We start from the raw sequence: 60,555 nt of genomic DNA on the forward strand, positions 1-60,555 counted from the left end.
GTAGGGGAGAGAGAGAAAGTTAGTTCTAGGACAATGAGACTACTCACATATATAAAGACAGACTACTTGCATAAATAAAGGTTGCGGGATTGGGCCCTGGTTTCAAATCCTTAGGGTAGGAAAAACTGCTAGTTTCTAGTGGAATTTCTTAAACTTACAATACTGTACAAATAGCATCACTATAATTCCTTAAGCAGTATCTTTGAAAAGAAGTTGGTACACCTGCTATAAATTATTCCAGTGTAAATCCAGAGTAATCCCATTGAACCCAGTGGGGTTATTCTACATTTACACTGGAACAAAAAGCAGGATCTGGCCCATCTCACTAATTGCTACATTATTTCAGATTCAGATGGATAGAAGCAGAACTAGGAAAGTACTGAAATACTTACACACACACACACACACACACTCACACCCTTTGAATTTTTAAACAAATTCACTTGTGTCCACTTCCTGCAGTTATTCCAGCAATCAGGTTTATTGGAAGGAATGTTTATGATAACTAAATTCTAAGTGAGTATTGGGGAATCTTTGCACAGTGAGAATTTTAGAACCAAATATTTGCCCTGAAAGCCTCATTTTTAAGAGTATAGATTATCCAATGAGGAAACAGAAATATGCTATGTAATCTACATGTCCAATCAGAAATAAACAGCTCAAATTTTGAATGATCAGCTACATGCAATGAACTGCTTGTGTGCGACCTATATACTGGGAATGAAACCCCAAAAGTTACTTGGTGAATAATTCTGAATAATTAATAAGCTAGAAAAACTTGTAGACTGCTCACAATGTGGGAACAGAAGGAAAAGCAAAAATTGCTTGCTCCAAATTATCTTTGCCATCTGTGATTCTTGCACACTGTTCTTTTTATTTTCATGCAGCAGCATTTGAGAGCAGAGTGGTGTAAATCACTGATGTTTCAGTTCACTAGCCAAATCAAAAAAAAATTTCATTTCAGATCAACACAAAATGAAAGTTTTTCAGTTTTCTCAGAGAAACAAAATGTTTGGGATCAAACTTAGGGTTTCATTTGACCGGATGCAACACAAACATTTCATGTTGGGGTATTTAACTGCTTTTTTAATTAGAAGTGAAGGAAATTTGGAAGCGCCATTCACAAAACCACCGCAGGAGGAGGCGCCGCAGGAACTGGAACCAGATGCCATCCCTCCTTGGTGAGTGCCCTGACCGTCAGGCTATAGAATCATTCTCGCTCCTTCTTCTGGCCCAGTGAATGAATATCGATTTATATAAAGTAGAATAGCTTCAGCAGGAGAGATAGAGAGAAGGGCCTAACCCCAGAATACCACATCACCCAGTGGTTAGGGCACTTTCCTGCAGTGTGGGGAGACCCACATTCAAACCCCTGCTCCAAATCAAGCAGAGTGGGGACTTGAACATCCCAGATCCCAGGTGAGTGCTCTAACCACTGAACTATACGGTGTAAGCGGGGAGGTGACAACATCACCAGTTTTGTGAATGGCACCTAAGTCCCTTTGCGAATCCAGCCCGAAAAATAATTTTGTCTGAAACTATTCACTGAATTCATGTTGAATTTGTGAACAGGGTGGTAGATCCCAAACTGCATCTTTTGGTGAATAAACTATTTGAAAATTGTCACCCAGCTCTCTTTGAAAGGTCCTAAACCCCCCATACTCCAAAATTCTTTAAGAGACGGAGTCATTTTCAGTGCAAATGAAGGATGCTGCTGAATATATGCATGTCCATATGGATCTAGCACTTTTCAACAGAGATCTGAATTTATTTCAAGTGCCCTCTATTTTGGGCATTCACAGGATTGGTACATTCAAACATGCACACATGTAAATCATTTACTGTCTGTATCCCAAATAAAGACCCTTTGAAAGTTTGATCCAAATAGTGCACTTCTGCTCTTATATTTCTTTGGCAATAAGAAGGTAAAATTCAGGGCTCTTTCACAATCAAATTATGATGACCTTGTTACCAAGAGTTTGAATGAGAATGCACTGAAATTGCAGCATGCAGAAAGAAACACCTCACCCAGTCAATTCTGTTTCATATCTGCTAAAGAAACCTCACTATCTAGTACAGTGCATATTTTGTGCCAGAATGGGGAGGTCTAACACAAGATAGTATCAACAACACCAGCTCTGGAGATCAGGGTGCTTTAAACTACTGAGATCACATGAATGCTAACCATCATGACCACCTTCAAAGTTTCTCTCATTAGCTGTTCTGTATATAATGTTATTTTTCACCCACTTCAACCAAAGCTGTCAACAAACGGATATCAGTCTATGTTGCTTTGGGTTATCTTGTCACATCCTCCATCCGAAAACCATTACACAACACTTGAAGCTGACAACCACTGAACATGCAAAGCTGAACACCACTTTTGAAGGTACGCCTTCCCGGCAAATATGATTTCTCTCTTTCCTGAGGTTTAGGGGATGATTTCATTTGCTTTGAGAAAAGTAAACAAGCACCAAGTGAATTCAGAGTTCACTTCCACAGGTTTCAGAAGACAATTAATTATATGATAGTCTATGACCAAGATTTTCAAAAGTGATTTTTGGATGCCTCAATTTATGGCTGCTGAATTTGTTACTTCATGAAGGGATCTGATTTTCAAAGGTTAGCTACTGAGAAATCTCTGAAAATCAAACCCCTTTAAAGTCTCTTTCATTAAGCATCCAAAATTGGAGGTACACATAATCATTAGTCAATTTTGAGAATCTTAACCTACACATTTGTCAGGAGAAAGCTAACGTTTGTGTTTTGTTCACCAGGCTCCCACAGGGATATATCTGAGTAATAACAAAGTTTTCAGGATTTGGTCCTATAACCTTTGTACTGTACAGTGTGGGCCAAATCCTCAGCTATTGTAAATTATCATCACTCCATTAAAGCTAATGGAAGCATGCCAATTTATAGGAGAGGAAGATACAGTCCTAAATATTCTAGTCTCTTCTGTAATGACAGATTCATATTTCAATTATATCGTACAGTAAATATTTATATTAAGGTTGTAGCCACAGAACTGTTGTCTGGACTTCCCACTTATGAATTTAACAGGAAAGATATCCTTTCTGCATTTTTTTTTAAACCAACCTATAGAATTTGATAGACTACATTCCTGCTAGTAACTTTTACAGGATAGTTCATAACCCTATAAAAAAGATATCATTGTCTTGTAAATACTATAATTTTTTAAAAAGTAATTTCTTTAGAATCCTACTAAATTTTAGAGAATTGTATTGACTTCTTTTCTATAAAACTTTATAGGACTTTTCCCATCAGGGTTCTAATTATAATTTAGCAACCACAAAGAAGCTACAAACCTCTTGTCTTTATGAATACCAAGCAACCTTGCTCATGAAATAAGTTACAAAAGAGAAAAGAGATTGATTATTATGAAGAAATCAAGCACCCCAGTATGATTAAGGATTAAAAGACACTGTATTGCAGTAGGATTAGGTAACAGGGTTTGGGGGTTTTTTAAGATAAAAGAAATTTTTAATAAAACATAACTGTACTCTGGAAGTAGTGAGCCAGATGACTGAGCAGGAGAGAGCTCAAATGGTTGCAATCAATACTTAAATCAATGCTCAGATACTTAAAGTTAAGCAAATGCTGAAGTGCTTTGCTGGATTGGGGACAGGGTGGTCAGTACCATGCAGGAGCCGAGTGCTCAGTCAGCACGTGGGAGGTGAGGGAGGAAATCAGTTGTGTCACCAGAACAGTCTTTACACCAGCCAGTTTTCCTCTTCCCAGTTCAAGTGCTGTGGTTTTTTAGAGCACATTGGTTACAAAGAGACAGACTAAGACATAACGGTTTTACACTAACAAACAGAAAACCCCCACCTGGAGGTACAACCTAGTCCTGTAACAGACACTTGATTGCACGCTCTCTGCATGCTCAAAAACCTTCTGAGTTTTAAGTGGCTAGTTCTGTAGAGTCTCTCGTACATTCTCCCAGATTCTGACTGGGCCTTCTGCCCCCAGCCTTGCCATGTTACTGTACCCTGACCACCAGTTTAAAGCTTAGTCGTGGAGTTAATGCCAAGCTGGGTGCCCAGGACGCTTCCATAGCCAGGCTGAGTTTTTCCCAGCACACCAGAGGCTGCAAGTAGAAAAAATAATAAAATGATTAATAGAGTGAAAAAAGCAAGACCAAAACGATCTGTGGCATTAACATTAAAGAAGTGAGTCAGAGAGAGCCAGCCACTCAAATGGGAAAGTAAACAGAAACTCTTAAGAATAGTACAATTTATCAGCATCATAGACAATTGCACATAACAGTTGAAATTCTGGTCCCATTGAAGTCAGAAGCAAACTCCCATTGACTACAATGGGGCAAGGACCTCACCCTTGGGAATAAGCGTGTGCAACTCCACTGAGTTCAATGGATGCTGAACTTGCATCTCCATATCACCTGCTATGTGCTGTAGCCCAGCCACTGTAAGGTTTACTGCAATCCCACACTTTGGTGTTCAAAGTTAAACACAGACTTACTTTAAATAAGAAACTTTTCTTCCCTACTGTTACCTGCAACATTTAAGTGACAGTGATTTGGCCTAGGCCCTTAGAACCCTGCAAGGAACTCTGCACAAGTGGAACCCTGCCCCCACATGAAGTCAGTGGGACTCTGTGGAAATATGTGGCCTACTTGCACAGAGCTCCTTGCAGGATCAGGGCCCGAATGATCAGAATGAGACTTGAAGTTGTCACATAAGCTTACCCATCTACAGTGTTTTGTGAACAGCACATAAAGACTAGGTCCAGAATGTCTCACAAAAGCAGGGATTTAGTACATACACTGTCAGCGTACTATGAAAACTTTGTAACGTCCCCCCCCCCACCCCCCGGCAAAGTAAATAGTAAAACAAGTGTATTTATACCAAACAAAACAACATATAAAGTCTGGTTTTGCTCAGCCAGAGGGAATGATAAATTTCTTACAGACCTCCATTATACTGGTCCTTTGTTGACCACTGACTCCACTTCCGAGACAGTGGAAACCAATTACTGTGTATCAAGCCTTTTTTTTTTTAACATTTTAATTTTGTTTAACCTAATTTACGTTGAAGTCCTTTCCCCTTTTGCATTCTAAGCATATGATCATAAAACAAAACATTATTCAGTTCCAGCTGTGTTTTCTGTCTTACTTCAACCCAAAGGAAACTGATGTGTGTGGGTACATATAAAATACATGGTATATACAAAAAAAAAAGCTTGCTGGAAACAATAGACTTACAAAATTTCAGTTTTGTTTGCTATCTAAGCTATGATGAATGGTGGAGCAAGAGTGAACGCTGACCTGATAAAATTAGGCAGGATAGCGAAGGGAGAGTGGGCACCAGGAAATTTATCCCAAACTTCGCTACTGACTTGCTGTGTAGACTGGGGCAAGTCATTTAATTTCACTGTGCCTCAAGTTTCCCTGTTTGGAAAGTGGGGATAGTTATTTTGTAATGTGTTTTGAGATCCTCAGGTGACAGGCACTACAGAAGAGAAAGGTACTTATTAGCCAAATTTTGATCTACTCTAGCAATATATGCAGAATGACCTGAGTAGCCAAGAGGAGTGGGATCAACACCTACATAGTTTAAATTCACTTTTTTCTTAAGTCTTCTACCATTCAGCATTGCTTCAATCACTGGCTTCCACTGCCAAGAGCATGCTGGAGCATCATAATGAAAGTGAGATGACAAGTCATTCGAGCACCAGAAAGATCTGGTTTTTTTCCATGTAAATAGACGTCAACTGGCATTGCTGGACAGTGTCAACCTTCAGTGAGGTTCCCCCCAAACACTGAGCTGAGACTTCTTGTGGAAGCTCTCACTACCTGTGTTCTGTTCTGGAACCATGCATTGGCCATTGCACTACTGACTAAGGCACCTAAATTGCAGTACACTAGTTGAGTGAGACAATTTGCTCTTTCAGGGCTAACTGCTCATCTGGTTTGTGACCTGTACAGTGGACCAAGCCAAAGCAGTGGTCATACAGGAGAGAAACATCCAGATATTTCCACACATGTTCTTTGCTCAATAAGGAATGTTCAAAGCAAAACAAGCTGGACATGGAAAGGGTCATTTATGAGAAAGGCAGCCACATCCACTTACTTTCACTTTTGGTGTTGTCTTGTTATAGGCAAGTAATGGGTCAGCTACAATCTCTTAATTGTAGAAAACTTAAATGACAGAAAGTGAGGTACTTGGAGCCAGAGTTCTGAAGAGCTGGTAGAAATAAAGCAGGACCTCTTGAAAAAGGCGCAATTCCTCCCTCAAAGACCTTACAGTCAATCGTCACAAACGGGCCTCTGGCCCCACGTTGAGTCCCAGTGAAATCTCTGAGACGCTGCCCGCATGAGGGAGCAGGCTGGTATTGTGAGTGAAGTCTGCAAAGAAGACAAGTTCAGATACAGATCAGGATGGGGAGGATGTGGTCAGAAATAAAAAAAGATTATTTTGGCAGCAGCATTTTACAGAATGTGGAGGAGAGAAAGGTGAATACAGTGAAGATGAAACATTTGAGGGAAATGATTTTGCTAGCCTGGCTTCTATCTGGATCACCAACGTCAAACCCTAGAAACAAGAGTGAATTCTTTTAATCAATTTTATTTAAAACTAAACCAAAGACAAACAGGTGCAAGTCTAAACTCCAGCTTCAATCAGACAGTGACTACTCTCCCTGTGGGTCACCAAAAGCAACCTCTGCAACACAGTGTCACCCATCCCTCCTATCCCATGTCCTTTACCAGGACATAGATATGTCTCTGATTTCACTGCCGTTGATGGCTGGAGGCTGCTGAGATGGTGCTCCAGAGGCCATAGAGAAGTCCAAATTCAATAGCTTTTCCCGTTTCTAAGTGTGTACTTGCTATTAACCTACAGGGTGACATTGCTTCTGCAATTCACTATTATTTCAAAAATCACACTTTTACTTTCCTTCCCCCAAGATTAATAATTAACAGAAAGAAAAAGTTCCCAACACTTAGTTTCATCCCCCTATTTGGGACCTGTCACTAGTCTCCCCTTTTACTCTGGAGGGACTCTTCTCCCAGCCATCCATGGCCCAGGATTGGTCAACTGACTTTTTAAAACTTCCTTCCCTGAAGAAAACATCAATTCAAAGCATAATTGTCCAGAGAGAACTACACTCCAACCATTATAAGCTCCTACATTCAGCCAGTCAGCTTTCCAGATCAGGTAAAACTTAATCAGTCCCTCTTTTTGTTGAGCTGTGAGAGACCTACCTTTTGCTGACAGTCCTCCACTACACACATAGAGGGTTGGTGCTGGCCTGTGTGCATTAGCCAACGGTCACCCGTTTGTCAGTCAGAGGTCTGGATGTACTGCTATCCCTTCTTCTCACTGCTGAGATGAGCCAGGGAGCAAGGAGAGCATGTGGGGCTGCCACTGAGGCATCTTCAAATATGGTGCTGGTACTGCCCAGCATGAAGCCAAAGTAGTGGGTCCTCCTGCTGGCCTCCAATCCAACCCAGGGCTACTCATCTCTCAGCCTTCAAATGCTGCTGAAGCCCAGGTATATAAAGAGGCATTACAGTTACTCCTCTTTGCTTCATAGTCCCTCTGTTGGAATTGGCAGAAAGCATTCAAATTTCAAACATTTTAAATGAGTGAAAAAAAAATATTTTGTGAAAAATTTCCCCATTTTTTGACCAGCTCTAATCACTGCTATCTTCCCAGACAAAAAAAGAAAGAACTCCTTCCACTGTCCCCTCACATTCAAGACCCCACTTCCCTACACTTCAGACAAGCAATTTTTCCCCTGTCAGTGCGATGAAGCCTTGAACACTGACATGTGAGGTCTAACAGTTGGCACACAGGGATGGTCAAACTATTGCTAGATGGGGGCCTCCAAACACCTGGATCTCAAGGAAGTGGGACATTTGTTCACTAGACAGCCCACTAAAACCAACAGACCCCTAGAATCAGGTATGACAAGCCATCTTTGGCTTTCTATGGTAGTATATAATATCATCCACTGATCAGATCACAGGGGGAATCAATACACACTTGTAAGCATGAAATGGTCCTAACTTTGCAAATGTGCATTTATGTCTCCCCGCATAAACAAAATAATGTGGGTTTCTTTAATTGGTAAGGATCATAATTTCAACATACCATGATTCATAACTGCTGAGGTAAAATGGACATCACATAAACATGCTTCCCCTCATCCTCCAGAATTTTCCAATGCCTTTCTTTAATGCATATGTGGCATAGTGCTTATATTCCTCTGGAGTAAATCCAACTAAGGCTGTCCTGGCAGTATTTATCCCATAGTCGCTGACCAATTTTTTAATTTGAGCCTCTATAGATTGAGGAGATACATAAGAAAAAGTCTTCCCAAGAACACAGTACAAAACGTACCCAGAGTCATTGTATTGTCTTGATCTTCAAAGCTCTCCACATTACAAGCGATTTCAATTTTCCCACTCTGAGGAAAAGCCATAGTCTGTACACCCTTTAAACCCCATGTACTGCTGCCTCGGATAGCACGTGCTGTATCTTTTCCTGTAGCCATGTCTTGAGTGTCTACAGTCACATTGCAACTCATCACATAGGTGCTGGCTCCAGCACTTATAACCATCAGAACAATCCTCCTTACGAATTCCTGTGACTTTGCCTCTGCGTCTGTTTTCATATTTATAATGATCTGAGGCCAGATTCTGGCCTTGAATGTGCCCCAATGATTCCAACCGACTTCAGTGAGAACTCTGCAGGCACATCTGAGGCCAGACCTTGCACCCTTAGCAATTATTTTAAATTCATTTTATCTTTGTAATTCTATGCTCCTTAATTTTAATTCTATGCTTAAGCTTTTCCTTTTATTCTTCAGCTCAATAACACTTCTTTTGTTTTGCTCCCTTACCCTAATGCCTGCAAAAGTAGAAACCCCTTTGCATGTACAGAGAAACAGGCTTACTGAAACTAGAGTAGGTACCTTTATGCTTCCCCATCACTCCCACATTCTGAAGGAATATTTCAGCTCCTCTAACTCCTGGGAATTCTGCATGAATGAATTAGATTAGAGTTGATTTAATCAATATTAAATTTCCCGCCTTCTTTCAAAATGCAATGGACCAAACATTTATCCCAAACTCTTGCAGAAAGCAAATTAGTTCAGATAAGAAATGGAATATATATTTATATTTTGCCTGGTTAGAGGTAGGTTGATGCTTTTTAGCTACTGCTCTTACAGAGAAAATGTCAACCGTGGATCAGCTCTTGACCAAATCTCTCAACTTTGAAAAGGCAATATACAGGCGGCCCTCACGTCCCCCTAGTCAGCAACCACTACAAGCGCTTTTAGCGCCCATATTGTTTCAGGGTCCCAGTGTTATCCCCCACAGTCGTTCTGGATGCCATACTTAACTACTGACTGGAGAAGCAGGCAACCTATTCTTAAGGGTATATCTACACTACGAAATTAGGTCAAATTTATAGAAGTCGATTTTTTAGAAAGCAATTTTATACAGTCGATTGTGTGTGTCCCCACACTAATGCACTAAGCGCAGTAAGTCGGCGGAGTGCGTCCACAGTACCGAGGCTAGCATTGACTTCCGGAGCGTTGCACTGTGGGTAGCTATCCCACAGTTCCCACAGCCTCCGCCACCCATTGGAATTCTGGGTTAAGCTCCCAATGCCTGATGGGGCCAAAACATTTTCGCGGGTGGTTTTGGGTACATGTTGTCAGTTGCCCCTCCCTCCGTGAAAGCAACAACAGACAATCGTTTCACACCTGTTTTCTGTGTGGGCGCCATACTGCTTTCAGCAGACGGTGCAGTAGGACTGCTAACTGTTGTCCTCATCCACCACTTCCGCTGCCACTCTGCTCTCCTGATGCTATGAATCCACCTTGCAGGTCCTCTATATGACCGTTGTCATCCACTGCTTCTGCTGGCACCTGCTCTTCTGGTGGTCTTGCAGGGCCACTTCTGCTGCAACTCTGCTCGGCTGCTCTTGTCTCGCCATACCACGGCAAGCATGCAGCCCACTCAGCTGTTGTGTCCTGGCAGCAGACGGTGCAGTAGGTCTGCAAAACTGGTCATCCAACTACCGCTTCCCCCGCAACTCTGCTCTCTTGCAGACGCCATACCATGGCAAGCATGGAGCTGGCTCAGATCACCAAGGCAGTTATGAGCATTGTAAACACCTTACACATTATCATGCAGAACCAGAACCTGCAAAAGCAGGCAAGGAGGCGATGGCAGCGTGGTGACGAGAGTGATGAGGACATGGACACAGACTTTTCTCAAAGCATGAGCCCCGGCAATTTGGCCATCCTGGTGGCAATGGGGCAGTCTCATGCCATGGAATGCCGATTCTGGGCCCGTGAAACAAGCACAGACTGGTGGGACCACATAGTGTTGCAGGTCTAGGATGATTCCCAGTGGCTGCAAAACTTTCGCATGCATAAGGGCACTTTCATGGAACTTTGTGACTTGCTTTCCCCTGCCCTGAAGCGCAGGAATACCAAGATGAGAGCAGCCCTCACAGTTCACAAACGAGTGGCAATAGCCCTCTGGAAGCTTGCAATGCCAGACAGCTACCGGTCTGTCAGGAATCAATTTGGAGTCAGCAAATCTACTGTGGGGGCTGCTGTGATCCAAGTAGCCAATGCAATCATTGAGCTGCTGCTATCAAGGTTAGTGACTCTGGGAAATGTGCAGGTCATAGTGGATGGCTTTGCTGCAATGGGATTCCCTAACTGTGGTGGGGCGATAGACGGAAAGCATATCCCTATCTTGGGACCAGACCACCAAGGTAGCCAGTATATAAACCGAAAGTGGTACTTTTCAATGGTGCCGCAAGCACTGGCGGATCACAAGGGATGTTTCACCAACATCAACGTGGGATGGTTGGGAAAGGTACATGACGCTCGCATCTTCAGGAACTCTGGTCTGTATGAACAGCTGCAGCAAGGGATTTACTTTCCAGACCAGAAAATAACCATTGGGGATGTTGAAATGCCTATAATTATCCTTGGGGACTCAGCCTACCCCTTAATGCCATGGCTCATGAAGCCGTACACAGGAACCCTGGACAGTAGTCAGGAGCTGTTCAACTATAGGCTGAGCAAGTGCAGAATGGTGGTAGAATGTGCATTTGGATGTTTAAAGGCACGCTGGTGCAGTTTACTGACTCAGTTAGACCTCAGCGAAACCAATATTCCCATTGTTATTACTGCTTGCTGTGTGCTCCACAATATCTGAAAGAGTAAGGGGGAGATGTTTATGGTGGGGTAGGAAGTTGAAGCAAATCCCCTGGCCACTGATTACGTGCAGCCAGACACCAGGGCAGTTAGAAGAGCACTGCAGGGTGCGCTGCACATTGGAGAAGCTTTGAAAATCAGTTTCATGGTGTCACATTATTGACTTGAACTGGGACCATATAGAACATGGTTGCAACCAAGATCCTTTAGTGGCACCAAATCTTGTATAAAGGGGGTCAAATAAGGTGTCTCAGACAAGGTTATGGTTTGCTGGTTATGATTATGCTGTCTATATGTGTGTATAATTTTTGCAGTTAAAGTTATGCATATTGGCTCTATACTGTCTGTATTTCAAACTTATGCTATGCTTTTGGGTGAAACCGAGACAAGTTGGTCTCAGCTCTGCCTAGCCTGCTTGATGGCCCATTGAGAGAAGGCAGACACATCTTGTGACTCAGCAAGGTATGCAGGGACATGCCTATGGACAGAACTCTGAGGTTTTTCTAAGCCATGTGAGGGACAGCTTGTCTTTAAAACAAAGAAAGACAGACCACATGGCAAGAGAATATAAAAAGCTGCTGCAGCTCCTCCATCTTGTGTTCAATCCTGCTTCATACCTCTGGAGGAACTTGGCTACACTGAAGCTTTGAACCAAGGACTGAAAGACCCATCCCAGATGTGAATGTTCAACAGAGACTTGATTTGAACCTGCAGTTTATTCTATCACTGCTGCAAGCCTGAACCAAGAACTTTGCCATTACTGTATGTAATTGATTCCATTTAACCAATTCTAACTCTCATCTATATCTTCTTCCTTTTATGAATAAAGCTTTAGATTCTAAAGGATTGGCAACAGCGTGATTTGTGGGTAAGACCTAACTTGTATACTGACCTGGGTCTGAGGCTTGGTCCTTTGGGATCGAGAGAACCTTTTTTCTTTTACTGGGGTATTGGTTTTCATAACAATCTGTCCCTATAACAAGTGGCACTGGTGGTGATACTGGGAAACTGGAGAGTCTAAGAGAATTGCTTGTGTGACTTGGGGTTAGCCAGTGGGGTAAAACCAAAGTGTTCTTTGTCTGGCTGGTTTGGTTTGCCTTAGAGGTGGAAAAACCCCAGCCTTGGGCTGTAACTGCCCTGCTTTAAGCAATTTGTCCTGAATTGGCACTCTCAGTTGGGTCCCACCAGAACCAGCATCATTACACATGGGTGACCAGGCTACGGTGTGACAGCTCGGTTTGTTTCTCCTTGATGAAAACCCACCCCCTTGGTTCACTCTACTTCCCTGTAAGCCAACCACACTCCCCTCCCCCACTCAATCACCACTTGCAGAGGCAATAAAGTCATTGTTTCAAATTCATGCATTCTTTATTAATTCATCACACAAATAGGGGGATAACTGCCAAGGAAGCCTGGGAGGGGTCGGGACAAGGCCACACTGCACTTCAAAACTTGTTGAATGCCAGCCTTCTGTTGCTTGGGCAGTCCTCTGGGGTGGAGAGGTTGGGTGCCTGGAGCCCCTCCCCTGCCCCACGTTCTTGGGCATCTGGGTGAGGAGGCTATGGAACTTGGGGAGGAGGGTGGTTGGTTACACAGGGACTGCAGTGGCGGTCTGTGCCTTTCCTGCACCTCAACCATATGCTGGAGCATATCAGTTTGATCCTCCAGTAGCCTCAGCATTGTACCCTGCCTCCTCTCATGCTGCTGCCACCTTTCCTCTTGATCCCGCCACCTCTCCTCAGGTTCATTTTGTGCTTTCCTGGACTCTGCCATTGTCTGCCTACAAGCATTCTGCTGGGTTCTTTCAGTTTGGGTGGACTGCATGAGCTCAGAGAACATTTCATCACGAGTGCGTTTTTTTCGCCTTCTTATCTGTGCTAGCCTCTGGGACAGAGATGCTAGTGGCAGCATTGAAACATTTGCAGCTGCAGGAGGAAAAAAGGGAGTGTAAAATTGAAAAAGACACATTGGCCATTTAAAAGAAGGGCTGATGTTTTCGGGTTAACATGCAGCACAAACCCAACTAAACCCCCACACCCAATTCTCTGGGATGATTGCTTCACCCCTCCCCCCACCACATGGCTAACTGCGGGGAGGATTTCTTTTCAGCCACAGGTAAACAGCCCAACAGGAACGGCCACCTCTGAATGTTCCCTTAATAAAATTCCCCTATTTCAACCAGGTGACCATGAATGATATCACTCTGAGGATAACACAGAGAGATTAAGAATGGATGTTGCTTGAATTCTAGCAAACACCGAGACCACATGCTGCCATGCTCTTATGCAATGATTCCAGACTAGGTGCTACTGGCCGGCCGTGGTACAGTGTCCTACCATGGAGGATGCAGTAAGGCTGCCCTCCCCAGAAACCTTTTGCGAAGGCTTTGGGAGTACCTCCAGGACAGCTTCATTGCTATGTCCCTGGAGGATTTCCGCTCCATCCCAGACACATTAAACAGATTTTTCCAGTAGCTATACTGGCTGCGAATGCATCCCAAGTCTTCAGGGCAAATCAATCATTAAACACACTTGTTTTTAAACTGTGTATTATGCATCCGATGAAGTGAGCTGTAGCTCACGAAAGCTCATGCTCAAATAAATTGGTTAGTCTCTAAGGTGCCACAAGTACTCCTTTTCTATTTACAAAAGGTACATTTACCAGAGGTGCCTTCTCTGCCTTAAAGGTCTGGGAGCCTGGGTTGGGAGGGTACTGTCTCAAGGGTGATAAACAGCTCCTGGCTGTCGGTGAGAATGGTTTCACCGCTTGCCTGGTGTGCGCTATCATCTTCCGTGTCCCCAAACTCCTTATCCCTCTTGCGTGAGAGTCCCTTGCAGGAGTCCACGTACAGGGGTGGGGCAGTGGTAGGGGCACCCCCTAGAATGGTATGCAGCTCATCATAGAGGCAGCATGTCTGGGGCTCTGACCCCGACTGGGCGTTTGACTTTGGTTTTTTGGTAGCCTTGCCTCAGCTCCTTAAGTTTCATGCGGCACTGCTGCAGGTCCCTGTGATAGCCTTTGTCCTTCATGCCCTTGGAGATTTTTTCAAATATTTCGGCGTTTCGTCTTTTGGAAAGGAGTTCTGATAGCATGGATTCGCCTCCCCATACGGCGATCAGATCCAGTACCTCCCGTTCGGTCCATGCTGGAGCTCTTTTGCTATTCTGGGACTGCATGGTCACCTCTGCTGATGAGCTTGCCATGCTGGCCAAACAGGAAATGAAATTCAAAAGTTTGCGGTGCTTTTCCTGTGTACCTGGCTAGTGCATCTGAGTTGAAAGTGCTGGCCAGAGCAGTCACAATGGTGCACTCTGGGATAGCTCCCAGGGGCCAATACTGTCGAATTGCGTCCACAGTAACCCAAACGACCTGGCAATCTCAATTTCAGCACTAATCCCCTCTTTGGTGAGGAGTACAGAAATCACTTTTAGAGCCCATTAAGTTGACAAAAATGGCTTTGTTGTGTGGACGGGTGCAGGATTAAAATCGATCTAACACTGCTAAATTTGAGCTAAGCTCATAGTGTAGACCAGGGCACAATCAGATATCTGCTAAGGGATATGGAAACTAACCCATATATACATCTTTCTTTGCCCCAAGCAATAGGAGAGCATCTTCTTCCTGATGTTCCCTGGACCAGCAGGGACTAAGAATCTTCAGGTTGTCTCCAAACTTGTATCACACCTGATAACGAGAGCAAAGCACCATCCATGGGAAAAATAAGACTACTATCAGGTGAACCTAACATTTTAGTTTTCCCTGTCATCCCACCATACGCACACTTGTACTTCAGTGTATATTACAGCACAGGACTAGAATGCAAGATCCTACTTGCGCCTATTCTCAGATCACATCAAGAGTCACTGTGTGTGACTTTGGATAAGGGCAATTTGTGTGTCACACAGCATGTGATTTTAGATACCGTGTAGGACCTGGGAACCCCTGATGACCATGCCTCCCATTTAAGCCCCTTGTGCCTCAAGCAACCTTGCTAAAATTGAGTGTAAAAAACAAAACAAAAATGTAAGACTTCACTACAAACAAGATCATTCAGATGCATTTTGCTGGTTAAGTAGATTACAAAATAATGAAGCACCAATTCAACAAATTAAAAATAGCATACTAATTTAAAGCAAAAATTGTAAATACCCTAAAAATGGCTTTTAACATGATGAATAAGTTTGCATTCATCCACTGACACCTCTGTTCCACTCCCTTCTTTTCAACTTTTGCAGCAGGCTAGAATTTTATTTTGTTCCACTTCACATTTACTGCAATTTTCAAATATCATGCAACAAACATCCTTGGCATTTACTTTACTTGTCCGAATGACCAGGCACTATATGCCTGAATGGCACATGTGTAGATCCTGACTATGTTTAGTTGATATTTACAGTGCTTGTTCTGGTGCTTGGATTACCCAGAATTTTTCCCCAAGCATTCCCTGAGCAACCCTGAGGCATTTAGCCAATGCCAGTTCCCTGAGGCATTTAGCCCACAGTAGGCCTAATTCTGCTCTACGGCATTCCAGCTATGCCACTACAGTGTAGATGCTTCCTATATTGACAGAAGGGGTTTTCCCATCGATGTAGGTAACCCACCTCTCTGAAAGGCGGTAGCTAGGTCACCGGAAGAATTCTTCTGGTGACCTAGCTTTGTCCATGGTGGAGGTTACATTGGCCTAACTACATCATACAGGATGCAAAATTTTTCATCGCCCTAAGTGACATAGCTAGATCGATACAATTTTTAGGCATAGATCAGCCTCAGTTGCACTAAAGTGTATCTGGCCTAACTCCTCTAAAGGTAATGGAATTCACTTTCATAGAATATCAGGGTTGGAAGAGACCTCAGGAGGTCATCTAGTTCAACCCTCTGCTCAAAGCAGGACCAATTTTTGGCCCAGATCCCTAAATGGCCCCCTCAAGGATTGAACTCACAACCCTGGGTTTAACAGGCCAATGTTCAAACCACTGATGGCATTCGGGATCTTTCTTGTTTACCTCAATCTCTAGGAGTGAATTTTTGTTTGCAAGAAGCAAAGATCTCAAATATTTATGTTAATATTTACGCAAAGGTTCAGTCCACTTTATATATGTATCTGTCATTCAAAAAGGAAACAGAAACATTGCCATGGGACTAAGGTGAGCTGTCACAGCCTGAAGAATCACATTAATGGTTGCTTTCAACAATTCATGAGCAATCCAAGGACTGCATTTCCCCCCCGCATAAAGTTTGAATGATTTGTTTGTACTACAGTCATGCTTAGAGATCCCAACGAGATGGGGGCCTCACTGTTCTAGGAGCAGTACACACATACAGGATAGTCCCTGACCCAAAGCACTGTCAATCTAAACAGACTAATGGTGGGAGAAGAAAGAGGCACACAGAGAATTTAATTGTCCTGCCAAAGGTTACCCAGAGGTCAGTGGTCAAGGCTATCAGAAGCCAGCTCTCCCAATGCCCAATCCAGTGCCCTATCCTAGATTCAAATGCAGCCCAAAACAATCAGCCTGGTTATGACCAATCTGCAAACAACAAACAAGGCCAAATTCTATTCATTACAAATCTCTCTCCCTGCTCTACTTATGTATCAGGGAAATATGCAAAGCTCAAAGTCTGACAATTTTGCTGTTTTTTTAGAAATTCTGAATCGTGTATGGTGCAGCTGGTGACACCACAAAGAACTCTGCAGTTAACGGATAGTGATGTAAACTCTTTATGCCAGATTGTTTTCTCTGTGCTTAAACAAATGCACTTAATTAAGATCTGATGTGTATTCCCCCCCACACACACAAATGCAATATTTGTGTTTGGGCACTGGCAGAAGTGACTGAACTATGATATTAATGTTTGGTTTAAAGATGCTTGTGGCAGGCTCATGTCTGGAGCAACAAAAATTAAAATGTAGTCAGACAAAACAATGGTGAAAAGTCCATTAGAAAAATAAAAAGCAGTGATCATAGAAGAAAAACATGTATTCTTCTCTCAGAAAATTACTCACATATCATAACTTTTCTTAAACAGGATCCAAACACTGTCATTCTCAATAAAGTCAAAGGCGCTGAGAGTACACTTTTCCCCCAGAAGTATACAAAGAGCTTTATTTTATCTGGAGGGGAGTAGATAACTCAGTAATGGTTCTCCTTATTTTCCCAGGATGTTTTTCAAATTAAATAAATTGGTAGTAAGTGGGCAGGGACACCCAGCTGGTTGCATGCACAGGCCTTATGCATCAGGGAACTTTGGTTCAAGAAATCTAGATTAAACCCTAAGTAACCGACTGAATCCCCAATAGGCCACCATACACCTGGGACGCTGTGGAGAAGCCCACAGTGAAATAGCAACTTTGCGTGCTCCAGAATGAAAAGTATTTGGCAGCATTGTAAGGGACATTTTGGAGGGTTTGATCACATTAGATCTGGCTATGGCCATATATACCAAAATTTGACTTGTCTGCAGTGCACACACACGCAGGTGATCACTGCACCAGTGGTTTTTGAAGGGCATCCGCTTGACAAAAAGACAGCTGAGCTAGAACATTAAAGCGTGTCAGTGACTGGATTCCAATAGGAGTTATTTCTTGCTAGAATCACAAGTGAATAATCTGTAGGCTGGGGAGAGATGAGACAGAGGAAGGGTCCATGGCACGTTTGCAAAGATATGCAGACCACACTCCCCGATCCCTGTGCTGGCTCCTATCATGGATGGCCTGTGGAGCAGCTGCTCAGCAGGGTTTTGGGGGAGCCAGGATTTGGGTGGATGGAAAATATCCACCCTGTCATCTTCCTGCTGCGTGTGGGTTTTTGGCAGTCATTTAGGCGTAGCATCCTGCCAGCATTGGGACGTTAGTATGGAGATTAATCTTACTGCTTCACTGTCAGCCTGAACAAAAATAAAACCCCACAAAACAGCACTGAGCTCTTTCCTCTCTCCCTCTGGCTAAAAAGCAAACTAGTCAGTTTGTTCTGTGATCAACTCTCTAAAGAACAAAAATGAGCTGGAAACACACTAGGTACTGGCATGCAAGTGAGCGGAACCAGACGGATTTGAAGCACAGCAGAGCAAAACTTTGGTGTGATGCCCCAAAGTAGATGAAATGGATGTAGTTCTGGTTTTCAAGCACAGCTTCAGGTGAACATGGTCTGCTGTATGCTCCTGCATCTCACGTGATGTTACTTGACTCGGACCCAACTGTTTGCCTATCCCGTAGGGGTAATGTGTATTGTAACAGGGGTATGATTACAAAAGCCCACTAATGCATTGCACGTTAATTAGTCCGTGTAGAACCCGTTGGTGTGTGCTAAATGTTCCCTACTATGCTTTAGCTAGTTAGTTCTGTTTCATATAGCATTTCAAACTATGATAAAGCGCAGTAGGGAACATTTAGCGTGAACCAGCAGGGTCTACTTGGATTAATTAATGTACAGTACGTCTGTGCTTTAGAACCTACATCCCGAGACAGTGCGTTAGCCCAGCATGTAGGCAGAGCTCAAATGAAACAGATTTTGGAATTTGTTCAGCTGCCAAATTCAAAAGTAAAACTTGGGAGGCAAAAGTAAAGCCAAACCTGCTAGTTCTGAGCTCTGGGAACAACCCTGGTCCCCCTTCTGTTCTGACTAGAGCTGGGGGGGAAATTGTTGGGGATGGGGAAAGGCAGATTTTGCGAATTTGGGGTGGTTTCACTGAATTGTTCATGACATTTTAAAATAAAGCCTTTTGAAATTTCCTTCAAATTTGTATTTAAAAAAATTTAAAATATAAAAATTCTCAAAACATGTTTGGTTTGACCCAACATGAATTCCCACCCACCCCCAACTTTTCAATTTGCCAATTTAAGAAAAAAATGTTTTAGTTTGACCAGAAACTAGGCTATAAAATTTTTCAGAGTTGCCAGCAAACCCAAACAGGTATTCTTCATCCTGCTCTAGTCCTGACCTGCATGCATGTGCTCAGAGCTCTACAATACATTCTGTAAGCAAGAATTGTGAAAAGCTTTCCTCAGGTAGAGTTTCTAGGTCATCACACAAGCGTGAGTTTGATAAATCTGTATCAGGCTGATGAACTCTGAAAGGATGTCCACTGCCCTAGATAATCACAGAAGTTATATATTGTGGCAATTCTAGGGATGGAATTTCAGAAGCAATATAGGATAGGTGGCATGGTCATGTGCCCAGCAATGCCCATGATGCCTTTCCAACTCAGTTCATTGCAGTGCTGGGTTTTGAGCTCTTGAAACAAGACAGAAAGTCTGACCATGCTTATACATTTCTACATTTTTTCCCCACTGATTTCAGCCGGAGCAGGATCAAGCTCTACAGGAGTTTGGGAGTGCTCTCCCAACTTGCCACTTGAATTCTTTATTGAGATTCAGCTAAAAGCAGCAACAATGAAAGGCTTCTTTTGCAACAATTCTCCACAACTGGGAATTTACTGTCAGAGTTCAGGACGACTAGGGTGATGAGTCTATCCATTTAATCAACATGGATCATGTGTAACTCATAGGGGTGAGGCCACCACCTGGAGGCTGGTCAGATGCAGCACTCCCTGATACCCAATATAATCAGTGATTACGTAGCACTGAGGTGGAGCAACTCTGTGTGTACTTTTTAAAATGGATCACAATTTACTGTCAACATACCAGGCTTCAGTGTTTAAATGACTGCATAAATGTTAAAAGGGTTTGGTGGTTATTTTTTAATATGGTGCTTATTTATAGACCTGAAATTCATTGTTAATAGATCTTCATCTGAGCTTTGGCAAGTCACTTCACCGACCTGTACATCAGTTTCCCCATCTATAAAATGGGAATAATGATGCAGACCTCCTCTGTAAAGCACTTTGAGAGCTATTAAAAGCTCTATATAAGAGCTAGGGATTGTTATAAAACATTCACAAAAGGAGGGGCATTGCTAATTATTTCTAAAGTTATCACGTACCATCTACTTTTATTTGTAAAAATCATCTTGGAAACTTGAAACTGAAACCTGCTTCTTTACTAGCTTTTGCCCTACATTGTGGGGATGTGGACTAATGTGTTATTGTATTTTTCACTGTAGGAGCTGGACAGATGTCACTGATTTTATATTTTAATCATTTAAATTGTGGAGAAAAAATATAGTGGGGTTTAATGGGGGCACACACACAACACACAAGTGACATTCACAGCAGTGATTCAAGTTAGAAAAAGAGCATTGTCAACACTCCCCACCCAGCTCCCTACTGTTATTACTACCTATACAAGCCCCAACTTGGCCCCCAATCCTACAAACTTTACACACATGAACAGTCTCAATGGGATTACTCACCTTTGTGCTTCAGGGTTTCAGCCAGACACCTACAGGGATCAGGAAGGGATTACCTCCCCCCCCCCCCCCCATGAAGTCTGGATATGTTTGGGGGGGGTTTAAAACTCCTTCCTCTGAAGGCCACACAGCTGGAAATGAGGTACTGGATGGGGTGAGCCAGGGCTCTGAGGTGTTGTCACCAAGCATTCTCTCTCTCAGGTGCTTGGTGGGCTGGTTCTTGCTCACATGTTCAGGGTCTAACTCATCACCCTGTGTGGGGTTGGAAAGGAATTTTCCCCCAGGTCAGACTAGCAGTCACCTTAGGGGTTTTTTGCCTTCCTCTGAAGCCATTGGGTGCAGGTCACTTACCAAAATTATCTGGGTCTCTCTAACTTAATCATTTCCCTGCCACTGCAGAGGCGTTGGACACTGGTGCACCTTGCTCCCTCCCATTCTCTGCCTGTAGCACATAATAGTCTAATCTCCCATGGGCAATAAAACTTTGACCTCATTTTAGTTGTTAGGTTTAGTTGTGTGGGTGCTGTTTGCAGACTGTGATATACAGGAGGTCAGACTAGATGAGCTGGTGTCCCTTCTGGCCTTAAACTCTATGACGCTATAAGAAGAAGAAAGCACAAGTGCCTACAGGATCAGAATCTTAGGGCCTGATTCAGCAAGGTACATAAGCATGTGCAGAACTTTTAAGTGTGTCAGGAGCCCTATTGACTTCAATGGGATTACTCACCTGCTTAAAGTTAGCAACATACTTAAGTACCTTGCCGAATCATGGTATCAATGGGGAAATTCAGCAATTTCCCTGAAAATGCCAAGCACTGGTGCTTTACAAATAATCATAATACAAATAAGTATTTTGTAGGCACAAACCTAGGGTGGGATTTTCAATGGGACTTGAGCACCTAACTCCTTTAGGTTCCTTTCTAAACCCCAAACACAAATCACCAACATCCTATACGCAGGCACAAAATTCAGTTTCCTAGGTGCCCTTTTTATGGAAGATTCACATCCCAGAAGGAAGAATATTGTTGTTCTTATCCTCCTCACTTTTTACTTGAGGACACATAATCCAGTAAATTAAATCTGATACACACAAGAGCTTGCATACAGACGCATTTTAGTATAAAAAATACAGCCCTTATGTTTGACTTTTAAATAAATTCTGCCTTGTAATACTGACTGTTTGTATTGCTTCTAGGTAACAATATAGCCGACTACTCCAATGTGTCTCCTTAAAGGGTTAGTGGCAGAATGATCAATGGGCAAACTTCCATATAAATTAAAAAAATTGATGATGTAGCCAAAGTTATCTGCATATTTCTAAATGACCATCAGGAAAAGTAGCAGGGAAGAGGAATTCAAATGCTTAGGCAAGTCTCTCAGATTTCTTCTCAGAGAGCTGCTGGCTGAGAAAGCAGTGATAAATACCAGTCATCTTCATCTCTCAGTTCCAAGTGAATTTACTAGTAAAGATGGAAAGTGATGCCGGTCTCCTAAACATACAAGAGATGGAGGGTTCTGCTCAGTTTTAAGAGTGCCACAAAACTGTTCAACAGCTTTGAAATAAGCTTCTTCTCATGCTTACGAGAATCTCTGTCACACTCTCCTCACAATCAGGTTTTTTTAAACCAATTCCCTCATTGGGGTTCTCATAAAATTATGAAGATTTCTTTCCCTACATGTTTAAATCGGCCACGAATATTTTCTCAATAAATATTATAAGGCAAATCCTGAGGTACTCACTCAGGTACAGAGGTCAATGGAAGTTTCTCCTGAGTATGAACTGAGTAAAAAGCTTCAGGATTTGGCCCTTTTACAGGGCCTGATCCAAAGCCCATTGAAGTAAGTGAGAGTCATTCCACTGACTGCAATGGGCTTCAGACCTGTCCCACAGTGAGCATTTTTAACCACAGCAGATTCTATATTTTAAGTCAAGTATTAAGCAGTGCAGCTCCTACCCGTTAGACCGTATCTTTGGGAAGGCACAGCTCCTCTATCAGGTTTAACGTCCATTGACTTGAAATTTCTCCCTTTAAACCAACCTAGCTGTTTTCTTCTCTGAACCAGACTTCGTTTCTCAGGTTGATCAGCTTGCCCAAAGAGAAACATGCTGCATCCTGGGACACGAAGGGTCAAAATCTCAGCGATGTCTGTAGAATTTTTTTTTAAAAAGCACAACACCAATGCTTAACTTTACAGCAAAACTATTAGATTTGATTTAATTGAATGAGGCCAATGTAGTAAAAACCACTGACATGACAATGGAAGGATCAGAGTCCACATCCTATCCACACTAAATGCCACTATGATGACCCACCATTCTAGTGCCACTCTGATCCCTTACTATATTTCCATAGTCTACAAGATCATAAGCAGCAATGGTAGCAAAAAGATTAGAATCTCTAACCTCACAGAGACTTCCTACACCAGGATTAAAGGTCCCCAGTTCAGTGTGCCCTGAAGGGGCCATGCACACTGTTTATTTTTTGTCCAAGTGGTCTGAAGGCATCTACTCAGGATTATTTGCTTTCACTTCAAATTATTGCTTTTATGGTGGTTCTGTTTTAACTTTGGATATTTAGATTATGCATTCAGTGACTCTGTTAAGGATAGCCTAAAGCAAAAATGAAAGGCTCGTTTGTACAATAGTTTAAATAATGCTTATATTGTTATCACAAAAGCTTTCCTATAGATGTATAACAGACAACACAGTGGTTACATTTGGATTTTTCACTGGGATTTTAGAGTAATAAAAAAAGTGCATAAAGTCTGCAGTTTGGAATCCACTTACATTGATTGTATATGCTCTACTTAAACAAATGTGTATCTTGTGTCTGCAAAGTCACTTGACATTCCCCTCAGCTTTGTTTCTTTCAGGTCAGAAACCCAGCTCTATCTGAAGTGTCCACTCTAGCCGTGACACACAAAGGAAGAGTTTGAGTCTCAATTGAAACACCTTGATCCCCAGGCCTTCAGGGACTGAAACTGCTGCAAGAGAAGGATCACTGTCAAGTCAGCAGCATAACGTCACATGACAAATCACATGTGATGAATGCAAATATTGTTCAGTGTATTTCAGAAAGGAGCTCAGATATTAAAGTGATGAGGGACAGTACAAGAACCTGAATAGAACAGAATATTTTCACCCCAAAGAGTCCCAAAAGTGCTTTGCAAGCAAGCTACTCTGTCTAATGCAAAGAATGTCATGGGAAGCATTTCTGACCACAAGAGGCCAGGGCTTTGACACCCAGCATGGAGTTGTATGGCTGTGAAAGCCAAATTTATCTAACCCCATTTTGGTGCAGGTCCCTGTTCAGGAAAGCACTTAAGCATATGCTTAATGCACATGCTAGAATTTAAAGTGGTGTAAACTGGTCATGTTAAAGCCTAGGGGAAGTTGAAATATGTACCTTTAAACCCTACTCTAGATGAGGCCAGAGACAGAATTTAAGGAATGGTTTCAGAGTAACAGCCGTGTTAGTCTGTATTCGCAGAAAGAAAAGGAGTACTTGTGGCACCTTAGAGACTAACCAATTTATTTGAGCATGAGCTTTCGTGAGCTACAGCTCACTTCATCGGATGCAAATAAATTGGTTAGTCTCTAAGGTGCCACAAGTACTCCTTTTCTATTTAAGGAATAATATCATCCTTGCTCTTCATCAATCCCAGCAGCTTCCACTTACTTTGAAAAAAGAAAAGGAGTACTTGTGGCACCTTAGAGACTAACCAATTTATCTGAGCATAAGCTTTCGTGAGCTACAGCTCACTTCATCGGATGCATACCGTGGAAACTGCCACGTGCTAAGGTGCCACAAGTACTCCTTTTCTTTTTGCGAATACAGACTAACACAGCTGTTACTCTGAAACCTGTCACTTTGAGCCACTTTTCCACATTCCTCCAAGCCTACATTCAAAAGAGGCTAGATAGGAACTATGTCCACTGCTCCAAGGCAAGGATGGATTCCTTCCTGGATAGCCATATCAATTGGCTGTAAAGCCTCAGCGCAGGCAGCAATGACATAGTTGCCTAACAAATGCAAAATAGACAATTAGGGATCAGTCAAACCTGAATAAAGCACTGAGGGTTAGTTCACTGAGGTTCTGTTCCTAGTCACAGGAAGGGATTCTATTTGAAAACACAACTAATTTGAAACTAAACAAGAGAGACAGAAAAGTTAAAATTACACAGCTTCTTGCTCCAGGACTAAAGTGGTGCAGATAATCTTTCTAATTCACTTTATACATTAATAGCACCATTCCCTCCCCGCCCCCCAATCTTAGAAGAGATGTGTTGACAAAATTTCAAGGTCCTGTAACTCTTAGAAGTGTGCCTACCCCAAGAAAGCTGTGCATTAAACACAGAAATGGACTAAAGAACATTTGAAAGGAAATAAAAATATCACAAGGCAATTAATTTTGTATCCTGCTGTCTGATTTCAGGCCAAACTCAGTAACAGTTTATTTTACTGAAGTACTGAATGCTAAAAATGTGTAATATTTGCCGGGGCTCTTCATATTCTCATTCTGTTTTCTACTCAATACATTGTTTTCACTTACATGTCAAATATCTGGATAGCACCTTTTTAAGGGGGAAAAGGGAGTCTTATTTTATTTCTCCATCATGTTTAAAAACAAAATTAAAAAACACATAAAGGGTACTGTGTGACAACAATGTACTTACTTATCGCATCATTTATTAAAAAAACACAGCACTTAATGGAGGAAATTTATAGGTAAGAGGATAAATCTAATATTGGCCAGAATGTTTATGTTATGTGGGCAAAGAAATGTATTCTCCTCAAAATAATCTTATCTATGCAAAATAAAAACCCAGAAGCATTTTCTTGTTAAGGAAACTGTTAAATGGGAATTATCAATTTATGTATTTGTACAACACATTTTTGGAAAAGTATTTACAATTGCTATTTTCTTTTAGAATGATATTGTATATGTGGTTTCATTAAAAAAGTGTATAATATAATTTATAGTAAACATGTGAACTAGCATTAGAAATTGATCAACATGGGACATTAATGAGAACATATATTATTCTATGTTTCTTTTTCAGAAGGGCACTATGCTGTGTTTATATTCTGAGATTACTAATGGAAGAACGGTATTCATTGGGGTCAGAGTTAAGCTTGTTGTGATGTATGAGTAATTAAAATAAAAGTAACAAGCACAAAAACACATCCTTTTTTGAAAAAAGGAAATTCTGCCTGGTGATGGTGTAAAGATTAGTGTAAAATATCACTGTAAACTTTACCAAATTGCTAAATAAATAAGAGTCTGATCATGCTAACAAGGAAACGACTAGGGAATTCTGTTTTAAAAGAAATGGCATTATATAGCTTTAAGAAAGCATCAGTCTCAAGTAACTTTAGAAACATATACCACTTTTAGTTATACCATCACTAGGCATTTCCCATTTTAAAAATGGTGTGTTTGAGGCTTGCTACTCACAGAATGTTCAGCTTGAACAATTCCAACTCTCAACTTTATCCAGGAAGCCTCCAGGTAGTTACAAAGGGCAGGAAACCAGAGATGAGCCCTGCCTTTCCCCAGTCAGTCAAAGCTGTTATCTGATAGTTAACAGAAAGCAAGAGAATTTTTGAAGTATAAAAATATTTAAACATCATAACAGGTCCTCTTACCTAACATATCAATGGTAGCTGCTATGATTATGACTGATCTGTGGTAATCAATCAAAAAATATATTGATTACTGTGGTTTGAGAATGTTTCTGTCCTGTGGGAGGAAAAAAACAAGAGGAGATTTCAGACTTTTCATACACATCAAATGGCAGATGTTTAAGACCCCGATTCACCAATCAGTTAAGTTTTTAGGACCCAGCTCCTCAAAACTTGTTACAGTCTGTATGGTAACACCCATTGTTTCATGTTCTCTGTGTATATAAAATCTCCCCACTATATTTTCCACTGTATGCATCTGATGAAGTGAGCTGTAGCTCATGAAAGCTTATGCTCTAATAAATTTGTTTGTCTCTAAGGTGCCACAAGTACTCTTTTCTTTTTTAGAGATACAGACTAAGACGGCTGCTATTCTAAAAGGTATTTAGACATCCCATTGTCTTTGCATCTAGGTCTAAGTGCTTTGCTAAAGAGGGACAGACAAACATACTTTGATGAATAGGGGCCTAAATTATTATGTCTCTTTATTTAGAGTATTCATGATGTGTATCGAAGCCTTCAGGAGTTCCAATCTGCTACCAAAGAGGTTGTTCCTCACACACATAGTCCATTGACTTCAACAGGACTGCTTGTATGACTAAGGGTGCAGGAGTGAGCTTCCTGGGCCTAATTCTGCGAGTCCCTCAATGCCTCCTCCTGAACGCTTCCTGACTGACATCAAATGCTGGGGGGACACTAATGGGAATTGTGGGATCAGCATCCCACAGAAAGCACTCTGCAGGATCAGGACCATACTCCATAGCTGTACTCCATTTGAATCCAATACTACTTTAGCCCCCCACCTTACAAACAGCACTAACACAGTCAGAGTCCCACTGAGGCCACTAACATGCTGTGCTAGATAACTGTTTGCAGGATTAGGACCTTATTTTGTGTAGCAGGATTAGGACCTTATTTTGTGTAGCATCTTCATACCAACTATGTCCCAACACACTTTTGAGAATGAAAGGCTACAGCAGAGAGGACCCTGGTATAAATTACAGAAAACCATGGTGCAAAGACATGATAGGAGGCCAAATTCTGACCTCATCTTTGTGGTTGCAGCTCTCAAAGCTAATGGTAGCTGCAGATGTGCATGAGAAGGCAGAATCTGGCCCTGTGGTGAATAAATTATAACATTCATACACAAGGCCAGAATCAGAGGGCTAGAGAAACAGATGCAAGTATTTTATGAGTCATATCCACATTACCACTGCCAGACAAACCATAGAATACCAAAGTGGTTATGGGCTAAGCATCAGCCTAGACTTCTAGCCTAAAGGGCCTGATTCAAAGCCCAATGAAATCAATGAGAGTCCTTTAGAACAGCTTTAATTCAATTTCCTGACTTATGTTGATTTACATCAGTCACCATGAAGCTATTTCACACAAGTTTTTCTTGTTTAATTGAAAAAATTACAACAAAAAAGCCACAAAAATCTCTTTTCTTAACAATTAAACACTGTAAATGCTGTATAATCTCACGCCTATTTTTCCTACGGTGAAAGAAAACCAGAAAGGAGATCACAGACCCTGCTATTTTAGTAGTTTTTCAACATCGCTCCTGATGTGAAAAATAAATTCATGGTTTTTTCCAATCTGAAAAGCTTTTAGTCTCATTTTCATCCTATTCAACTGAGTAAATTGCTGAAAGAATAAAACATTCTTTCCTGAATGTCCATGGGGTGGGGAAGATGGCTGGCAAATAGAGCTGTCAGCATAAATTTCAGCAGAAGCAAATTGTTTGATATTTGTAATGGAGTATAATAGCTATAATTCCATTTGAACTGTTGCCACTAATAAGCTAATAAAACTATGAGTCAAGACCTAGCCATCCATCAGCCGCATATTTCTTTGTACACTCACTTAATCATAGAGCCAGGTAACTTTAAGTGTTGCTGTTTCTGAAAACGATGAGCCAGAACTGGCATTTTCTCTGCGTTAACAGCAAAAAAACCCCCCTACAGCTGCATATCAACTCCGAAGGAGTTTTCTTCAGCATTTAACAGGTGTTTTCACAGACACTCCAATCTTCTTCCAAAATGCAAGCTACTATTTAAATGCAGAGATCAGAAAACAGTTTGAAAGAGAATACAAAAAAAAAGGTTAAAAAGCAGTGCAATGGAGTGGCATGATTAATATGCCTATATGTAGACAGTAAATTCTTTGGGACAGGGAGCATATTTTTTTTTGAAGTCTTTGAAGAGTGCTATGCTGTGTTCTGGCTGCTATATAAACAAGTAATCATTAAGAATACATACATTGGTTACTTGGCTGTGGAGCTAATGCGGTCTATAACCAGACATCAAAACACTGGTTAGGTAATAACCAAACTGCTTTACTATAAATGGTTTGATGAACACAGATGTAAATATATATCATATGTATTTTCTCAGACCAAGAAAACGAAACATTTCTCTTATTCTAGATTGTTTGTTCATGTTCCCAACGAAAGCATCTGATTAGCAAAGATGCTAGGAGGCAATGCAATGCAGCTGACTCCAGAGAAAGTTCTTTGACTGTACTAAAGTTTACCCTCTCAATGGCACACATTCCTCCAACAAACTATGGGTACATTTCTTCTCAAAGGTGAAATTCACCTCTCTGCATACAGCCAGCACAACATAGATGGCTCAGGCTCCAGCCCTGGCCTTGTGGCCATGAAAGTCAGTATGTACAGCTTTCCTCTGGGTGTCTTGTTAGAGAAAGGACCCAGAATATCCACAGCTACTCGCTGAAATGCAACCTCAATTATGGGGAGTGGCTGAAGAGGCTTGACCTGGTCTTGGGCTTTCCCACCCTCTGGCACACCTCATGATACTAGACATAGGTAGAAATGTCCTTGCCGAATTCCCTCCCAGTGGAAGGACTTCCCCAAATGGTCTTTGGTCCTGTTCACCCCAGCGTGGCCACTACGGTGATCGTGGGCTAAGCTCAAGAGCTTTTCCCTATACTTAGTTGGAACTACCAACTGTATTGGAGGATGCCAGTCCTCCTTGTGCCCCCCAGAAAGGGTCTCCTTGTGTAAGAGTCCTCCTTCTACAACAAACCTGGACCTATTAGAAGAGCTGAGAGGTAGTGGGTTGCTCTGGGCTGCTGTCCAAGCACCCTTGAGGCTCTCATCCACTTCCTGCTCTGCCTGGAACTTCTCCCTTGATGCTGGAGACATTAGCTCCTCATTGGGTTGTGGACTTGGGCTTGGTCCCACTGGAAGTGATGCTGGTGATGGGGGTGCCTCCGTTGACTGTGAGCCACTCTCCGCTGGTGAAATAGGTGGTATTTCAGGCTCCGGTTGAGCCTCTTGCACCGGTTTAGCTGCTGCTGCAGGTGCAGGCTCCATGGGACCCCTTGGAGCTGGCTCCCCTGACTGTGGTGGGGTTGTAAGCATGGGCTCTGGAGCTGGCTGCTCCGCCCGTTCCAATCCTTGGACTTGTTCTGGCTGGGTCCCAGGAACTGGATATACAACCACCGTCATTGACTCTGGTCTGGGGTCTGGTTCCACCACCTCTGACAGGGTCCCCAGGCCTGTGGTATCTGGGGACACAGACTGGGCCTTGGTAGGAAGCTAAGGAATGGAATTATGTGTGGAGGCCTGTGTGACGATGCTGCCCGTGGGAGCCAGCTGAGGTCACTCAATTAGAGTGAACTGCAAACAGAATGGGGCAGACCAGCCCAAAAGCTGGTGGATATTCCACTACTTCTATATTACCTCACTGGTTACTCAGAAGTCCAAATAATGCAGTTCCCTTAAAGTACCCAGCCACAGGCCTCCATCCAGACACACGTCAGATATGATGATGATTACTGAAAATCTTATCATATAAAGGAAAAGGTTCTTCCAATCCCAAAGGATCAGCCACACACTCAGGTCCAATTACAACTTAGATCTTACCCAAAATACACGCTTAAGTCATTTCTTGTTAACTAAACTAAAAATTAAAAAAGAAAAGAGAGAGTTGGTTGAAAGATCAGTATCCATACAGACTTGAATTCAATTCCTTGAGGTTCAGCTACACAGCAGAGACAAGTCCGTAGTTGCTAAACGTCTTTTTAGAAATAGTCCAGAGGTTATAGTCCAATGTCCATATTCAGGGTGACTCCAGTCAGTGACTCGGGATCTCAATCCTTATGGCTTAGGGTTTCCCCTTCTTGAAACCCAAAGCAGATCTGAGATGAAGAAGGATCGTGTCCCAGGTGTTTTATACATTTCCAGCAGCCTTTTGGCCTGAGAAAACAATAGGCTTAACTTTCCTTCTCCTAAACATCATGGATAAATTACCCAGTGCTAATTGCCATTAAGCAGTTTAGATACAGTTTACCACAACCTTCAAAGAGACATATAGACAATAATATCAATCTCATGAAGAAACTTGCACAAGTACAGAATCCCTAGCCTGATTCTTGCTTGCATATTTATACCTGCCTCTGGAAGTTTCCACTACATGCATCTGACGAAGTGGGTATTCACCCACGAAAGCTTGTGCTCCAATACGTCTGTTAGTCTATAAGGTACCACAGGACTCTTAGTCTGGATCTGTAAAAGCGGCAAACCACTTCACCTAATACCACCCTTTGGTTCCTAAATGTTAATACTCCTTTGCTGATCTTTGAATCAAAGCTATAGTAATAGACAAGACTTGTTTGTCTACATCACAAGACCTGAACAAACATCTACCCTTCTTCCTCTAACAATGCAGGCTTGCATTTCAAAGCTCTATTCATTTACATATCTTCCTAACCAGTCTTTAAAGTTCGGCCATGGGTCAGGTCAGTCTGAGTTAATTAACTCTTTCTGGCCCTGTCACCTTTCAATGAAATATTACATCACCTCATACCATCACAGTCTCTTTAGCCTGGCTATGGGTGACCATCCCCACCCTTTTCATTGGCCTCACATGGTTGGCCATGTCTTCTCCTAGCAGCATGGGAATAGGATAATCGTCATAGACAGCAAAAGTCCATATTCCTGACCAACGCTTGTACTGGACAGACAACTTGGCTGTAGGCAAGTCAAAAAAGTTGGCCTTAAAGGGTTGTACCATCACTTGAGCCCCTGGCAGATGGTGGCGTGTCGTCCCAGGTTGCCCCTTCTGATATCCCCACCAGATGCTACCAGCTTTCTTCTTCTCCACCACCTCCACCCATTTGGCTCCGATCTCCCCTGCCTTGATTACAGTTTTGGGTTTCCCCATCAAGGATGTACCTGTGACAGGTTGGATCACAGAAACCCCCCTTGGGAACTGCTAACTGTTGTGCCGAGCCTACCTCTGAGCCCATTTTCCCTGGCAGCTTGGGACTTCAGTGCCCGGCCTGGTTCGAGCCAGACATGCTAGCTTGCTACAAACCCAGACCCAGGTCTGAACTACATCCTATAACTTGCAGGTTTATCTGAAAACAGCTTAAGAAGTGTTCCTGTCTCCAGCACTCAGATGCCCAGCTCCCAATGGGGTCCAAACGCCAAATAAATCCATTTTACCCTGTATAAAGCTTATACAGGGTAAACTCATAAATTGTTTGCCCTCTATAACACTGATAGAGAGGTATGCACAGCTGTTTCCCCCCCGCCCAGGTATTAATACATACTCTGGGTTAAGTAAAAAGTGATTTTTATTAAATACAAAAAGTAGGATTTAAGTGAGTCCAAATAATAACAGACAGAACAAAGTGACTTACCAAGCAAAATAAAATACGCAAGTCTAAGACTAGTACAGTAAGAAAACTGAATACAGAAAACCTCACTCTCAGAAGTTTCAATAAGCTTCTATCACAGACTGGTCGCCTTCCTGGGCAGGGGGCGGTTGGACAGGTGTGGGAGTCCCGGGGGACTGGGCAGGGGGGGGTGGAGAGGGAGCAGGGCAGTCAGGGGGCTTGGATTGGGGGGCCCAGTTAGGGGTGGGGCTGTCCCCAGAGGGGGCAGTCAGGGGACAAGGAGCAGGGGGGGTTGGATAGGTCAGGGCTTCCGTGAGGGCAGAGGCCAGGCTGTTTGGGGAGGCACAGCCTTCCCTTCACAGGTGTAGTGTAATAAATTGCTCCCCGTAGGAATGTGCTGCTTACACATGCCAGCCCTGGTGCTCTGTTAAGTACCACGTTCCTACAGGGAGCAATTTAATACACTACACCCAGTGGCTCTCGCAGCCGCACGGCCCAGCAGGAGATCAACACCCAAAGCGCAAGAAGTGCAGTGAGCTGAGGCTGCGGGGGAGGGACCGGGGCTGGCTCTCCAGCTGGAACCTGTGGCAGAGCTGCAACCCTGTCTGGCCAGAGGGGAGAATCACAGAATACCAAGGTTGGAAGGGACCTGAGGCAGTCATCCCCTGCTCAAAACAGGACCAATCCCCAATTTTTGGCCCAGATCCCTAAATGGCCCCTTCAAGGATTGAACTCACAAACCTGGCTTTAGTAGGCCAATGCTCCAACCACTGAGCTATCCCTCTCGCAAGAAACAGAAGGACAGAGAGAGAGAGAGTTTTTTCCTCAATTTTAAAAAGTTCAAATCTGGTGCGCACTCACTTCCTCTGACCTACGCAATGCAGGGAGACTTTTGAAACCTTTACAGGTAAACCAAGTAAGTAGAGAACAGCTACTAAGATGGCTGCCAGGGTGGCCATGAAAGGTGGTTGTAGATTTCGCTACTTCCTATCCCAAGGAGATGGCCTTGTCCTCTGTCGAGGCAGACACTGTGGACCATTTTCAGCAGAGTGGGGTTCCCCAAGGAGGACCTTACAGACCAGGGCTCCAATTTCATGTCAACTCTGCTCCGGTGCTTGTGGGAGAAGTGTGGGGTCCAACACACCTGGGCCTCAGTGTATCACCTTCAGTCCAATGGGCTGGTGAAGAGGTTCAATGGGACCCCAAAGATGATGCTGAAAACCTTTATGAACCAGCACCCACAGGACTCGGACAGGTATTTACCCCCACTGCTGTTCATGTACCAGGAAGTGCCCCAGGAATCAACTGTGTTCTCTCCTTTCGAGTTGCTGTATGGGAGGAGAGTGAGGGGACCTCTGGACTTGTTCAGGGATGAATGGGAGGGGAAAGCCTCCCTCCCGATGGAAAAAAAAAAAAAATCGGAGGTGGAGTATGTACTGACTTTCCGGGGAAAGCTCGCCTAGCTCATGGACTTGGCTGAGGAGAATTTAGCCAGGGCCCAAGGGAAGCAAAAGGTCTGGTACAACCACTCAGCATGTGCCTGCTCCTATGCTCTCCGGGAGCTGGTGACGGTTCTCATTCCCGTAAGAAAGAACGGGCCACGGGCTGCCTGGGACAGGCCCTTTGAGGTCATCAAGCAGCTGAATGAGGTAAACAATGTAGCGAAACCCTTGCGGCCAGAGTCGGCACCGGCACAATGAGAGTCCATGAAAACATTACATTTCTTCTGGGATGATTAGATCCTCAATAGCTGAGCACATCTTTATGACACTTATTCAACATAAGAATGGCCATACTGGGTCAGACCAAAGGTCCATCTAGCCCAGTACCCTGTCTTCCAACAGTGGCCAATGCCAGGTGCTTCAGAGGGAATGAAGAGAACAGGCAATCGTCATGTGATCCACCCTATCAGCCATTCTCAGCTTCGGGCAAACAGAGACTAGGGACACCATCCCTCTTTCCAGCAGATTTTGCTATTTAAAGCAGATTCACCCAGTCCCTTAACTGTCATCATAAAGGCACACATACACATGCTGGACATGGACATTAGAGAAGCAATCTGCTACAAATAAGTGGAACAACTTTTACATTTCTACCTTTCTTGTATGACTCTCCAGGCCAAATGTTTAACAGACCTCCTTAAAGGCTTCCTCAACATTTGTAGGCAGATTTAGTTGCACAGCAAATTGGTCAGTTACATGTAGTTTCTGGATTTGCATAAGACTTTGTGCAAATGCCGAGGTTTGGCCCTAAAAGATCTGTTAGCTAGCACTCAAACAGGAAACTAAAACCTACTTCTAAAGCAGATAGGTAATTTATTGACTTTGAAATATTGGCCCCACCTCTTCAGTATCTACTGCCTGTCCTTTGTCCTTCCCAGAAGGTCAGTAACAATAATATCCACTTTTATAAATAAAATATTCGCATGCCAAGAAGGGACACCATCAAGGTGAGTTGTCCTAACTGCCTACAACAAGTTATCATGGGTATGTTAAATTGAGAGGAAAACAATCGGTAAAGAAACAGATTTTTGTTTTGTACTTCCAGGTATGCACAACAGATGCAGGAAACAACCTGCCTGCCCATCCCAGATGAACCCTGGCTGCAGCAATACATGCTTTTACCTTCTACTCTACTTCCTCAATCAGCCCAATCTAGATGGAGCTTCAACTGGTCCAGCGTGCTGGACGAACTCCTGACAGCATCACCTTGGCAACAGCTTATTCGGCCACATTCAATGCACTGCAGTGTCTCCCCAGTGCAGGATTTGCTTTGAGGTCCTAGCCCTAATCTATAAAGCCCCAATAATGTGAGCTAGATCAGGGGCTCTGTGCAACCCTTCAAGAATACACCAATCCACACAAGGAATAGGACTGACAGAGCTTGGAGGGGGAAGACAACACTCACTGCTCAAGTTACACTTCCCCCTGGAGCTGAGAGCCCTCGCCTGTGGAGCATCCCTCTGCTGGAGATCAGGAAGAGCCCATATATTTGACAAAATAAAATGCTGGAACATCCTTGAAGACCTGCCCCCAAGAGAGGGCAATGGGGCAAGCTGCAAAATGTGTCCCATTCCATAAATACACAATACATCCCATAGGGCTCATTTACTATACAGCAATGAACAATTCTCTCCTTTTTTTTTTAAATAATGGTGTTAGCCACCTATATAAAGTACTATGGTGATGGTTGTTTTACTCATGGCTAAGGTGGATACATACTCTACAGCAGTTGGACATGGCACCAATGCGTCTATTTTACTATTTTATTACCACCTAGTGAGTCTATTTTGTGACTTAGACTACGGGGGGGGATGTGATCCTTTATTTGGGTTTATTTTCTTGTTTGGGGAATCATGGCTTGCTGTGCCAGTGAGCAAATGAGTCAGGTGATCTCAGGTTCCTGTGCGCATGGAATAGGCACATGCACGTATATGAACGAACGGATGTCTGCATGACTATGTTCTGCTTCACCCCACTCCCACTTTTTGCTGTCCAGCTTCTTGAGAGTGACAAACACACAAGCAATCCTGAACCATGCAGGTCATGACCTCAAACAGGTAGTGAGCTGGTGAAAAAGGAGCATTTAAGAAAGCCTATAATTACAGGAAAATTTAAGTTACACAGTTTTTGGACTGAGTAGCTATAGTGAGGCTAATGAAACGGAGTCATTTAGACATACATGCGTACCTGGTTGGATGGTCTCTACACTATGCTGTTTAAGACCCTCTAGCAAGACTTTCCAGGGCTTGGCATTTATACCTGGGGAGAGGAAGAGTTCTGATCTGAGGTTGAAATAATCCTGGGAAATGTCGTTCAGCAAGGGACTACAAATCATTTTAATTAGCTGAATTGCAGCATCAAGTCTGTTCTATTATCCTGAGCTACAATGTCTCAGAACTACTCTATCATAAAAGATCCCACATTGCTTCTGCCTTTGAAGCACATAATTATGGCACTGACAAACATTTAGCATCAGATTTTCAAAAGGCTAGAATGGTGGGAGCTGGCAGGTATGGAGCACTTTGAAAGGTCCGGCCACTTCACTAAAGCACCCAAATGGGAACTGAGCTCTTGAAAACGTGGCAACAAGGGATCAATTCTGCTGCAGCACATACTTTTAGTATCTTATTAGTAAAGTTTCCCACTGAAATCAGGGGGATGATTCATGGAATGAAAGTACTGCTCAGTGAAAGTAAAGGAGAGAGGAAGCCAGCCCTTAATGCACAGAATGTGCCTTTTCTAGTTTGGAGTTTATTTATTGTTCCAAGGCAGCACAATCTCTGTAGAATAAAAAAACCAAAAAACCCCCACAACCAAATTTGGGCTAGGCCAGGAGCTAAATCAATTCAAATCTTAGCAGCACAGTTATTTATATGACTTACCTGCAATACTTATCCCATCCCAAGTAGGGGAAATTTCTTCCCAAGGACTTACAGAAGTAAAAATTTCAAAAGCAAGTGCAACCTGGAGTGATTCTCCCCCACCCCCTTAACCTTGTATCCAATATGGACAAAGTAAATCACTTCGTGTTAATTTGCTGCTGAAAGAATCCCTTCTGCAGATCAGGGTCTGGCAGCACATGTACTCATGCAATATAAAAGTGGCCAAGGACAGTCGGTCATTTACGGTTTGCCAAAGGTGCTATCATCAGCTGGATGTAGACTAGGGCTGAGATATGGTGCCTGCCACGGGGGGTAGGAAAAGAAAGAGTGGACAAGGAAAACTACAAAAATGACATCATCTGGACCCATGGAAAAGAAGCCCTTGAGGAATTCCACCATGATTTCAACAATTTCCATCCCACCATCAACCTCAGCCTGGACCAGTCCACACAAGAGATCCATTTCCTGGACACTACGGTGCTAATAAGCAATAGTCACATAAACACCACCCTATACCAGAAGCCTACTGATGGCTATACTTACCTACATGCCTCCAGCTTTCATCCAGACCACACCACACGATCCATCGTCTACAGCCAAGCTCTACGATACAACTGCATTTGCTCCAACCTCTCAGACAGAGACAAACACCTACAAGATCTCTATCAAGCATTCTTACAACTACAATACCCACCTGCTGAAGTGAAGCAACAGATTGACAGAGCCAGAAGAGTACCCAGAAGTCACTTACTACGGGACAGGCCCAACAAAGAAAATAACAGAACGCCACTAGCCATCACCTTCAGCCCACAACTAAAACCTCTCCAACGCATCAGCAAGGATCTACAACCTATCCTGAAGGACGACCCATCACTCTCATAGCTCTTGGGAGACAGGCCAGTCCTTGCCTACAGACAGCCCCCCAACCTGAAGCAAATACTCACCAGCAACCACACACCAGAACCACTAACCCAGGAACCTATCCTTGCAACAAAGCCCATTGCCAACTGTGTCCACATATCTATTCGGGGACACCATCAGCGGGCCTCATCACATCAGCCACACTATCAGAGGCTCGTTCACCCGCACATCCACCAATGTGATATATGCCATCATGTGCCAGCAATGCCCCTCTGCCATGTACATTGGTCAAACTGGACAGTCTCTCTGTAAAAGAATAAATGGACACAAATCAGACATCAAGAATTATAACATTCAAAAACCAGTTGGAGAACACTTCAATCTCTCTGGTCACACGATTACAGACCTAAAAGTGGCAATACTTCAACAAAAAAAACCTTCAAAAACAGACTCCAACGAGGGACTGCTGAATTGGAATTCATTTGCAAACTGGATACAATTAACTTAGGCTTGAATAGAGACTGGGAGTGGATGGGTCATTACACAAAGTAAAACTATTTCCCCATGTTTATCTCCCCCCCCGCCCCGTTCCTCAGACAGTCTTGTCAACTGCTAGAAATGGCCCACCTTGATCATCATTACAAAAGGTCATCCATCCCCCATCCCCCCCCCACTCTCCTGCTGGTAATAGCTCACCTTAAGTGATCACTCCGATTACAGTGTGTATGGTAACACCCATTGTTTCATATTCTCTTTGTATATAAATCTCCCCACTGTATTTTCCACTGAATGCATCCAATGAAGTGATCTGTAGCTCTCAAAAGCTTATGCTCAAATAAATTTGTTAGTCTCTAAGGTGCCAAAAGTCCTCCTTTTCTTTTTGCAAATACAGACTAACAGGCTGGTACTCTGAAAAATGGAGTTGTTTCAGACATGCTGCAGTTAAAGTAATTAAGAAAAAGCATTGTAACAGGGTTTACTGACCACTATGCATTTCCTCATGGCCAGGCATAGCATCAGTGTCCTTGTGGGGTAGCAGCCCTTGTCAACAGTCACTCTGGGGCTGGGGTGGTTTCCTTCAGAGAACTCATCCCGCCAGCCAGGGCCCAGTTGTTAGCCCATTCCTTCCAGGGTCAGCTAGCCACACTAGCATTCAGAACTATCTGAACAGAGATAAAAAGCTTCCACCCTCTCTACAGCTCTTCTTCAGCGAGGTCACATTCAGCCTGCAGCCCCCTTACTGGGCTCAGCTACCCTTGTACACCATTTCTTTGGGGCTGGTAGGGGAATCCAGTCCCCACCTCAATTCTGGGTTACAGCCCAAGGCCCTGTACTGCATAGCTACAGCAAATCCTCTACCCATATTGCAATTTTCCCTATGCCATTTCCTTCCTCACCTCTTTACTTCCCTTCTAGGTCTCCCAATCTGTTCCCTGGATGCTCACTTAAGACCCTGCAGGCACCTTTTGACTCCCTGCATTCTCTTGCCTCCAGCCCTTCCTCAGCTGGGCCCACTCCGTAATTAAACCTGGAATCACCTAATTTCTCTCAGGTGGGGTCCATTCTGTAATCAGGGCTGCCTTAGTCAGGGGCTCTCTATTATCATCTCAGAGCTCCTGATGATCTCTGAGTGTTGATCTCTCTCTCTCTCTCTCTCTCTCCATATATATATATATGAATTTTATTGTCATGCTCTGTCTCTGACTCTCTTACACCAATCACCGGAACTGACTTCTACTCTGAGTTATCTGTTTTCTCCTAATGATACTGGGCCAGCCAATGGTGCCAGGCTGCACTCCATGAGCTGAGAATCTGGCCCATTGTTCTCATGTTGGGCCAGATTCTGCCACCCTTATGTTGACTAGTCCAATACCCCACAAGCAGGCCCCATTGAAATCAGTGTTAGTAGAGTGAGGTATTACTCAGTGTGAGTAGGGGTGGCAGAATCTTGCCTATTATGTCTAACTATTCTATCTACACGTAGCAATGGAAATTAAAGGCTGTTTTCTGAATACTACACTTTTAAAAGTAGATTTTTCTCCCTACCTAATGCAGCTGCAATCTTGTCCTTAAGACGCAGCATGTTACCGTCACTGTGTTTTCTCTGTCATGGAAAATGTCTATTTGTTCAGTCTTTGGGCCCAATTCTGAGACATGCTGAGCACCCACTAGTTCAGTGGGAGTTCAGGGTGCTCAGTACCTTGCAGGAAGCGGTTAGTGCCTGTGACGTTAGGAGTGTAATATAATATCTCATTGAAAGGTGACAGGGCCAGAAAGAGTTAATTAACTCACAGACTGACCTGACCCATGGCCGAACTTTAAAGACTGGTTAGGAAGATATGTAAATGAATAGAGCTTTGAAATGCAAGCCTGCATTGTTAGAGATAGAAGAGTAGATGTTTGCTCAGGTCTTGTGATGTAAGCAAACAAGTCTTGTCTATGGCTATAGGTTTGATCCAAAGATCAAAAAAGGAATATTAACATATACTTGAGTGAAATAGTATTATTGTCAATGTCTCTTTGAAGGCTGTGATAACCTGTATCTGAACTGTTTAATGGATAAATTATCCTGTGCTAATTGCCATGATGTTTGGAAGAAAGGAAGTTAAGCCTATTGTTTTCTCAGGCCAAAAGGCTGCAAGAAATGTATAAAAACCTTGGGACAGGATCCTTCTTCATCTCAGATCTGCTTTGGGTTTCAAGAAGGGGAAACTCTGAGCCATTAAGATTGAGATCCTCAGTCACTGACTGGAGTCACCCTGAATATGGACATTGGACTATAACCTATGGATTATTTCTAAAAGGATTTTTGGCAACTACAAGCTCAGCTCTGCTCTGTATCTGAACCTCAAGAATTGAACTCAAGTCTGTCTGTATAGTGATCTTTTAACCAACACTCTACCTCTCTTTTCTTTTTTAATAAATTTTAGTTTAGTTAATAAGAATTGACTATAAGCGTGTATTTGGGGTAAGATCTAAGTTATTTGACCTGGGTCTGGGGCTTGGTCCCTTGGGGTCAGGAGAACCTTTTCTTTTATATGATGAAATAAGATTTTCAGAATTTATCATCATATGTTTGACATGTGTCTGGATGGAGGCCTGTGGCCGGGCACTTTAAGGGAACTGCATTATTTGGACTTCTAAGTAACCAGGGAGGTACCGTAGACCACAGGCATCATCATCACAGTGCCTCTTAGGGTTAAGCCCTTTCTTTGGTGTTTTTCCTTGACCTGAAATGAAAACAAATCTAGACTGAAGAGCATGTTTTACTCTGTGAGTATGAGCATGAAACACATTGTTCCTGCGACTGGGAATCACCTTTGCCATAGCCTGTGGAGGTTCTTTACCTTGTGTAAGATTTTGTGTTTAGGTAACAACTGTAGCACCTCTGTCTTGTCTATTTATGTCCTTCTGCTTGTACGTCAGTCTGTGTTGTGAACCTGTGTGTCATATCAGTACACGTACATTTTCTCATACATTATACCAGGGGTAGGCAACCTATGGTACACGTGCCAAAGGCAGCACACAAGTTGATTTTCAGTGGCACTCACACTGCCCGGGTCCTGGCCACCGGCCTCAGGGCTCTGCTGCCAGCCTGGGGTCCTGGCCGCTGGTCCCCTGCCAGCCAGGGTTCCGGCCACTGTTCCCACCGGGGGTTCCAGTCCACTGCCAGTCCCGGCCACCAATCCAGGGGGCTCTGCTCCTGGCCTGGCATCCCCACCACTGGCCTGGGGCTCTGCTCCTGGCCTCGGCCTCGTGCTCTGCAGCTGCCCCCAGCTGTGGCCCACTGGCCCCAGCCTGGAGCAGTGAGGGGTGCAGACAGGGGCAAGAGGTGGCGCAGCTCAGCACCCCCACCTTAAAAATTGCTCCAGTGCCACTGGGATATTTTTAAGTCCTGATTTGCTGCTTATATCAGGCCATGTGGAACAGCGCACTGCGTTTGATGTTGTGCGTGCCATCTGTCGAGATTTTTTTTTTCCACTCTGAGTTGAGGGGTACATTTGACAAAATGTCAGCTCCTAAGAAAGCAAAGTTAGATGTCCATTCATTTCAGCCTTCTTGGACAGACACACTTGGATTTATTCAAAAGAAGGACCGTGCTGTTAGCGCTTTTTGTTGTCAAAGTATTGTTTGTCGCACATCAAGTGTTCGATGACATTTTGAAACAAAGCACGAGAAAACCTTTCTTGGTGGAGCAAACAAGACTGGATTGATCAAAAAGCCAGTAGCAGAAGATGAGAAGCAAAGCAGTGTTTTAAAATGCTTTAGCGTAAGTAAAAATCAAGCTACAGAAGGAAGTTACAAGATTGCACACTGCAGTGCAAAAAACGGAAAGCCGTTTACAGATGGGGAATATATAAAAGAAGTTTTTCTCAGCAGTTCGGAGGTTCTGTTCAATGATTTGCCAAATAAAGATACGACCGTATCTAGAATAAAAGAACTGCCTGTCTCTGCCAGAACAGTTGAGAGATGCATAAGCGAAATGGCAGAAAACATTAACGAAAAGCAGACGACTGCATTAAAAGACACTGAGCTCTTCTCCTCCCCTCCCCCAGGGGTGTTACACAGTTCTACACCCTGCTCTCTGTCTGGCATCAGCCAAACCCGTGCGGCTGTACTGCAGTGACTAGGGAGAGAGGGAGCTTGCAATAGCTGGCTGAGAGTGGAGAGTCTCTGCGAGGCTCACCAGAACAGTTAGGGGATGTGGAGAGAGACCTGAAGGAAAGAGGGAGGGAGGAGCAAAAAATAAAATAAAGTGCAAAAAAAAATTTAAGATACAAGACAGAAAGATGGAAAAAAGAAACTAAGGGACAGTAGAGGACAGGGAATGCATGGGAAAGAGAGAATGGACAGAGACAAAGGTGAAACTTTTGTCCCTTTTGCGTCCCTTCTCCCCAGTAGTGCTGCTAAGAGGTTTTTGTGATGGCACAGGGAGTGGGGAGTATTGACCTGGGGCTGTTGTGTGAGAGTTTTACTGGTACTGACTGCATTGATGATGGGATATCAGGATGTGACTTCACTTGAGGGACGATACCTGAGCATTTAACCTGAGCCAGGAGGGGGTTGGGGCCAGGTGACACCTTCAACCTGGGAAACTGGACAAAGGCTAGAGGAGGAGCCAGGGGGTGTGGCTGTAGGAGACTGCAGGAGGGGGTTTCAGTTTGGAGCTGGCTGAGGAAAAGGAGGGAGACCCGGGGTCAGGGTCCAAGCTCCCTGCTCCCCAATATGGCCCTGACTTAGGGGGTCCTGTTGTCTGTACCTGCAAGCCCTGTTTTGGAATGTGTTCCTGTCTTCTAATAAACCTTCTGCTTTACTGGCTGGTTGAGAGTCATGGTGAATAGCAGGAAGCGGGGGGTTCAGGGCCTTGTCTCCCCCACACTTCCTGACAACTGGTGATCGCGATGGGATCTACTGCACTCCATGGATGGCGCTTCCTGCAGTAAGTGACTAGGGAGCAGTAAAACGAAGGGGGATTGATGAGGACCAGATGTGCTAAAGGCTCAGAGAGGAGCAGTTTCAGGGGGGGCAGAGAAGCTATGCTTAACTCCTGCGAGTGTGTGACCAGCGAGAAGGACTGTTGCAGGAACGGGATCCCCCTGGGACTGCGGTTAGCAGTTCCAGGGGTGGAGGAGTCTGTGGCTTGACTCTGGGAGAGAGAAGGACTATTGCAAGAATGGGGTCCCCCTGGTGTGTGATTCCAGGGGCAGAGGAGTCTGTGGCGTGACCCTGGGGGAGAGGTGGTGACCTGGAGAAGGGCTGGCACATTAGGGGTCCCTCCTGGAAACCATGGGGAGCTGAGAGCACACAGGCCTGCGAGTTCAAAGTAACTACAGTAACGTGGGGCCGGCTGGAAGATGTATAACCATTGCCTTAAGAGGGACCTGGTTGAGTTGTACAAGCAGAGGGGGCTGCGCATTGGGAAGCTCACCAAAGAACAGCTGATTGCCCAGCTGGAGGAGGAAGATTGCTCGGATGAACTGATCCCTGCCTCTGAGGGAAGCAGCCCTGCAGATGAAGGGCGGGCACTGGGGTCTGTCCCAGCAGGGATGTCTGTCCCAGCTGGGAGGGGTCAGACTGCTGCCGAGGGCATCCCGAGACCCCTCCTACCTGTGGCTAGTGGAGGGGCTGAAAGGAGCCCAGCAAACACTGAGGGCACCCTGACCCCTGTGGCCAGCAGGGGATCCTCCCAGCGGAGCTCCCCATCGCTGGAGCTGAGGCAGCTGGAATGGGAGAAGGAGTTAAAACTGAAAGAGCTGGAGCTGAGGCAGCAGGAACTGCAGGAGGAGTGAGAAGAACAGGAAAAGCATCAAGAGGATCATGAAAAGAAGCGTCAGCATGAACTGGAGGAGAAGGAGAAACAGCGTCAGCATGAACTGGAGTTGGTAAGGCTGAGGAACCGAGAGGCCCCTGCTGTGGTGAGTAAGGGGGGGACCCAGGACTGTATGGAGCTTTGATAAGTGCATCCTGTCTCAGCGTAAGAAAGGGGAGGACATAGGTGAATTCCTGATTGCCTTTGAGAAGGCCTGTGAATTGCACAGGGTTGACCCTGATGACAGGCTCCAGTTTCTCACCCCCTTACTGGACCCCAAAGCCATGGGGCTGTACAGCCAAATGGAAGGGGTGGAGGCAGGGGACTATGAACTGTTCAAAAAGGCTCTGTTACATGAGTTTGGGAAGACTCCCGAGGCGTACCAGAAAAAGTTCTGGAGTCTGCGTAAAACCCCTGAGGTCACATATTTGGAACTGATCCTCCGAATTCAGGGATATGTCTACAATTGGCAGATGGGGCACAGACTAAGGAGGACGTGGTTAAACTGATTGTACTGGAGCATCTGTATGAAGATTGTCCATCCGACCTGAGGCTGAGGGTGGGGGGACAAAAAGCCAGAGGACCAGCAAAGCGCAGGGCAGCTGGCTGATGAGTTCGTGGACCGCCGGTCAGGGGGTGGACAGGAGGAGGCCTGAAGGAATAGGCCCACTGTGATGCAGAGAGTCACTCTGGGATTCCCCAAAGGGGGAATGTGGAGAACACCCTCCCAAGGGGAACAACTGGCATCGGGACCAACCACCCGGATCAAGGGGACCAACGGAACGTGACTTGTTATTTCTGTGGCCAGAGAGGCCATATACAGACCCAGTGCCCCAAGCTCAAGGACAGACTGAGCAGACCGAACCCACACAGGGTTAACTAGGTAGGGTCCCAGCCGGAGGAGGGACAGGCTTCCCAGGCAGGGGGGGCTAGCAGCTTACCAACTGCTCAGGGGGGAGGAGTTTCCCAAACCAGCTCCTCTGGGGGGCTGGATGCTCCGGACCCAAAGTTCTCAGTTTACAGGGTTGGCATGGGGCTGTCCCTGCAGAGCAAATGCCTTGTTCCCCTAGAGGTGGATGGGAGGAAGGTCAATGGGTACTGGGACACGGGTGCTGATGTGACGCTGGCCCAGCCTGAGGTGGTGGCCCCATATCGGGTGGTACCCAATACCTACCTGACTCTGATGGGTGTGGGGGGGCCCATTCAAGGTGCCCGTGGCAAGGATACATCTGAAATGGGGGGCCAAGGAGGGCCCCAAGGATGTGGGGGTGCACCATCATTTGCCCACTTAGGTGTTGATGCGTGGTGTCAAGGTTCCTTCCCCACTCTGAACTCTAGGGTACAGATGTGGGGACCTGCATGAAAACCCCCTAAGCTTATTTTTACCAGCTTAGGTTAAAACTTCCCCAAGGTACAAACTATTTTACTTTTTGCCCTTGGACTTTATTGCTGCCACCACCAAGCGTCTAACAAATATATAACAGGGAAAGAGCCTGCTTGAAAGCGTCTTTCCCCCCCAAATCCTCCCCAAACTCTACACCCCCTTTCCTGGGGAAGGCTTGATAAAAATCCTCACCAATTTGCATAGGTGAACACAGACCTAAACCCTTGGATCTTAAGAACAATGAAAAAGCAATCAGGTTCTTAAAAGAAGAATTTTAATTGAAGAAAAGTAAAAGAATCACCTCTGCAAAATCAGGATGGTAAATGCCTTACAGGGTAATCAGATTCAAAACATAGAGAATCCCTCTAGGCAAAACCTTAAGTTACAAAAGGACACAAAAACAGGAATATACATTCCATTCAGCACAGCTTATTTTATCAGCCATTTAAACAAAACAGAATCTAACGCATATCTAGCTACTAGTTTCCACGGTATGCATCCGATGAAGTGAGCTGTAGCTCACGAAAGCTCATGCTCAAATAAATTGGTTAGTCTCTAAGGTGCCACAAGTACTCCTTTTCTTTTTGCGAATACAGACTAACACGGCTGTTACTCTGAAACATATCTAGCTAGATTACTTACTAAGTTCTAAGACTCCATTCTTTTTCTGTTCCCGACAAAAGCATCACCCAGACAGAGAAAGCCTTTGTTTCTCCCCCGTCCAGCTTTAAAAGTATCTTGTCTACTCATTGGTCATTTTGGTCAGGTGCCAGCGAGGTTATCCTAGCTTCTTAACCCTTTACAGGTGAAAGGGTTTTTCCTCTGGCCAGGAGGGATTTTAAAGGTGTTTACCCTTCCCTGTATATTTATGACAGGGGGTGACCTAGAGGACTGGCCAAGCAACCCCCAGAACACCCTGGTCATGACCCATAGCCAGAGCCGGCAAGGGACACTATGCCCTGACATCGGGGAGGGTATCTCACCAGAGGCGCAGGACCCTACCCTGGTGGGGAGGGAGAGCCCAGGGGCAAAGCTCAGAGTGGATGCAGCTTCAGACCTAGCCTGCGAGAGGAAGCAGGTCTCTGTCCCTTCCCCAGCTGCTGAGTTCCAGGCTGAGTTGCAGAAAGATCCCTCCTTGCGGAAGCTAAGGATCCCTGGCTGGCTTCAGCGTGGCACAGACCATGGGGAGAGGTTGCCAAGAGAGGTTCCTGTGGGAGAAAGGATTCCTGTACTGAGAATGGGCTCCCTCAGGGGAAGTGGAGTCATGGGGGATCCGGAGGCAGCTGGTGGTCCCCCAGAAGTATCGACACAAACTCCTGTACCTGGCCCATGACATCCCTCTCTCAGGGCACCAGGGAATCTGGCGTACCCGGCAGAGGCTGCTACAGAACTTTTACTGGCCTGGAGTCTTTACTACTGTCCAACAGTATTGCCGATCCTGTGACCCCGCCAGAGGGTGGGGAAGGCCCAGGACAAGGGGAAAGCAGCTTTGAGACCTTTGCCCATTATAGAGGAGCCTTTCCAGAAGGTGGCTGTGGACATAGTGGGGCCTCTTTGCAAGACAACCCAATCAGGGAAGAAATATATTCTCGTGGTGATAGATTTCGCTACCCGCTACCCCAAGGCAGTGGCCTTGTCTTCCATTGAAGCAGACAACATGGCAGATGCGCTGCTGACCATTTTCAGCCAAGTGGGGTTCCCCAAGGAAGTCTTGACAGACCAAGGATCCAACTTCATGTGAGCCCTGCTCCGGTGCTTGTGGGAGAAATGTGGGGTCCGGCACACCTGGGCCTCAGCATATCACCCCGAGTCCAATGGGCTGGTTGAGAGGTTCAATGGAACTCTAAAGATGATGCTGAAAACCTTTATGAACCAGCACCCACAGGACTGAGATAAGTATTTACCTCACCTGCTGTTTGCGTACAGGGAGGTGCCCCAGGAGTCTACCGGGTTTTCGCCTTTTGAACTGTTACATGAAAGAAGGGTAAGGGGGCCCCTGGACCTGATGAGAGTCGAATGGGGAAGGCCACTCCCATTGGAGAATCCGTGGTGGAGTATGTCTTGACCTTCCGAGAAAGACTTGCTGAGCTCATGGGCCTGGCCAAGAAGAATCTGGCCAGAGCCCAGAGGAAACAGAAGGTCTGGTATGACCACACGATGCGGGCCCACACCTATGCCACCGGAGACCAGGTGATGGTTCTTATCCCCGTGAGAAAAAACAAACTGCAGGCCGCCTAGGAAGGCCCCTTCAAGGTTGTCAAGCAGCTAAATGAGGTAAATTATATGGTGGAACTGTCTAACCAGGCACACTGCCACCAGGTGTACTATGTTAATATGATGAAACCATATTATGATAGGGGGAATGTGGTATTAGCTGTGTGTGGACATTGGGAGGAGCAGGGAGATGACCCTTTAGTAGATCTATTCTTTGAGACAGAAGCTGGCTCCTCCCTAGAAACAATTCCCCCTCTGATAGGTTAACCCCTGCTCAGCAAGCTGAGATCAGAAGGGTGCTGAATCTGTACCGACAGCTGTTTTCCAACCAGCTTGTACTCACTAATCTGACTGTCTACTAATCTACTGCAGATGGGATCACACCTGCCTATAAGATGCTCCCCCGTCCGAGTCACAGGGAAAACTGCTCAAGACCTGGAAAGAGAGGTCAGTGACATGCTGGCTTTGGGCGCAATCCAGCCATCTTCCAGCACTTGGGCCTTGCCTGTGGTGCTGGTCCCCAAAAAGGATGGGTCAATCCAGTTCTGTGTGGACTATCGGAAGCTCAATGCCATCACTGTATCTGATGCCTACCCCATGCCCAGGCCTGACGAGCTCCTAGACAAGCTGTGGGGAGCTCGCTACCTTACCATCATGGATCTTACAAAGGGCTACTGGCAAGTGCCACTGGATGCAGATGCCCAGCTGAAATTGGCCTTTATCACCCATTTGGGGCTCTATGAGTTCCTGACCCTGCCTTTTGGCCTCAAAGGGGCGCTGGCCATCTTCCAGCATCTGGTGGATCAGTTACTGAGGGGGATGGAGAGTTTTGCCGTGGCGTACATTGATGAGATCTGTGTCTTTAGCCAGACCGGGGAGGACCATGTGTCCCAGGTTAAACAAGTGCTGGACCCACTCCAGGAGGCTGGGCTGACCATAAAAGCTGAGAAGTACAAAGTGGGGCTGGCTGAAGTATCTTATCTGAGCCACTGGGTGGGGAACGGCTGCCTAAAGCCAGAACTAGCCAAGGGTGAGGCGATCAGAAACTGGCCTGCTCCCCAGACCAAAAAGCAGGTCCAGGCCTTTATTGGGATGGCGGGGTATTATCGAAGATTTGTGCCCCACTTGAGCTCCATAGCCACCCCCATCACTGAGCTGTGCAAGAAGAGGAAGCCAGACAACGTGGTCTGGACCGAGCAGTGCCAGAGGGCTCTCTGTGGGCTGAAGGAAGCTCTCTGGTCAGTGGCCCAGTTCTGGTAAACCCAGACTTTGACAAGCCCTTTATGGTGTTCACTGATGCCTCAGACACAGGGTTAGGTGTGGTGTTAATGCAGGTTGATGAAAAGGGGGAGAGACACCCCTTCATGTACTTGAGCAAGAAGTTCTTACCCCGGGAACAAAACTATGTGGCCATCAAGAAGGAATAGCTGGCTATGGTGTGGGCCCTTAGGAAACTCCAGACATATCTCTTTGGGCAACACTTCACCGTGTACACCGACCACTCCCCCCTGACCTGGCTACATCAGATGAAAGGAGCCAATGCCAAGCTCCTGAGGTGGAGCCTGCTTCTGCAAGATTATGATATGGATGTGACCCATATGAAGGGGAGTGCCAACATGATAGCTGATGCATTGTCCCGGAGAGGGGGGCCTGAACTTCCTCAGGTCACTGGTTAGAGTGACCCCGCTCGGTTCAGTCTCGAAGGGGGGAGAGATGTGACAGCGTAGGGAGTGAGGAGTATTGACCTGGGGATGTTGCATGGGAGTTTTACTGGTACTGTCTGCATTGGTGATGGGATATCAGGGTGTGACTTCACTTGAGGGATGATACCCTGAGCATGTGACCTGAGCCAGGAGGGGGTTGGGGCCAGGTGACACCTTCTACCTGGGAAACTGGACAAAGGCTGGAGGAGGAGCCAGGGGGTGTGGCTGGAGGAGACTGCAGGAGGGGGTTTCAGTCCAAGCTCCCTACCCCCCAATATGGACCTTACGGAGGGGGTCCTGTTGTCTGTACCTGCAAGCCCTGTTTTGGTCTGTGTTCCTGTCGCCTAATAAACCGTCTGTTTTTCTGGCTGGCTGAGAGTCATGGTGAATCACAGGAAATGGGGGGTGCAGGGCCTTGTCTTCCCCACATTTCTGACAACTCCTGGCTCAGGTATCATCCCTCAAGTGATGTCACACCCTGATATCCCATCACCAATGCAAACAGTACCAGTAAAACTCCCACGCAACATCCCCAGGTCAATACTCCCCACTCCCTACACCGCCACAGTTTTCCCAAGCACCAGTCTTAGGGAGGAAGGATGGTGTTGAGGTAAAGCTCAGGAGATCTATTTGTGACTCTGCCATTGACTCAATGCATGACTGGGAGTAAATCACTTAACCTGTCTCTGAGTCTTAGTCTCTCCCACCCCCTAAAACAAGGATAATACTACCCACCTATCCCACAGGAAGTATGTGGTTCACTCAAGTGTGTAAGCACTCTGAGATCCTTCCTTGGTAGGGGCTATAAAAACCACAGCATATTACTAATCCATCACGAAGCCATCAGCAAAAAGTATCTGTGTTAATGGATGTTGTATGACAACAGGCCACATAAGGTCATGGGTTCTCAAGTTGGGGGGTGAAGGTCACAAACCAGTTTCATGTGTTCCCTTTTTCTCTTTTCAGAGTAGCAGCCGTGTTAGTCTGTATTCGCAAAAAGAAAAGGAGTACTTGTGGCAAGTCCTCCTTTTCTTTTTGTGAATACAGACTAACACGGCTGCTATTCTGAAACCTGTCATTATGCAAGGCACTGAATTTAGCCATATGGAGTGGAAATCTATTTTGCCACAAGTACTCCTTTTTCTCTTGTAACTCTGGGTCAGAGTACAGAAATGGTTGAGAACCACCAGTACAGATTATTTGTTTGGTACCCCCTGCAGAAATATAACATGCTGGGAAAATATTAGGAAAAAAGAGCCAAGCAGCAAAAAAGAAAAAAGACGATAAAGTCAGAATATCACCAAAAAAATTTAAACTTTTGTAATGTATCTTCAGGATAACAGAGCATACAATTTAATAAACATCATATTGAAATGCTCCCATTCCAACTTATTCTGTTTGCTGCTCTTATTATTATCATCATAAAGAGAAACTTTAGCTATTTTCTCAACAGTATCTTTTTTTTTCTGGCTTCTGAAATGTTTAGTAAACAGGCAGCCAGACGAAAGCCCACTTTGGTGGAAGACATTTTCACGCCCTGAAACAGAAACATAAGAAAATATTTTCTTCTCTCATTCTCATGCTTTCACTCTTGCTCATGTTTTCGTTTCTGGTCTTCTTCTTTAACCCATATACTTTAAAAAAAAGACAATTATTTGGTAACTAAGCAACCAATGCTGCATAAATTTTCACCTCAGCATCTTCTTTTCACAAAGAGGAATGAAATCTTGTGGGTTATTTGAGAAGCCATTACATATTTCAGTAGGCATGCACACACCGTCAGTTTAGCAGCAAACTCAGTGCAATCACTCAAGTTATTAAAACCTGGACTATACCATAAAACTGAAATGATTTGCCTTTCAGTGCAGGTGGGAATGAGGAGTGTGCCAGGTTGTCTCAAGGACCGTTTACAAGTTTATTCACACTTCATTGGTATCAGATTTAAAATTTTTATTAAAGCCAATGTTAAAAGAAATTATATAACACAGAGGTTAAGAAATGAGTGTCTGCACATCTGGGTATAGTGTTTAGATTATCCACAAATACAAAGTTTGTTTCTAAACTCATAAGATACATACAGTGCATAATCAGCAATAACCCAAATTTAGGTGAATAAATTGAATTACACACTACTGAAATACTATCCAGGCTAGGTACAAAATGTTGGAGAAGGGACAGTGGGTTAAAGAAGTTACCATCCATGACTTCACCTTGAACCAATACATTTCAAATGTTTCATTACCTACCATAGAAGGATTAGTATTTAAATATCTGTTAGAATGAATAGACGTCTAAAGCTTTTATTCTACTCGGTAGGTGGCCTTCTCTTTTAGTTGTGAAGTACTGTATGTAGTTAGACAGCTGCCACCTTCCATAACACAGGAGGCTGATTTCAGTGTCAGGTGTATTGATTTTATATCTAGATGAATAGATATAGATCTCTCTCTCTCTCCAATCCAAGTTCTGCCCTCAGACGTGGCCAACTTGCAAGCCATACTGTAAATGTTATGGCATGCTTTGAGCCCTTTCAATGGAAGGCTTTACACCTGCACAAGTGTCAGTCATTATTATTGTGTCCTTTCCTAAGCACTCTGGCCAACAGTGTTTGTGTCATGATGGACACACATCCAAAAACAAAATTCGTGTCCCATACTATGGCAATAATACTTTTAGTTAGTATTGGTTACTGTCACTGACAGATTTGTAGTGTTTTATGAATCCTATTAGAAGTTAATGACTAACCTGGAGAAGCACCAGGTCTGGGCAGGTAAGAATGCAGATTTTCATGTTATAGAAAACAATCAAAAGTTTATTAATCTATACAAATTAAAGCTTTACTCCTGCAAGCTAATCCAATCTGATAGACCCATGCACCTTCATGAATTCAATAGGGTTCCATGCAGGTGCCAGGGTCTGCCCGCATGGATCAGCTTCCAGGATCTGGGCCTGAGCTTTTATATAAATATGAATACTAGCATACTAATAAAGCCCCCTAAACCTTTGTAACTAGGTAAAACAGCCAGCACTACTTTTATAAAGCAGACAACTTCTGCCATTCACTTGTTTTCATTGTGTTTGTATATTGTAAACTGTTTTACCTGGCATTTAGAGCAATCCCTAAGGCAGTGTTTCCCAAACTTGGGATGCTGCTTGTTCAGAGAAAGCCCCTGGCAGGCCGGGCTGTTTTGTTTACCTGCCGCGTCCGCAGGTTTGCCCAATCGCGGTTCCCACTGGCCATGGTTCACTGTGCCCGGCCAATGGGGGCTGCGGGAAGCGGCACAGGCAGAGGGACGTCCCTCGGCCCGCGCCGCTTCCCGCAGCCCCTGTTGGCCGGGCACAGTGAACTGCAATAGGCCGAACCTGTGGATGAGGCAGGTAAACAAACCTGCCAGGCCTGCCAGGGGCTTTCCCTGAACAAGGGCGTCCCAAGTTTGGGAAACGCTGCCCTCAGGGTATGTCTACACTGCAGGTGGAAGCGAGCCTCCCCATCCAGGTAGGCAGACTAGAGATAGTGGGGCTGGAACAAGAGAGCTAAAAATAGCAGTCTTTACACTGCGGGTGGGGCTGTTCAAGCTCACCCAACCCCCTAGGCCAGAGAGCCAAGTCACAACTCCCATACTGCTATTTTTAACACGCTAGCTGGAGCCCCACTTGCAGGAGTCTGCCTACCTGGGCTCGGAGACTCACTCCCCGCTGCAGCGTAGACATACCCTTTCAGTGCAACATTCAGGGCTTTATTTCTGACCATCCCACCTCTCATTCTAAGTCTGGATTTCCCCTGGACCAGAATTGCTCAAAAAGGTGCTGGAAAAAAAATCTACCTCCACAGCAGGAGCTGAAATAACCAACTGCAACAGAGGAACTAGGAGTATTTTGTTTATGTAGCATGTTCATATTTTTCCCCACTGAAAATAAAACTGAGAGAATCAGTTATAGAACATTTGTTCACATACAAAACATACAATTTACGTACAATAATAATTTTAGGCTTACACAGACTACCAGTTAACAATATTTTGCATAACTATAGTGCCTTTCATCCAAGGATCTCAAAAATTATAAACAGTCTTAAGCATTTCCAGGACCAGAGCCTTAAACCTCACAAAGCCCGGTGAGGCAGGGGAGTATTATTGTCCTTATTTTGCAGATGGGGAACTGAAGCACAGCAGGGTTACGCGATTTTGCCCAACAGCAAGTCAATTACACAGCAGAACATAGATCCAGCTTTGCAGCTGATGTCCATGTTGCCAATTTTTGCTAATTTTATCATGAGTCTTGCAATATGCGGAGTTTTTCTAAAGCCCCAGCTCCTGGAATCAAGTGATTATGTGAGAATCTCTGCCTCCGGTGAAATAATTTCTAGGCTAGCCCTCGTACACAGTTGCAGAGAAAGGCTTGAAAGAAACTGTGAGCTAAGCACATCCTAAAGGCTCAGAAACCAGGTGACAATTAAAAAGAAGTGAGAGAGAGAGAAAAAAAAAGTGTGTGTGTGTGATTTTAAGCCAATCTCATAATTTTAGGAGCCTGACATGATTTTTGAGTGCTTGGGGTTAGCAGTATGGTGCATGCCATAAAACTAAAACACAGACTATAAACAGAGAAAGGCTCTGGGCCATGCAGTTCAGATCTGGATCCAAAACCAAGTTGCCCCAAGCCAAGGTGGCATTTTGGAGCCGCCCTCCTCTTACAAAGGACAAGGGCTGCTGCAGCTGACTTTGGAGCCTGGGTTTGGCGGGGCGGAGCCTTGCCGTGGGGGCGTTGTCCAACTTCACAGGCCCAGTTCAGCGCTGCCCCGCGCCAGGGGAGACCCAGCTATCATGTTGGCACTCCCCTTCACATGGGCCACGTCCATATCATAATCCAGTGTTGGAAGTTGGGACGGGGCCGCCGCACTCCCCGCTGCTGCCCAGGGCCATGCAGCCGGCCGCTCCCGGGAAGGCAGGTGCAGCAAGGGGAAGCTGGCCGGGGCCGCTCAGCTGGGCTGTTTTACCGCGGCGCTGCCTCTTCCCGCCCGGGGCTCTGGCTCCCACCTCCAGGGGCAGCCGAGTCCTGCTCCCGATAGACTTCAGCCTGCCAAGGGGGGAGCGGGGGAAAAAAGGTCTGAGCACAATCAGCAGCCTCTTGCCTCCCTCCTCTGGCAGCCTCTGTTTCGTTGAGCTGGCCGGGATCCAGGCAGCACGTGGTTTTCGGGCCTGGCGTTTGGAGCTTCACCCCACCTCCAGCACCTCCTTGCTGCATCAGGCAGCTGGGAATTTACTGCTGAGATAGAGACCTAGTGGGAGGACCGGGCAATCAGTCCATACACATGCAGCAAAATAGTTGAGAGCAATATTGACCCACCCTAGGGTGGCTTTTTCCCCAGATCACTCGGGGACTTGCGTGCAAACTGGGTTCCCTTCCAACAAATACTGTGCTGCTCCCATAGCAACATGATGTGCAGCTGGCCCTACTACCCACAACTTACCAAAAATGGAGGGAGAGTAGCTTATGTTTTCTTTCTGCATTTTGCATGATGTACACATATCTGCCAGCCAGAAATAGGAAAATATAGATGGGCTTTTGAACTTAAATAAGGTACACTCAGATAGGAGAGCTTTCTGGCAAGGCAAGAGTGGGAATATGCCAACACCAAGATTCTCAAAACAGGGGCATAAAGCTAGGCTCCTAAACTCATATTTAGGTACCTAAGGCCTCAAACCCAAAACTATATCCATGTAGGCCGCTCTTTACAATGATACAAAACCCCATTTACTTCAGTGGTGGTCCATATGGGTACAGGAGCGGAGCCCACCTATGCAGGGCTCTTTGCAGGAATAAGGCCCAGATACTGCAAACATGCATAGTACTCACAATAGTAAAGTTAAGCCTGCATGTGTGTGTTGAATGAGGGCCTACGTGGCCTGATTTCCAGCATAAGTGGCGTGAGCATCCAATAATTGCCACTGAAGTTGTTTTTTAAAATCAGGTCACTTATTTATGTGCCTAAATTTTAGGCACCTGGGTTTTTTTTTTAAAAACTTGACATAAGCATTTTGCTAAAGAGCAGGGGTAGTTGTCATGTATGAGCTATTCTACAGCCTTATCACTACCTGGCTTTTCTAACATAGGGTAGCCAGGAACCTATTACCCTGGTGACTGTGCAGTCAGACTAAATGCTAATGACTAGATGATGCTAGATCAGAGGAAAAGTGTGCCTATGCCAGTTAGAACTGTAAGCTCTTCGGAGCAGGGATTGTCTTTCTGTAATGTGTGTACAGCGCCTAGCACAATGGGCCCTCAGCATGGGATAAGCCTGAAGGGCTTCCAGCTCTACTGCAAAACAAATAATAGTTAATTGCTGTGTCTACACTAAGGCTTTAAAAAAAATTTCCTGCCATTGCTGTAGCTCCAGTGCAAGTCCACCAGCGTTAGCAGCAGCGGGATGGGAGCACTAGTGTAAATCAGCTTGCAAACTTTTTAATCTCCGTATCAAGTTAACAGGGTAGTTAAAATACCAAGGGCCTTGTCTACACCTTGTCTACACCACTGCTCCCACCTATTGTATCCCACAAGGGGGGAGGGAGAGTTAAAGGTCCTCCTCTGCGCTGATCCACAGAAGAAGAGTTGCTACAGAGCTTTAGCTAAAGCTATGGCAATTCATGCTTTTAGCTCTCTAGGTTCCCCAGTTGTATCCCCATATGGAGGGCGAAGAGGGTAGCTGTTATGCTGGTACCTGTAGGCCTGCATTGGAGCTTACAGCAACAGAGTGAGATTTTAAGGAAAAGCTTGGTGTAGACAAGGTCAACGAGAAAGTGAGAAAGCTCTGTGGTGGGGAAGTATGTATGCACTTGGGCACATAAAGAATCAGTGCAATAAGAAATAATGGATCTGCCTGAGGCACAGGGCAAAGGTGGCAATGCGTCACCTTTATGTTCCCTTGGTCCCTGAGGTTACTAAAGACTAGTATAACTTCCCTAAGGAGTGCTTTAATTTGCATCAGCAGCTGATGGCCCCGAAGAGTTATTTTATCAGCCAGGGAATACTGGAGCACAAAAGTGCTATAGCCTTTCCTCCTCCCTTCCCGCCTCGGATAGCCCTATGGCAGGGGTGGCAACCTGAGCCTGAGAAGGAGCCAGAATTTACCAATGTACATTGCCAAAGAGCCACAGTAATATGTCAGCAGCGCCCCCGGTCAGTTCCCCAACTCGCTCCCCCGCCGCAGCTCTGCTGATCAGCACCTCTCTCTCTCTCCCTCCCTCCCCGCACCTCCCAATCAGCTGTTTTGTGGGGAGGAGGGGGAGGAGTGAGGGCATGGCATCTCAGGGGAGGTGTCAGGAAGGGGTGGAGTGGGGACAGAGCCTGTGGCAGAGCCAGGGGTGGAGCAGTGAGCACCCCCTGGCCCATTGGAAAGTTGGCACCTGTAGCTCCAGCCCCAGAATCGGTGCCAATACAAAGAGCCACATATTAACTTCTGAAGAGCCGCCTGTGGCTCCGAAGCCACAGGTTGGCCACCCCTGTTCTATGGTATTGGCTGTGGGGGGAGGCATAGAGCCAGCTACTGAGAACTAGCCCTATTACAAAGCTCCTGGTGGTGCTGCCTAAATTAAACTGTTAAACTTAGAAGAAAAGAGCTTGCTGATCTGGTCCACCAGTCTTAGCCTTCTAAGATCTTACTTTATAAAGCTATAATAATCAGATGGATGGTATGGTAAACGTGATTCAAACAACACTGCACAGCACCATCTTGTGGTGATCAGAGAGTTCATTTTTTTCTTCTAAGTTTGACCTTTCCATTTTAGTTTGTCATGTCAAAGAATTTTCACATTAAGAAATTGTGATGTTTCTGAGGAAAGTTTAAAAATGAAGAGATTTCCAGTGTAAATACACTGTTAAGTCTCAAAACAGAAAAGGAACAGTGTTGGGTTAAAAGTATTTTTTATAAACCTGTTTCTTATAGCAATTTTGACCAAAACTGAAATATATATATAAAAATGTACTTTCCATCATTTATAATGTTTGCTTACTCCTCATTTCATTCAACACATCCATTTTCAATTTTGTTTTTCTTTCTTTCTAAATCAGATTTCTGGCGCAGAGGGAGTGAAAGTTCTTAAAAGGTATTATATGGCTCCTGTACCTATAATTAAAAGAACTGTATCTGTAAGATAAGTGAGAAGCATTTTCTAAAAAGGGGGCAGGAAATATGCAAATAGAGATAGAACTATCAAAAGCAATGGATCTAAAACTTTTTTTTTTTTGCGGACCACTTGAAAATTGCTGAGGGTCTCGGCGGACCACTTAATGATCCTTCCAAATGTTGTTTGTACCATTCACTAACTACTGTAAAGCGCTTTAGATAAAAGTGCTATATAAAAAAATGTAATAATAATAATAAACATTTTTTTGTTCTACAAATAAAAGCACACAACTCATATTTTAATACCTTTCTAATGTGATGGATGTGCCCTCTCTCCTCCACCGCTGCAGCCCCTGAGCTGGGGCTGGGAAGGAAGGCCGTCTCTCCCCGGCAGCAGCAGCCCTGGAGCTGGGGAAAGTTGCCTCTTTCTCTGGCCACCGCAGCCCTGCGCATCCCAAATTTCCCCCACCCCCTTTTTCTCAATGCACTGCCTGTTCCCACCTACCCCCATTCCCCTGCAAGCCCACCACCTCACTTTACATGTGCATCTTCTCCGGGGTCCAGGCACTTAATTAGTGGAGCCACACCTGCATGGCTCCACTAATTAAGTGAGTGGCCCTTCATTCTCTTGAATGCGGCCACCCAGGCACACACCTTAGAAGGAACTATCCGCGGACCACTTGCACGGAGCTCACGGACCACAGTTTGAGAACCACTGATCTGAAGCGAGGAACTGACATCAATAGCTGATGGGCCCTGTAGTGATGCAAGACTCACTGGTGCGGCGCCTCCAGCTGGTTGTCATGGGAATTAGCTCTCCAGCCTCCAGAGCGCCCTCTACAGGCCAGTGTCCTGCTTGCTTCAGGTCCCCATGTCCCTCCCGGACCCCAGTGCCCTTTCCCTCCGGGTTCTGCCCTCTACGGTCTCCCTGCCTCAGGGAATCCCCACTCTTTATCCCCACCTTGCCCCAGCGGCTACTGCCAGTCTTCATCTAGCCCCCACACACTGGGGCAGACTGCAGTATGTACCACTCATCATTGGCAAGGAGGATTTGGACCTGCTGCCTTTGCCTAACCTTGGGCTGCCCCTCTGCAACCCTCTGTTACATTATTGACTTGAACTGGGACCATATAGAATATGGTTGCAACCAAGGTCCTGTAGTGGCACCAAATCTTGTGTAAAGGGGCGTCACATGAGGTGTCTAAGACAAGGTTCTGGTTTGCTGGTTATGATTATGCTGTCTATATGTGTGTATCATTTTTGTAGTTAAAGTTATGAATATTGGCTTTATACTGTCTGTATTTCAAACTTATGCTATTCTTCTGGGTGACACCCCAGACAAGTTGGTGTCAGCCCTGCCTAGCCTGCTTCATGGCCCATTAAGGACCATCAGCCATACAACTGACCCACTGAGAGAAGGCAGGCATGCCTTGCAACTCAGCAAGGCATACAGGGACATGCTTGTGGACAGAACTCTGAGGTCATACTGAAAGGTGAACTGTCAGGCTGGAGGTTACCAGTGGAGTTCCTCAGGGATCAGTTTTGGGACCAATCTTATTTAATATTTTTATTACTGACCTTGGCACAAAAAGTGGGAGTTTGCTACTAAAGTTTGCAGATGATACAAAGCTGGGAGGTATTGCCAATTTAGAGAAGGACTGGGATATCAGACAGGAGGATCTGGATGACCTTGTAAACTGGAGTAATAGTAATAGGATGAAATTTAATAGTGAGAAGATTAAGGTCATGCGTTTGGGGATTAATAACAAGAATTTTAGTTATAAGCTGGGGATGCATCAATTAGAAGTAATGGAGGAGGAGAAGGACCTTGGAGTATTGGTTGACCACAGGATGACTATGAGCCGCCAATGTGATATGGCCGTGAAAAAAGCTAATGCGGTCTTGAGATGCATCAGGAGAGGTATTTCCAGTAGAGACAAGAACGTGTTAGTACCATTATACAAGGCACTGGTGAGACCTCATCTGGAATACTGTGTGCAGTTTTGGTCTCCCATGTTTAAGAAGGATGAATTCAAACTGGAACAGGTACAGAGAAGGGCTACTAGGATGATCCAAGGAATGGAAAACCTGTCTTATGAAAGGAGACTCAAGAAGCTTGGCTTGTTTAGCCTAACCAAAAGAAGGCTGAGGGGAGATATGATTGCTCTCTATAAATATATCAGAGGGATAAATACCGGAGAGGGAGAGGAATTATTTAAGCTCAGTACCAATGTGGATTCAAGAACAAATGGATATAAACTGGCCATCGGGAAGTTTAGACTTGAAATTAGACGAAGGTTTCTAACCATCAGAGGAGTGAAGTTCTGGAACAGCCTTCCAAGGGAAGCAGTGGGGGCAAAAGACCTATCTGGCTTCAAGATTAAACTTGATAAGTTTATGGAGGAGATGGTATGATGAGATAACATGATTTTGGCAATTAATTGATCTTTAAATATTCATGGTAAATAGGCCCAATGGCCTGTGATGGGATGTTAGATGGGGTGGGATCTGAGTTACTACAGAGAATTCTTTCCTCGGTATCTGGCTGGTGAATCTTGCCCACATGCTCAGGGTTCAGCTGATCGCCATATTTGGGGTCGGGAAGGAATTTTCCTCCAGGGTAGATTGGAAGAGGCCCTGGGGGTTCATCGTCTTCCTCTGTAGCATGGGGCACAGGTCACTTGCTGGAGGATTCTCTGCACCTTGAAGTCTTTAAACCATGATTTGAGGACTTCAGTAGCTCAGACGTAGGTTAGAGGTTTATTGCAGGAGTGGGTGGGTGAGATTCTGTGGCCTGCATTGTGCAGGTCAGACTAGATGATCATAATGGTCCCTTCTGACCTTAATATCTATGAGTCTATGAGTTTTTCCATGCCATGTGATAAACAGCTTGTCTTTGGAACAAAGAAAGAAAGACCACATGGCAAGAGAATATATAAAGCTACTGCAGCTCCTCCATCTTGTCTTCAGTCCTGCTTCTTACCTCTGGAAGAGCTTTGCTTCACCGAAGCATTGAACAAAGGATGGATGACCCGTGCCAGCTGTGGATGTATTCCAGAGACTTGATTTGAACCTGCAGTTTATTCTATCACTGCTGCAAGCTTGAACCAAGGAACTTTGCCATTACTGTATGTAATTGATTCCATTTAACCAATTCTAACTCTCATCTATATCTTCTTCCTTTTATGAATAAAGCTTTAGATTCTAAAGGATTGGCAACAGCGTGATTTGTGGGTAAGATCTGATTTGTATATTGACCTGGGTCTGAGGCTTGGTCCTTTGGGATCAAGAGAACCTTTTTTCTTTTACTGGGGTATGGGTTTTCATAACTATTTGTCCCCATATGGAATGGCACTGGTGGTGATACTGGGAAACTGGAGTGTCTAAGGGAACTGCTTGTGTGACTTGTGGTTAGCCAGTGGGGTGAGACCAAAGTCTGCTCTGTTTGGCTGGTTTGGTTTACCTTAGAGGTGGAAAAACCCCAGCCTTGGGCTGTAACTGCCCTGCTTGAAGCAATTTGTCCTGAATTAGCACTCTCAGTTGAGTCCTACCAGAACCAGCATCGTTACACCCCCATACCTGCTTTAGGCCTTCAGCAAGGCCTGCAGTCTGGGGGTTTTCCAGGCTGGAGCTCCCTACCACCTCTGGCCTTTCCCCAGCTCTGCTTCACTCTAGGTACCCTGGTGAGCTTCTAAGCAGCCAAGCCCATC

The 60,555-nt window shown here is 44.8% G+C and overlaps 1 protein-coding gene across 1 annotated transcript; it reads right to left on the reverse strand.

The window, feature by feature from the left end:
* Positions 1-8,170: 8,170 nt before the first annotated feature.
* FTCDNL1 (formiminotransferase cyclodeaminase N-terminal like) lies at positions 8,171-50,257 on the reverse strand. The gene is given in 8 exon segments (XM_073306969.1): positions 8,171-8,388; positions 8,391-8,588; positions 22,484-22,684; positions 24,409-24,561; positions 26,189-26,238; positions 26,240-26,282; positions 50,135-50,180; positions 50,183-50,257. Coding segments are annotated over 8 exon segments (984 nt in total).
* Between the last annotated feature and the right edge of the window lie 10,298 nt (positions 50,258-60,555).

The sequence above is a fragment of the Lepidochelys kempii genome, chromosome 11 (assembly GCF_965140265.1).
Source record: "Lepidochelys kempii isolate rLepKem1 chromosome 11, rLepKem1.hap2, whole genome shotgun sequence".
NCBI lineage: Eukaryota > Metazoa > Chordata > Testudines > Cheloniidae > Lepidochelys > Lepidochelys kempii.